Raw genomic sequence first — 72089 nt, forward strand, 5'->3', positions numbered from 1 at the left:
CCTTTCCTTCTAACAACCATCAATGAGCATGAGGACACTAAGTGTGAGTGTCATGACTGGTTATAAAAGGAGCATCCCCAAAAGGCTCAGCCGTTCACAAGCAAAGATTGGGTGAGGATCACCATTTTGTGGCCATCCAAGCAACGTCTTTTTCAGGGACGTCCCTGCTTATTTCAACAAGACAATGCTCACATTCTGCACGTGTTACAAAACCATGGCTTCGTAGTAAAAGAGTACGGGTACTCGACTGGCCTGCCTGCAGTCCAGACCTGTCGCCCATTGAAAATGTGTGGCGCATTATGAAGTGCAAAATACGACAACAGAGACCCCGGACTGTTGAACAACTGAAATCGTACAACAAGCAAGAATGGGAATGAATTACAGCTACAAAGCTTCAACAATTAGTGTCCTCAGTTCCCAAAAGCTTATTGAGTGTTGTTAGAAGGAAAGGTGACAAGTTTATCAGTTTGAACATTAAATATCTTGTCTTTGTGGTGTATTCAAATGAATATAGGTTGAAGAGGATTTGCAAATCATTGTATTGTTATTTACATTTTACACAACGTCCCAACTTCATTGGAATTTGGGTTGTATGATTCTATGTAAGTAAGTCCCTTCGGCTGCTCCCTTGTTTGCACTCGGGGTCGACACAGCAAATCCAAGGTGGATCTGGATGTTGAATTGGCACAGGTTTTAAGCCGGATGCCCTTCCTGACGCAACTCCACATTACATGGAGAAATGTGGCAGGGGTGAGATTTGAACCTGGAGCCTTCTGAACTGAAACCAAGCGCATTAACCACTTGGCCATCCTCATAAAAAAATCTTAGTAAAACAAGAAGCCTAGCGCAAAAAAAAAAAAAAAAAAAAAATCATATCCCAGGTGTTTGTCTCCCTGATGTCATGGAAAAAAGGTGGAAATTCTGTCATGGTCTGCCTTTGTCCTTGCCCTTTTTAACCTTGTGTGTATAGTTTGTCTGTTTTCCCTCCAGTTGGCACGTTGCAGAGCCGAGGAACACCTGCAGCTCATCTCCTCGCAACTGACACTCATGAGCTCCTGATCAAGAGCCGGCTACTTAAACTACTACTCTGAGCTCAGTCTTTGCCAGAGTCTTCGGTGACCCTGACCAGTGAGACTCTTCCGTGACTTTCCATGATACTCCATGAGCCTTTCATGAGAAATACATGACCTTATCTATGCTGATGCTTCCATGCACTCTGACATCTGAGCTTCCCGCAGCTCATTTCAAGGTAACCTGGCCATCTCTAATTTCCATATAAGAGGTCATTGATCTTTTGGTGTTTTCAGATGCTTTCCTGCATGTCTCCCATGCTGCCTGCTCCTGGCTCCCACCCCACTCTCTGCACTACGTCACTTTGGAACTCATCTGCTATCTGCCTCAGAGCGCATAGCTCTGCCAATGTTCAGCTAAGCTCCTGCATGTCTGTGAGACCCCGTTCTCATGGTGCTCCTGTTTGTGACTGTGCATGACTAAGAACTGTTTCTAAGAACTGGTACCAATAACTTTTTCCAAGAACTAGTACCAAGAACTGTTTCCAAGAAGTTATTCCAAGAACTGTTTTCCAAGAACTGTATGAGCTGTGATGCAGAACAACTAAGAATTTTCCGAGTTGTTTCTAAAGCCAGCTTAATTGAAACTGCATCATAAGGCGAGCAGTATCTGATCTATGACCTTTGAGGACAATTCATGAACTGTGAACATTCCTGCCTAAAGCTTACAGTGAACTGTTTGAGGTTAAAGCTTCCAGTGTGACAAGTGCAATCGCTCACCTGTGTTCTCCTCCATCCTCCTAGTTCCTTGTCCTCGGCTCTCTGTGTCCCACCTGGCTCCGGTTCCAGCTCCATATACTCCAGGACTCCAGCTTGTTCTCAGACTCCCAAGTCTGGCCCTGTGTGCACTGCAGCTCCTGAACATCCACCACTATATGAGGGCCCGGTGTCAGCTCAGCAGGCTTTCTCCAGCTCATCACCTCAGTTATTTATTATAGAAAGTTCTTTTCTTTCACAACCTGTTATGGTTCTTGCTCCCAGCATTTGAGTCCATCACCTGTACCGGTCCTGTCCAGAACTCTAACCACAACAAATTCATCTTATTGTTATTCTAATGCTAATACTAACTCTAACCTTAAGGTGCATTTATGAACACTAAATTCAAAATGCATATTGCACATGCGCATTGGAATTCAAAGAATATGCACAAAATATCATGACTGACTTTTCATCCAATACGAAACACATCATGAGAATGTGTTGGTATATTTCACAAGATAGAGCGATGCTCATCCTTGACAGGTACATTGCACCTGTGGATGGGAGGAGGTGATTATTTTCATTGGGATCATTCAATTATCAAATTTAGGGATCACTATCAAATTTCTAACCCGGCACTGATATTATTTTCAGAAACATTTTTATTTACTGTTGGTGAACGTGAATGGTTATAATAAGTCTGTGTCAAATTCTCGCTAGATATCGGATATATTGAAATGTGGGTGAGGTGTGACTGTACGCTGAGAATTTTTAATTTTGTTGCGTCTGTGTTAAACGTCTTGATGTGATTACAAAGTAGCTGGATGTGAAACCTTTATACAACTTTTACAACAGCTCTGAAAGCATCACCGCCACATTGCTGATATTGCTCAACACTTCCCACTACAAATAATAGTTAAAATATGTGAATGTGAAAAGGCATCATCATTGTTCATGATGATGGGCTCCATCTGTTAAGACTGTTTCAAAGCACTCTGCACTATATTTTCTTACTGATGCTGACATGTTGAATATTTTACATTTGGACATTTTCTTCTGTTTGAGGAACATTTCTGCCATGTTCTGATGTCTGTGGCAGAGCTGGCAATAGGAAACAGTGGTGGGTCTGAATGAACTGGATCCAAGACAAGCAGGGTCTAATTTATAGTGGTACCCTGTCAGACTAATGCCAAATACACACTGTGAAGCCAACCACCATCGTTACACAACATATGAGATTGTGTCTTCACCTCCTGGCCAACATGCACAGTTCAAAGTAAAGTAAAAAAAAAAATACACTTGTTTACATTATCTTGTTGCTGTGTGCAGTGCTATTTTTGATCGATGTGCAGTCAGGTCCATACTTTTACAGAGGCAACTGGTGTAATTTTGTCTCTGTACACCACTGCAATGGAGTTGAAGTGAAACAGTCAAAATGTGCTTGTTGTGTAAATCATCAGCTTTGATTAATTAATTTAACAAAACTACTGCATTAACTATTTCGAAAATATAGCCATGTACATGCGCAATCACTCCATTTTCACTGGTCATAAACGGACATATTAAATATGAGTCCTTCCAGGTCAGTTCGGTGTCTTACCCCACCATCTGACGCCACTCATCACCAGGCAGTGATCAGCTGACAGCTCCGCACCTCTCTTCACCTGGGTGTTTGAGACACACAGACGCGGATCTGATGATTGATCACTGACATTTGACCAAGGGTGTTGTGGTAACAAGTGTACACCCTTGTGCTTGAACAAGGTGTTTGTTATGGACAATTGATGGGCCAGAAGTCCAATAACAATACACCACTCAGATTCAGGTAGGGGGTTCTTCTCCAAGTTTTTCAATCATTGCCCATATAATTATTGAAGTCCCTCCGGAGAACTACGGAGTCCCCATCAGGAAATCTTTCCAGGATCCCAATAAGAGTCTCTGAACTGCTTTTTGGTGTATATGCACGAAAAATAGATTCCTCTCTGTGACAGGAAATTCAGTTGAGGCAGCCCTTTCATCCACTGAGGACAACTCCAAAATAACAGCATTCAGCCAGGGACTTGTGAGTATCCTCCTGCATCTCTCACCCTGGAGAACTTCTGAGAAAGAGAGAACCGAGCCACTCTCCAGGAGTTTGGTTCCCGTGCCCATGCTGTGCGTGGAGGTGAGCCTAACTATTTGTGGTTGGGATTGCTCAACCTCCTTCAGGCTCCTTCCCCAACAGAGCTTTGACTTTTTACTGTCAAAGAGGTAAGTACCATAACCGAATGTCAGTCCATGTGGGCATTTCCCCTGTCCGCTGCACGTGCTGTGGGAGTATGGTGCACTGGAACCACTGCAACGTGCAATCCAGTGTCTGTAGGACCAAAGTAGGAGCTGTGTCCATATTCTTTGCATTACATCAGACCTGTTCCTGGTGGGTGTTGGACTCCGCTACAGCTGCCCATTCTCACCAGTCCTGTTTGTGTCACGTTTTTAGGCACAGTCAGGAACTGTGGGGTGTCAATTTTGGTGATGACAAAATTGCATCTCTGCTTTTTGTGGATGATGTGGTTCTGTTGGCCTCATCAAACAGTGATCTCCGATGCACACTGGGTAGGTTTGAGACAGAGTATGAAGCAGCTGGGATGAGAATCAGCACCTTCAAATCTGAGACCATGGTCCTTTGTCAGAAAAGAGTGCATTGTGCCTTCTGGGTCAGGGGAGAGTTATTGCCCCAATGGAGTAGTTTAAGTATCTTGGGGTCCTGTTCATGATTGGGGGTCCGTTGGAGTTTGAGACTGATAGATGAATTGGGGCTGCGTCTGATGTTTTGTGGTTGTTGTACCGGACATCACATTGAAGAAGGAGCAAGAGTTATAAGGCAAGACTCTGAATTTGCCACTTGATTTATGCTCCTATCCTCACCTATGGCCATGAGCTTTGGGCAATGACCAAAATAACATGGCCATGGATACAAGCAGCAGAAATGAGATTCCTTACACTCAGGGACAGGGTGAGAAACTGAATATCTGATAGGGACTGCTGCGTCGTCGCATCGAAAGGACCCACCTGAGGTTGTTGAGGCATCTGGTGAGGAAGCCTCCTGATCTTCTACTTTGGGAGCTCTTCCAGGCACGTACACCTAGGAGGAGGCCATGTCATGACCCCTCACTTTGCTTCTCAAGTGGCACAATTAGGGCATCTGCTGATTCAGCAAAGGTCACAGCATTTTCAACATCAGTGAAACTTTCCTCAGAAAAAGACACTTGACCCAGGACACAGTGGTTATATTTCCCATCTGGTTTGGGAATACCTTGGCATCCCACAGGAAGAGTTAGTGGACTTGGCCAAGGACAAGGAAGTGTGGGATGACCTTGGGTACTCAAGTAACAAGGATGATTGTGAGGGAAGCCACCACACACCAATGATAGCTCTAAAGGTTTTGGTTCTGAGGTTGTGACTGGAGACACTGAGTGCCAGAACACTTTTGTTTGTTGCACCACAGCTTCAGATGTGAAATTTCAGGTACCGGTTTTTTTTTTTTGTTTTTTTTTTGGAACTGCCTCCTTCAGACAAGTCTACTGTAGATCATTGTACTGTCTGTATGTCTTAATGACTGATCCTATAAATCCATAGCATGGTGAATGGTCTGAAGCTCTGTACCAGTGCATGCTCCTAGACCTGACCTGATAAAACTGAACTCCAAGACATATTCAGTAGATTGAAAAGGTTTCTGCATCCATCTCCTAACTCATCTAATGAAAAGTGGCCATGGAAGTGACAACTTTTTGTATTTATTTATTTTTTTATTTCACTTGTCACTTTCTAATATCATTTTTTTTTATGTTGTTGCTGTTCAATAATACACTTTACAAAACAAAATGCTATATTCACTTAATATAGCATTTAGTTATGTATTTCTCCAATCACAGTCACAGAAGCCTATAACTTCTTCTGGGGTGTCTGGGTGTCTTGGTGGCTTTCCTCACTCTTCTCCTTCTTGCAGACTCACTCAGTTTTTGAGAACTGTCTCTTCCATGCAGATTTACCATAGAGTGCCATACTGTTCGTATTTCTTCATAACTGATGTAAATAAAGTCCATATTCATAAGACATATTCGGTGGCAGTTTTACCACCAGAGAGCCTCATCCACAACTATGAATGTCATTGATGTTATTAAGGGGGCAGTACACTGTATTAAGAACAAGGGTATGTAAACTTTTGATCAGGGCCATTTGGGTAGTTTCTGTTGTCATTATGATTTAAAACGAGTAAACACAGTTGCTTCACAAAAAAGGCTTCACCCAACCACTAACCATGAGTGAGAATAAAAGTTTTTGTGTTATCATTCATACATTCGTATTCTCTGAAAAATGGGAAAAAACAAAAATTCTGCCAGGGTATGTAAGTATATATAGTAATCAGCATTTTAGATATGCTGCTGTAATGGAACAGTCATTGTGGCAATCCCTCAGTGACAAGGAAGATCGACTCTTGATCGACTCACAGATGGGATGGTTTATGCAGAGATGACTGAACAGACCCAGTCTGGAAGCGTACTGTTTTTGAAAGACACTGTATGTGGTTACTGCGGGAAGCTTCTGCCGGTCAGGATCTTGCTCTCTCTCCATATTATTTCTCCTGTTCTTGTCTGTGTTGTTCATCCGCATTTGTTCGAATACTTCCACTTCTGTGTGGATCATTACTCCCTAGTTGGCTCAGTTTCTTGCTTGGTCTTCCCAGGTCTTCCAGTTGGTGGAGCAGCTCTTGAGGTTGTACTTCAGGAGGTTCTTGTAGTGTTTATCTGCCCTCTTCTGGCCCATTTTCCTTAACTCAGCTGCGAACAGAAGATCTGCTTGTGAAATCGGCTGTCATCCATCTTAAGGATGTGACCCACCCATGAAGCTGGTTTTTGATGATGATACACTCAGTGCTCTGGAGCTTGTCTTCAACCAGGACGCTAATGTTGGTCGTGGAAGTGTGAGCTGTGTATGTGTTTTGATTTTGAGACTTCTACTGTGTGCTGCTTTCTGGTCTCATTCCTACAGAGTGAGTTCCATTCACCTCTGTTGCGTGGATATGCAAGGGCCGCAGCTGCAGTGCCCTTCACACACACACACACACACACACACACACACACACACACACACACACACACACACACACACACACACACACACACACACACACACACCCTCCCTCGCACCCTCCTGCCCTGGGTATTAACATCTCCCTGTGCAGCAGCTGGAGTCACATTGTGGTGAAACCTCTCTGTACCTGAAGGTGTTCTCAGACAAGGATACGCACACACGTCGTACCTTCACACATATAGTGTGTGCACAAATCAGCATGCACAAAGACTTGTAATTGAAGCCTAACACTTGTACCCTTGTTAAACAACTTCAGTTTGGTTACATTTTGTAGTTTTATGCTTGTGAACAAACTGTTAAAGCGCCGGTGTGAATCAGCTCACTGCAAATATATTTCTCAAATATATCTATATTTATATTTATGAATAGGCAAGCTTTCTCTGCATGGAATGTGAAATCAAACCAGTTTTTTTTTTCTTTCTAACACTGAGGTTGTTCATGTCCATTGCACCCCGAGGCAAATCACAAGGCCTGATTGTTTGTTCACAATTTTGTCTCTTCGTTCTGTGTTTGCTTGCTGCACACAGCCCTTCTTTTTAACATTTCTGACACTGTTCTTTCATTTGTTGTGTTTTTGAATGTCTGTGTGCACATATAATATTTAAGGGGCACTCATTCAAATTTACAGGCAGGAAAACAATACTATTTTGGTTTAGGTTTGGACAATCAGGAGCATGCACTCCATTCACACTTATGTGCTCTGTTTGCTGCTGAAATACAGTACATCCTCCTCTTTTGCTTCACTGGGAAAGCATGAAATCCCAAAGCATGCTGGGTGCATGGGTTCAGTGCAAGCTCCTGTATAGTCAACCTTCCAGGTCTAGCACAGTTTGAGGAGCAGCAGTGTAATTTTCAGGTGGCCTGTTATGGAGCTAAATCCAGGCCAAAAGTTTTGTAATCTGAAAAAAAAAAAAGAAAAAAGATTGAAAAAATACATTTTGAAACTGAATATTTAATGTTTGTTCTTGAATTTTCTATTCACTTAAAAAGTATTATTAAAATAAAAATAAGTGTAAGATATATATTTTTCAGTTTAAATATACTTTTGTTTCAGCTCTGTAATTATTTTGATCAACTAATTCATTTTCATTTTTGACTAAAATATATTTTAACATTTGATCTGTCATTTTTACCAGTTGCAGGATTACATTTTTCAGAATCAAATATCTTTTTGGTTTTATATTTCTTTTTTCACCTTCAGATCTTATTTTTTCAATTTCAAACTTTTGGCCCTGTTCTGGTGTGGGAGGGCGTGGCTTCGATTGAGAGGGGTGTGGAATTGTGAGTGACAGCAAAGCAAACAGTCCTTGATACCTGTAAATAAAGTGATGCTAAGGACAAAGATTTGCAAGTAATTCTAGACCACTCTTGGTCATTTTTGATGTATAAAAACTGGAAAATATGCCAGACTGTAAATAACTCCAATACCTAAAAAAACTATTTGTCCCAAATCCACACAAGACCATGAACGCAGCGCAGCATTGCCGCATGAATTAATAAAAGGTTTTCATGTGACATATCTGTCATGTGATTTTGTGCCCTGCAGCCATTGTGGATTACAATGCGGTGGTTGCTGTGATACGTGCATTTGGCGAACAATTGCAGAAGCTTCAACAATGGTCAACTTTTGTGCTGTCATCGGTTGTTCAAACAGAGGTGATAAAAATAAGGCAGGCCGCTCATTTTACATCCTGCCAGCAGTTATTGTGCATCAAGCTGTGGAGTGTTACAAGGTTTCTAAGCGACACACAGCGACCTGGCTCAGCAGATCTGAAGGAAGCTTTAATATGGCCAGAACCAAGCAGACTGCCCATAAATCCAAAGCCAAAGCCGCCCAGAAGAGCGCTCCGGCTACCGGCGGTGTGAAGAAGCCTCGCCGTTACAGGTCCAACACCATGGCGCTGAGAGAGATCCGCTGCTACATCATTGTGTAAAGGATGTTACCACGTGAGCTCAGGAACACTTCAGAAAACCACTGTTATTTAACACAATTTGTCACTACATCTACAAGTGCAAGTTAAAACTCTACCATGCAAAGCGAAAGCCATACAACAACAACATCCAGAAACACCGTCACCTTCTCTGGGCTCAAGCTCATTTGAAATGGACAGATGCAAAGTGGAAAAGTCTGCTGTGGTCTGATGAGTCCACATTTCAAGTTGTTTTTGGAAATCATGAACGTTGTGTCCTCTGGACAAAAGAGGGAGAAGACCATCCAGATTGTTACAAGTGCAAAATTCAAAAGCCAGCATCTGTGATGGTATGGGGGGTGTGTTAGTGCCCATGGTATGGGGAACTTACACTTCTGTGATGACACCATCAATGCTGAAAGGTACATCCAGGTTTTGGAGCAACACATGTTGCCATCCAAGCAACGTCTTTTCAGGGACGTTCCTGCTTATTTCAGCAAGACAATGTCAAGCCACATTCTGCACGTGTTACAACAGCGTGGCTTCATAGTAAAAGAGTGCAGGTACTAGACTGGCCTGCCTGCAGTCCAGACCTGTCGCCTATTGAAAATGTGTGGCACATTATGAAGCGCAAAATACGACAACGGAGACCCCGGACTGTTGAACAACTGAAATCGTACATCAAGCACGAATGGGAAAGAATTCCACCTACAAAGCTTCAACAATTAGTGTCCTCAGTTCCCAAATGCTTATTGAGTGTTGTTAGAAGGAAAGGTGATGTAACACAGTGGTAAACATACCACTGCCCCAGCTTTTTGGAAACGTGTTGCAGGCATCCATTTCAAAATGAGCAAATATTTGCACAAAAACAATAAAGTTTATCAGTTTGAACATTAAATATCTTGTCTTTGTGGTGTACTCAATCGAATATAGGTTGAAGAGGATTTGCAAATCATTTTATTCTCTTTTTATTTACATTTTACACAACATCCCAGTTTCATTGGAATTGGGGTTGTACAATCTCAGTAACAATTTGTGCTTTGTAGTTATCTGGACAGTCAGCCACAAGAATCCCGACACTGCATATGTCTAATTATTCCAACCGGAGACCTCTGTTTGGATAAAGACATCATCCATCTGCGGTGGGATAAGGTGCACGTTTGGAGTAACAAACTGTTTACATTGTTCTTTAAGCATACTAAGGTCCACCAGACCACAGACTGTGAGTCATCTGGTCACAAATTCCTCAAAACAAACACCTCCTTGTCTACTCTGAGGGCCATACAAGCCCACTTTCTCAGCTTCTTGTACCTTTTGGAATTTCTAGCAACTTATACACTACATAGCCATTTGATGATATTCAGCATGCCCTCATATGAAACATCTTCTCCTGTGGACATTGAAGACTTCAACACCACACACAGTAAATTTTGCCGAATAAAATATACTCTGCCAGGATAACATTTGGTCCCAGTCCAAATAGAATTAAATATACTCTATCACAGTGCTAAATAATTTCTATCACGGGGTAAAATCAACTCTATCAAGCTGTGAATTATTCTTATTGGAGCTGATTTCACACTATAATTGAGTGTATTTGACTCTTATTTTGACTGGGACCAAATGTTATCCTGACAGAGTATATTTTACTCTGCAAAATTTACTGTGTACCAAACATGTTTCAGGATCTGGTCTTGAAAAAACTCCCACATCCAATGTGACTCACCAGTTGTCCATGTCTGCAAGTCCTGTTGCCAGAATGCACATACATTGCAGATTATCAGTCTGATTTTATAATCTGGCCAGATTTAATCTTGGGCATTTAGTAAATGACATACTGTGAGATATCCATTGAGTCTGTGGTCAGAAGTCAAAAACTGGGTAAAAAAATAACATCTGAATTCTGTAACCTTGACAATGATCTCCGTTCTACAAAGGGAAGCCCAATACTTGTATGAGTTTGAGATGTCACAACTTGCCTAACTTTGAAACTTTATTTATTTTGGTTCTGACACAGAAAATGTAGGTGGCATGATCCTTTAAAAGTTTTTTTTAATTTACCCAGTCTCTTCTAAACTACTGCTCCGCAACCGCATTCACCAGGTACAGTATAACAATAAAGGCATAAAACTATGAGGCATAAATAAGAGGCAAAAAACTGTTTTGGTTAGATTTCATGTAAATGCACACAGAATGCATTTACATGTACACATGCATGAAGTGGTGACATTTTGTCAAATGCCCTTGGTCTCAGTCAAGATAATGACACAGCCAGAAATGGAATTAGTGAGAACAGGACTAAAGTTAATATTTTGTGTGAGTTTGACCACCTCTGACAAAGAATCACTCTTTGACATTTTGGAGACAGGATGAGTCAAATGTCTAAGTGGTATTTTCCTATTTAGGCTTTTTTCCATTTCTTTTTTTTTTTTGCCATTGGTTAGTTTGGTTTCCCTTTAGAATTATGAAAGCTTGCCAAAAGATGTTTACACACACATCCGCACCCACGTGACCTACAGCTCCCTATACTTGCAAGTTTTTTTTTTTTTTTTGGTTGTAGCTGGAAGTCTGCCTGATTTTGGTGTGTTACTGTTATCATATCAATTTTTTTAATTACAAGAATATTATGTTCTGAATCAATCAATAAAAAGGAAGCATTACTGCTAGAATACTAATATTATGGTATTACGTTTGGTAGCAATAATGTCATATGCAAATCCACAAGACTAGATCATATTCACCAATTCACCAAATTAATCTTGTTCTGGAAAAAAAAAAATGAACCACTGCTGAAATGAAAGGATGAAATGACAAGACAGTAAAATAGTCCATCCCAGCCTCCCAAAAATAGCGATCTATCTGCCACAGCCAGGTGATGTGAGTATCCCCTTGGTCTTTTCCAGTGGCTGGAGTTCTCAGCAATGAGGCACCACATTGGATCATGGCACCACATGCCAATTATGTCTTTGCTGATGTTCTCTCACAGTGCAAGGAGTACACCTCATCATCGGTGTTGATTTGACATTCCATTCCAGTGGGACCCAAGGATCTTCCAAAGAAACCTAGTACCTTGTGCTTTATGTCTCTGGTTACCATCCAGGTCTCACAACCATATTTTAACATTGGAAGCACCAGGAGCCTCATGTATGTAGAAAGCGTGTGTATGCACAAAAATGTGACATACATCCATCTCTATGCTTATGTTCAAATGTATCAAAAGTGAAATGACAGTGGAAATATGTGATGCATCACACAAAAATCCTGGCTGATGTACAGTGTTTCTACAGTTATTGTTCCACTGGCAACAGGTACAGGTGATGTTGGGAACCATTTATAGTGTGAAACATCAAGTCAGCAGAGTGGTGTATACACCAGAGACACTTGTGAGCAATTAACAAATCCACAGGTTTGCAATTACATGGGTGGACATAAAAGCATGCATTAACTGATGCATAAAATGGCATTAACAATGGCTGCTTTAGCATTGTTAGAAGACCTTGCAAATGGTGCAATCCGATGTCAGCATGTAATAAGGGAATGCTGGGATTTTCTTGCAAATGGCGAAAATCGGCTCATAAGCCAATTTCATTTGCCAAGACCAGTGTTACTGGAGATGTGCGCAGAAGTGCGGCCGGCCCACAGTGCTATACAGTGAGGAGCCAGGCGGTTGCCTGTGCCCACACACGTGCTGACCACGCTGGGCTTCCTGGCAACAGGGGCATTCCAGCGTGAGCTGGATGATCGATTACAAGTGTGCCAGTCAGTTTGCGCAGAGCCATGCCAGCTGTCTGCAATGTAATCATCCGAATGTCATCCAGGTACATCACATTCCAACATTAAAGTGCAATTTGCAGTGACAGGCAGTTTCCATAATGTAATCGGAGCTATATACCACACACACATTGCTATAAAGGCACCATCACAAAATGAAATTGTTTTTGTTAATAGGAAACAGTTTCATTCCATCAATGGTCAAATCATATGTGATGTGCAAATGCATTGGGTTAGGGTGGGAACAGGCAGGCTGGCATGGTGCATGATGTATGGCTGTGTGAATAAATAGTCAATTTGTGTAACTGTTCTGAAAGAAAACCAGTGTGGGCACATTTGGGCATGCGTGTATTGAAATTTGTTTTTGTTATTATTATTAATGTGTTTTCTTTTTTGATGGTGAAGTGAGAGCTGCAGAGCTTCTGAACAGGCCCCTGATTGTCTCCCTGAGTTCCATATTTGTCAATAAACATGTCAAGTTGTGAATGTCACACACTGTCACCCACCTAATTTGTTTTAATTTCCGTGTGTGTGTGCACTGCTTTGAGCTCACTGCGGCCTCACACACACTCCTAATATTTTTTCTGTTTCATTTTTGTTCCTTTTGCAAGAGTACCAAATAAACTATCCCTGCATGTCTCCACGTCATGTCCAGCCATCTGTAGCTCACACTTGCCATAAATTATTTTCTGTATTCATGTTTACTGATCTGATGGAGTGAGGATTCCCAGCTCCCACAGCCTATTTACATTAATTTGCATATTTAAATAGGGAAATAGGGGTGTGGAAAGGGAGGAGTTTGGTGTGTGTGCATGTGCATTCAATTCCACGTTGATTGCGATGTACAATTGAAATGTGCTTGGATCCATGCATACACACTTTGATAGATCTGAATTTTCTTGTGTTTACGTCAGTTTCTGGGTTTTGACGTATATCATGTTTCAGTAGGAAATCCACACAAGTCTTTATACGTGAGGCCCCAGGACTCCAAACATTGGACCTTTGTTCTCTTTCAAACATATCAGCATCGACAAACACTTCAGTCCGCCAACATTATATCTCCATATGCTCTTCACAGGCATCTCTTGAACTGAAAGGCTGAAGTCTGAAAGTCATGAATGCCACTCCTGAGATATGTGGATCTTTCAACAAGTTCAATAATTGACACAAACAGATAAACTTTTGATGGCTGAGTCCAAGAAGTCATTGAAAGCCTGTGGCTGTGTCCCAGTTCAGAGAGAACATACTTTGAAGGCTGTGTCTGACAACAATTTGGCCTTCGGAGAGAGTGGAAGCTGAAGCAACCACATCATAGGCTTTTGCTGCCCATACCCCCTGTCCCCTAGCAACCTTGTCACTTTTTTTTGCAAGTGACAAGCTAGCATACTGTGCACAACACATATTTTTCTATTATTTTTTAAGTACTTATTTAACATTTATAAACATTTATTTACAGTTATACATATGAAGCCCAAAGTTGCTCTTACCCCCCCCCCCAACTGTTCTGCCTTTAAGAAAAAAAAAAAAAATCACCCAATGACTCTTGGGATTGTTTGGGCCCGAAGGATACACCTGTTGCATCCTTTGTTTGGGAGGAAAAGAAAGCTGCATTTGTTGTCCACATTCCAAGTAGCCTTCAAAGTGATGAAGCCGAGCCACGCCACTTATATCATATGTGGCCAATGAATGCAGCCTCAGAAGGGTGCAGTCCCTGAAATGTGACACAACATTTATTTTTGTCTTGATGCAGGGTGATCACAATCCCAGAAACTATGAGTCCTCACTTTGATTCTCAAGTGCAATAATCAACACATCTACTGATTCCGTAAAGGTCACAGCATTTTCAAGATTAGTGAACCTTGACTCACAGAAAAAAAAAAAAAAATGTAAATGGCTGGGGCCTCATGTACAAAGACTTACGTGGATTTCCTAGTGAAACATGGTGTACCGTACACCAAAACCCAGAATTTGGCGTTAGCACAAAAATATGCAATTTCATGTAAATACCTCCTTTGAGTGAGAATTCTCCACAACGTCACATCAGACAACATGAACACAGAAAATAAAATATATTATAGATGACTGGAAATTATGTGGAGACATGCAGGAAAAGTTTATTTGGTATGTGGTTAAAAGGATTAATCATGAAACTTGAGAAATGTTCATGGGCGCTATGGAGTGTGTGTGTGTGTGTGTGTGTGTGTGTGTGTGTGTGTGTGTGTGTGTGTGTGTGTGTGTGTGTGTGTGTGTGTGTGTGTGTGTGTGTGTGAGAGGCTAACACTCTGTGAGCTTAGAAAGGTGAGGCGCACCTCTGCTGACAGTGTGACATTCACACTTTACATATGTATTTATTGACACATGCTGAACACAGAAAGTCTGTTAAGAAGCTCTGCAGCTCACCATCAAGCAAAAATAAAAAAAATGCATTAATAATAATAAAACATATTTGAATGTGCACATGCCCAAATGTGGCCGTGGTGGTTTACACTCAGATCAATTACATGAATGCACTATTTACACAGCAAGCAGCTGCCATTGTGCACCATGCCACCCACCAGCCTGATGCACACTTGCGCATCACCTATGATGTGAACATGTGTGCAGTCAATAGCTCTGACTACATGGAAACCGGCTCTTGCTGCAATTGGCACTTTAAAGTTGGAATATGATGGATGTGATGACATTTGGACGATTGCGTTCCACACAGCTGGTATGGCGTCACTTAAGGTTGACTGGCACACTCCTGACTGATTAGCCAGCTCCCGCTGGAAAGCCCCTGTTTCCAGGAAGCCCAGCGTGGTCAGCACCTGTGTGGGTACCTGGCTCTTTGCCGTATTGCGCTCTGGGATGGCCAAAGTTTTGCACGGAATGCCAGTATCAGTGGCCTTGGTAATCAAAATCGGTTTATGAGCCAATTATTGTCATTTGCAAGAAAAGCTTTGCGTTCCCTGAAGACATGCTCATGTCAGATTGCAGCATTTGCAAGCTCCTCTGACCCTAATGTAGCCATTGTTTGTGCCATTTTCCACATCATTTTCCACATGCTTTTACACCCATAAAACTGCACATGGATGTGTTAATTGTTGATAAGTGTGTCTCTGATGTGCACATCACTCTGATAACTTCTTGTTTTCACACTGTTAATGGTTTCTACATGCTGGCAGTTGAACAATAGCTGTAGAAATGTGCGTACGCCAGCCAGAATTTTTGTGTGTGACGCAGTGCACATTTCCACATTCACATCACTTTTGATACATCTGAACGTTGGTGTGGAGACGGATGTATGTCACGTTTTTGCACGTAAGCACGCTTTGTACATGAGGCCCCTGGTCACAACCCTACCAAACATCCAGTCCATGCATGCATGTAATGAACATTGTAGGAACCAGAACACATCCCTGATGCTCACCAGAATTTTTGGGAAGAAGTTATACACTCTGCCCCCACTCAACAAAGCATTCACTGTACTTGTGTTATCGGCTGGCTATGATGTCCAACAGCTTACTTGCAGATCCCATAAATTCTCAGAATGTCCCATAGAGCAGTCTGATTAACTGAATCAAATGCTTTGGAAAAATCAAAGACAACACCAAAGACATCTCTTAGGTCACTTAGCAAGACCCAAAATACTTACATCTTAGTTCTCCTGCAACAATATTGACACTGATAAAACATCTTTGTCCAGGGACCTCATGACTTCATAATCTCTTCCCTGGTGTCTTTTGGTCCCAAAATCTGAATGGCACAGCCGAGATAAGCGAATGTCTCCACAAGCTCAATAATTATCCCTCATATAGGTACACTGTTGACTTGGAAGACACTGAAAGCCTGAATCTAATGCTGCATCCACATGTTGGCTGTAAGCAGCAGTGTTTTCAGTGAGGTTCAGTGAAGACAGCACTTGTGATTGTGAATTATTTGTGAGATATTAAAGAGAAGAATCCATCTAAAACCTCAGAAAAAGTTACTTTTTAAGCTGCCATTAGAACAAAAGCTTCCTGTAATAATTGTAATGCTGTGCAAAACGCTAAAACTGTATCTTTCAATTCAGTAAAGCACTGTTCATGTAATTAGCATTAAAAAATATGGTGCCTCACGTTGTCACTTACGGTCTGCAGATGACAGGAATTCTGCTACAACGACCCCACCGACATGTGAGCACTGCATTACCTTTGATCCAGGAAAGTAATAATTCCAGACACCCTGATTCCTCACTCATTCAAATATGAACAAACAAAATCACACACTAATCAAAACTTATGTATCACCAGAGGGGGCGCTCTACTTTTTTTTTTTTTCCTGAATTTTGTGAGATTCACGTATTTCCATCTCCACCTCCTTTCTCACCAGAGGGGCATTCAGAAAATGTGTGTGTGTGTGTGTGTGTGTGTGTGTGTGTGTGTGTGTGTGTGTGTGTGTGTGTGTACACATTCTTTGGCTGTCATCTGGTGAAGTCTGTTGGTCATAATGCTAATCAGTGGCCGGACAAACCTTGGTCGTGTGTTTCGCAAAACACTTCTAGGCACTGAAATAAAGATGTCTGGATTTCATCCCCCCCACCTCTCCCTCTCTCTCTCCACTCTCTGCTTCTCGGATATTGATCGGGTTGAGCGCTTTGAGTACAAAGAGTTAAGGCCTGAAAGGCGAAACAGGCGTGATTTCAGAGAAGTCATGAAAGTTTAAAATGCCTTCTCTTTCAGCCAGGTCCGGGGAGACGTGTTTGCTGCGCGAGTGACCCCCGGGCGCATTTGAAGATCCAATGGTTGAACCTTGCTCATCCCACGTTGAACCAGTCAATACCTATTATTAGCTACTGCCTGCCCTCTGCTACGGGGTCTGACGAGGGAGAGAGAGAGAAAATACCTTCTGAAGGCCTAGAAGTAGACGGAGCTGTGCCTGTGTGTCTGTACACGTTTCTTGGTTTGCCAGTGGAGGGTGAAAATGTTAGAATGTTTCTGCCAGTGTGCGCATGTGTCTCTGTGTAGTAAATGTGCTTGGGAGCATTTTGTGTATACATGCAAGGATGTTTTGAGTTATGTTGATGCAAAGTGAGCGTGTAAGTGTCTGGTAACTTGTGATTTGTGTTTCTTCAAAACATGCCGAATTGTTTCTGCCTTCCGATGTTTGTGTGTCTGTCATCATGGCAAATGTGTTTCTGATTCCATATGCCTGCACAGTAAACGTGTCATGTTGAGTGTTTTGAGTATTTTGCAAAGTGCTAAGCACCCTAGTGTTTCGGTATCACTTGGAATTTGATGTTTTGTTCAGTAATGTCGAGGAATAATACAAAGTTGAGATTTTGAAATGTTTATTCTCTGTGATGAGCAGTGCAAACGTTGGCATATGTCAATGAGTCTGTGTACAATATGTCTGGAAGTAACTTCAAAAATTAACTTCATAAAAACTACCAGAGCCAGTGTTCATCATGTTTTTGAGCAATGAACCCTGCCTTTTGCCAGCACTGTTACTCACAACAAATTTTGTGCTGTTTTTCCTTCAGAGTTGATCTTCTCTGATGAACTTGCAGTGCCTTCTGCTGCTGTTATCATGGAATACCAATAAGTCTGTTTTGCGGTTGGGGGTATTTTTTTTTTCCAAGGTCTCATGGCACCCTCTGCTGTGCTTGAGGACTTTCTATGGCTTTTTTCTCTGTGTTTAAATAAAAAAAGACTTTAACTACTCATCTGCCTGCTCTCCATAACACCACATCTTCAGCTCTGAAATTTTGTGTTCTAATAGATACAGGTGAGGACCTGTCCCAAACAGCAAATGGATCCGGGCCAGATGTAGTACATCCGGTAATAATCCTGAAAACGGATCCGGTCCAGACAGTTTTTGCACCCTGGCCCAGATCCGGCACGGCTCCACTTTTCAGTTCTGGAACACATAGAACAAAACAATAAGCAATTTTATCTGCACTCGGCAGAAACTATCCATTAGCGGTTTTAAACTCAGGGCTGTGAAAACTCAGCGAATCCGCGGGATGTGCGAATTTCATCATGGGGGGGGGTTAGTGGTTTTTTAAATGCTTATCACAAAGCATTTTTTTTCTTTACGACAAGCAAGTTTTATAAGTCCGTGGACACTGACCTGTGCGTTACAGATACAAATCAGTTTCCTCAGATCCACGGAACTTATGCAGAGAATAAATGCCACTCAAAGCATGGCTGTTACGACACAAGTTGTAAAGTGGGACTGGTTGTTCGCTGCAGTGATGCTGTGTGGCTCCTTCGAGATGCTTAAGCTAATGCTACGTTTACACATAATGACGACAAGTCACGAATGCCACAAAGTACACATTCTTGGCCGCTGATTACGAATGTGATGATTCGGGGCAGAGGCATCAGGTGTCCTCAGGAACTGCTGCAACCTGTTACCACACATTACGATTAATGGCACATGTTGCCGGAGAATTATCAGGAACCATTATGCACGGTCAAGAATAGTGTTCCACAGCGCATCGTTAAGTTCTGTCACGTTGTGAACAAGGTGAACTGTCTCCACACACACACCCATATTCATCCAACCGAATTCAGATCGCTCCAGTTTTTCAGAAGAACTTTGTGACTGCATGCGTAGTTGGGCTCTGTGCCATGGAGTGGCGCAGAGAGGAGAAGGAGGACAGAGCCAGATGTGTGGCTTCATGCGGCTCTCGTCTGGCGCATTTCCCCAAACATCAGGCAGATGCAGCAGGTGGAACACCTGCAGGAGCACGCTGAAGAGCACTGAAATTTGACTTTTAGCCAACTTGGGGTCAGCAATCAAACAATGTTGTGCAGCGCAGGGTTTAATTGTGCGCGCACTTCTTCCTCCGCCGAACTGGAGGAGGTTCAGAGATGTCTGGCTGCACGTGAGTCTCCTCTCGCTCCTCTGGTTCCTCTGGCTCAGACTCATTCTCTCGCTCATCGGTTACAGCAGGTGGAACACCTACAGGAGCGTCCTGAGGAGCTTCAGCAGGAACTGTGGACCGACATTTGAAGCCAAGTTTAATTGTGCACACATGACAGAAAACTGATCCGTTATGCGTGCAGTGAAATGTGACGCCACGTTACAAGTCGTGTTAAAACTTGACAGTTTCCATGTCACTTCGTAATAACGCGTGACAGTTTGGGCTCCAAGAACCATCACAGGAACCATTACAAACGTTGTCACGTTCTATTAAGGCTCAATACTCATCAAGATGGATCAATACGCTCAGTTGTGGCCTCCACGACGTGAGACGAAATGAGGGTGGTGTGTGACATTCATGGAAGATTTTTTGACAGGCAAAAACATGCTCCACGAATATCAAAAATATCATGCACCAACACGCACTATTAAGAAACCTATTCAGATGGGTTAAGTCACATTAAGAATGTCAGGCATGTGTCACGAATGACAGAAAAATGACATTCATAACGCATCTTGGTTATGTGTAAACACACCTTAAATGTAACATGTGGACATCCCAAACTTTAGAGCTCTCAAGTTATAAAATAATTTTCCAGCATGTCTGTGTCACGGGGCCACATTGGACAGAGAAAAGATGAAGAGAAAGATGGTCTGAAGAAGTCTGATAAGGACAAGAATCTGTGGAATTGTCGCTGGTTTCATGTACACACCTGACAGATAAAAGCTTGTTATGCTTGTTCAGCTTTTAACATAAAAATGTGCAATGTCAATAAAGAGCACTTTGTTGAAAGCAAAGCAATGTGATTGTTTTATCACTCACAATAGACAAAACTTGATTAGCCATTAAAACACATTGGTGTGATAATATTTCACACCAAAATGTGTTTTATTGGCAGATTAAGTTCTTACAAGAGTTCAAATGTGGACCACATCTGTCCCAGATCTGTGCCAGGTATGGGCTGTAAACGGTTGATCTTTTGTGGATCCGGTTCAGATCTGGTCCGGATCTGTTCCATAACTATAAAGTGGAGCCATGCCGGATCTGGGGCAGGGTGTAAAAATTGTCTGGACCGGATCCATTTTCAGGATTGGTAAATGGATGGACTACATCCAGGATTGGATGTTGGACTACATCCGGCCTGGATCCATTTGCTGTCTGGGGTGGACCTCCGATTTTGGGCCATGTTGACATCTGTTAATACAATAACCTGTGGTTATTCTATTATCTATTAGTTTAAATATGCATGTTGGCACATGTCTGGGCTTGTTCAGGCTGGTAGATGTAAAGTGTATATTAGTTTGTATCATCTGAGATTGCAGATTGCATGTTATGCTGTCACCAGTTACAATTTTGTTTCCATTCTTGTTTTTGCTTCGGTGGCAATGGGTAATCAAGCTCCTTTGCCTAATCTTGTGATCAGCAATATGTATATGGTCTTCCATTTGTCAAACATTAGGGCCCGGTTTCATGAAGCAGTCGAATCTTGTTTAGTCGAATGAACTCACTTAGTTGACTGATTTATTTTATTTTATTTTTTTTTACATTAGTTGTTGCACAAAGCTTTCAGTCAGATAAAGTTTCACGTTATCCAACTAAAGTTTTTAGCCTGGTACAGAGGAGGCTAATCTTATTTTAGTCTTACCTCAAAAAATGGGCTGCAGTGAGCATGTGCACAGCATGCACATTGACAGGCTACCCCAGGTGAAACGGACTGTTAGATCAGAACACGCAGCAGGTGATATGAATGTCACGTCACCCACCTGAGCTCTGTTCCACATGACGTGGTGCGTGTCCCGTGGCACGCCATCCATGTGTGTCAGGCAGGACACGCCTGAAGGGCTGGCTGGACATGCCGCCAGCAGATGAGGACATGATAAGAGCGACCTGCTTCTCATTCATGTCATTTCATGACTGCACGTCTGTGACCATGGGTCATCTACAGAGGAACAGATGGATCATACTTGTATTGCCGGCTTGATAAGAGGGATTCAATGAAATGTATTGTTTTTATATGTTATTGTCCATTCGGCTGCTCCTGTTTTGTTTGGGGTGGTGCGCGGTTTTATTTTTTCTTAAATATGTCCATGTCCTTCTTGGTATCAGGCATTTTCCTGCACCTTTTACAGGACAGTTATGGTAGCTCAGTGGTAAAGTTTCTGACTGGCAATCAGAGCTTTTGGAAATTGCAGGTTTGAATCCTGTGGGTGGCATGAATTTTTATTTATTTATTTATTTATTTTGCAGCATCGCCCAGCTGCTCACACTGTGTTCCCGTGTGCACGAAACTGTCGCAGTGGCATTGTACATGCCTGCTCGTCAGCTTGATGTTTTCGTGGTTCGCTCATACGAGGTGTTCCGCCGTGGTTCACCCTGAGTTGTACTTATTCGTACTATGTGTGAAGGGGCCCTTAATCTTGTGTTGCATAGTGTGTTTCAGTAATTTTCGTTGTTGCCTGTGCAGGAACTGTGACCATGCTGACTGTGCGAGTAAGTGTTACATGTGAGGCAGGCACTGTGTGATGCATTATATGTATTTACTGCATAACTGCAAGTGTCTCTAGGTGCAAGTTGTGTGTGTATGGGAAGCCTACTGGAAAAGTGATATGTCTATTTGTGTGTTAACTAATGAAAGAACGGCCTTCCATATGACATATACAGGCCACAAAGGGCTACTTTATTACTAATGGGAAGCACACAAGCTTATTCTTTTGAATTACTGATCTAATTACATAAACATGTAATTACTACATTTTCTTTATAAGGCTAAAGCTATAAAAAGACAGATGTACACAAACGCCACACATGAAGTGTGACTCAAATGGCAGTTTTAAAAGCCACATTATGTAAGTTGTATCTTATAATATTTTGAATCAACACGGCAGTAGTAAAACACACCATGTACAATAGAACACTTCCTGGCCATGAACATACAGCACACCTAAGGGAATTAGAATGTAACTGTGGTCCTTGAATGTTGGTGCAAGCACATTTATCTAAAATCACATCTTAATATTTAATTATATATGTCTATCACTGCTATTTTATCTTAAACCTCACCACTAATGGGTACAACATATATAATATGCTTATCAATGCCTTGAGCAACATAAACTTAATTAAGCATATATCCTGAATAACTGAATAATTAAATCCATGACAAGTCACATTTACATTCTGTTTCTTCAGATGGAATAATACACATATTAATTTCTAGATTATTAATAGCTTTGCCACTATTGTAACATAGTAGGTATTAACAAGATATGGAGTAAAATAGATGTACATATCTTTTCCCCTTTACAAAAATATTACTTTGATATAACATGAATTTCTCTGACTTTTATGTTCTGTAAAGAAGATGTTGGGTATATGTGCAGAATTTGAGCATTTTACAATAAATAAATTTTAATCTTAATGTGGAGATACAACTATGGTGGTTCTTACACATTATTATTATTGGCTCTATGGTATTAAAATTAACTGACCACTTTTTCTTGGAAAGGAAATCTAATATGAACATCAATTAGTGACCTCCACCAACGAAGTTGGGCCATGTTGTTTGTTTGTTGGTCTGTTTGTGAACAGCATGATGTGTCATGATGAAATTTTTGCAGAGGATTTATATACCCTAATAAGCAAGAACTGATTCATTTGTCAAGGTCATAGGTCACAGGTCCAAGGTCAAAGTCAGGAAAAATCTTGGAAAAAATCCCTATCCTTTAACATTGAACAAAATTTCAGATATTCATAACTGTGTCAAAAAACATGGAATTTATTTCATATTTGAGAGTATTATGTAGCATGGACTCATCGTCTGACAAAGCTTGATCCAGATCTGATCTGGATTACAGATTTTGTGGCCATTTAAATTTAACATTGAAAACACCTTTTAATGTGTATTTTACATTATGTCTTAATGAAACAGACCCCAGTACCTCTTATACTTGAAACTGAGGTGCAGACTAGCACTCACACACACCTGACAATGTTTAATCTGGATCTGATCCAGATTGTGGATTTTGTGGACATACTGAAAAGCCGATTTGGTGTACATTTTGCATTATATCGCAATCAAAAGTGCCTTAATAATTTTTTGTTATAGACTTATCTACACCACCAAAATTGGATGGAGGTTCCAATTTATGCCTGTTTGTCTATCTTCCAGTTATCAGTCGGAAACCAAGTGACAAGTGACAAAAAGCGAAGACAAATTGTACATAGCAAAGACCATTTTTCAATTTTTCAATTTATTTTCATTTGTATAGCGCCAAATCACAACAAAGTTGCCTCAAGGTGCTCCACACAAGTAAGGTCTAACCTTATAAGATAAGAGCCCCGTCACACACAAATGAAGCCGAATCAGGCAGAATAGAAATAAAAAACAATTTGTGCCACATCTGGGAGGGATTAAGAAATGTGCAAGAATGCCATCCGAATAATCATAGTGTGCCCCGACCCACCTCAAATGATCCATGCACATGTTGTGTATAATAGCACCCAAACACAGTTCGAATGCAGGTGAACACATTTAAAATCCCAAAATGCTGACAGAATGCAGTAAGAATAACATCCCCGTCACACCAGGTCACACCAGAGGCTGAATGAGTCCAAATGCCATCCAAATGGAAATTCGACCCACATTCGTGAAATGTTGAGGTGCAGTTGAAAACTTCGGATAGTATTCTGAGAGCAGTCGAAACAGTCGGGCACAGTCCCATAGCCAGCCCGAACGTAGAGCACATGCCCTCCACTTTCAAAATGCATTTGAGGTGGAAAAATATCGTACGGCAGTCGAGGTGGACTCTAACTGCAATCTGACTGCATTCTAAATATTCTCGTGGTGTAAAAACAGCATTTGAAACAATCTGATCGTGGTTGGGGGTGAATTCGAAGCGGGCCATGTCACATCCAACCAGAAAGGTCCTCCGCAGCATACAGAGGTGGGAAGCACATCTGGAGCCATTCCAAAGGTGATTACTTACTTTACTTACATTGTAGTGTGTTGGTAAATGGTTGCATCGTCAGTCCTTCTAATGGTTTGGAAGCTGTATCGGTCAGTATATGTTTATTACAGCTGTGGCAGCATGTTCACATGGACTGTGACTCAGCGCATCTCTGTGGCATGCTGACGTGTAGCGTGGCCATCTGGATAGGGTGGAACAGCCATGAGAACATGATATCACAGGTACATCTCCTAACACATGAGAAAGACTGACAATGGATCTGTAATATCATGCTCATTATGGACGTGGCAGCGCAATCACAAGTGATGTGATTGAAGTGATCATGCTCATTATGGGTGTAAGTTGCACACTATGCAGAGCCTTTGACTTGCAGTAGGACAGGGTGCCTTGCAGCTGCATGTGATGTTATAGATATGATGATCATCATAATTCACTTATGTTATATAACCCATGAGAGGGCATGACAATGTGTCTGTGAGCTCAGGTTTATTAGAGGAGGTGATGTCTAGTAGTTAAGTATTTGGCTTGAGACCAGACAATCCTCAGTTCAAACCCCAGCATGACTGGAAAGTCACTAAGGCCTCTTGGGCAAGGTCCTTAATCTTCATGTTGCTCCCAGTGTGTCATGAGCGTTTTGCATGGCAACACCCTCATCAGTGTTTGAGTGTGTTTGTGTGAATGTGAGGCATAACTGTAAAGCACTTTGAGGATCTGATGCAGATGGAAAAGTGCTATATAAATGCAGTCCATTTACCATTATGATATAACAGCCCGTTCAGATGTGTGTGTGGTACCCCACAGCTGCGAGACGCAGCTAGAAGCGTTCCAAAGGTGAGTTTTTATTTTTATTTATGTCCTGATGGCTTTCTGACGCAGGTGCACTGTCACGGCTTGAACAGAGGTAGATGGTGCATATGTCACAATATGTGTTCACAGCTGTGATGCCCCAGTCAGCTGTGCTGTGGGGCAGTGCGCAGTGCCTTTGACCCGGCTTGATGCAGCAATGGGTGCCGCACCATACTGTAGGACAGGGTGCCTTGCAGCTGCATGTGGCGTGACAACTATGATGATCATCATAATTCACATACATTATGTAACCCATGAGATGGCATGACCATGGATCTGTAATCTTAAGTTTATTATGGATATAACAGCCTGTTCAGCTGTGCACGCTGCCCCTCTGCTCAGGGATGCACTAGTTCACTAAATTAATGTGTGCCAATGACATTGCACATTACCAAATTTTCTTTGCGCATCCCGAATGGGATCTGCATCCCATGGCAGATTTTCCTTGGAAGCGATCAGACTGTTTCGAATGCTGTTTTGACACTGTGAGAATATATTTGAGTGCAGTCAGAATGCAGTTAAGAGTTCACCTCGACTGCTGTTCGTTATGGTTTCTACCACGAGTGCACCACAAGTGTAGAGCGCATGTACTGTGGCTGCACGAACGTACAGACTGCTGGAAGAATGCTGTACGAGGATTTCAAATGTACCTCGAATTTGCCTCAATGTGGGTCGAATCCTCATTCATGGGGCATTCTGGCTCATTGATGTTAAGTGTGAGCAGGGTATAAACAATGTTCTGTGAAAATTATCTGAAACTGAAAATGTTGGAAAAAAAACCCTGACACCATCACAAGAAAACACCTCCATTCAATTGCATGAACTAAATACATGCTTGTGGTGTTGGATCACATCTAATTTAGCTTGTGAAAAGTCACTTCTAACAGGAATTTGACCTTGATTTTTTTTTTTTTTTTCAGGGTAAAAATTTGTGGAATAGGAAACTAGTGTTGGTGGAGGTTTGCACTCTATAAGCATGGTGCTCTTGTGAAACTTCATCCAGTGGACCAGCAATCAAGTTCAACTTTTAATCTGTGGTAAACAGAGTCAAAAGTGATTATTACATCAAATAAATGTATAATGCAGGGGGCCTGCAGTAAACTGTAGAATTTCACCAAGTCACAACAGGTCCTTCAACCTTCAAGCCACTGCACATTACATATTTCATCCTGCAGCTGGTGGCAGCTAGGACCTCTTCGATGGCATGGACTGCCGGACACATTTCATCCTGTCCCACAGAGCTTTCTCTTATCATGTCCCTGTTTTGTTGAAAAATCTGCCTGCTGAAATAAAACAGTCTGATTCGCTAGAGTCATTCAAGTCTAGATTCATCTGTTTTCCCTTTGTACATGCATTGTATGTCAGCATTTTTCCTGTCCATTTAAATTGTTATTTACAGTGGTGCAGGTCTCTGCCTTATATCTGAAACCTGGGTTTGTTAGTGAAGCAAAGGGCAAGCCGCCAGCAACCACATTAGCAACCTTTACTATTTGATATATTGCTGGGAACTAGTGCTTTAGGTGCTGTTAGTTCTGTCCATCTGATTCTGCTCTTTTTCTGTCTGTCTGAGGTGCTGCAGCAGCAACTGCAACCTAGAGTTTGGTGCCACCTGCTGGTCCACTGGATGAAGTTTCACCTTCCCACTTACCCATGACAACGTGCCATAAGGATGCTGACCCACAACATTAAACCACAACCTAAAATTGGGACTTTTAAGACTCAGATCTGTACTTGACGTTTTGTCAGCACTTTGATCATTTGATCTCTTTTACTGTTTGACTGGCCCAAGCAGTGGGTCACCTCTCTGAGTCTGGTCTGCTTGAGGTTTCTTCCTCAAAAAGCCACCAGAGGGAGTTTTTCCTTTCCACTGATGCCTATGTGCTTGTTCAGGGGAGTTGATAAGGTCAGACCTTACCCATGTGAAGTGCCTTGCGCCAACTTTGTTGTGATTTGGCACTATAGAAATAACCTCAGTTGAAATGAAAATCATTCATTTTCTAGGACATTATCCATCTGCTCACCAAATTTTTTAAACATCTTCTCACAACTTTTTGAATATTTGCCATTCTTCTGGATAACAGTTTAAGAATATATTCTAGATCACCTCCAAAACTGAATTAGTTCTTCCCCCAAACAGTTTCTGTCTGTTCACCAAATTTTACTGAAATATCTTTGTTTTTTGAGGTATGCAGCAAGACAAACAAACATACAGACAAAGCTGGTCAAAAGGTTACATCCTTGGCATAGGTAAGCATAACCTCTTGATGGTGAAAATCAGGTTATATGATTACCCATGCCTGTATGTATGAATTTTGTTGAGTGGTGGTCATTGGGTCATGGAAAAGTTGCTTTTTTTTTTTTTTTTTCTGAAATGATTATATAGCAAGATCACTGACATAATATGCACAGGTACACACAAGTAACGTGAGGGATGCCAAACTTTCTTCACATAACAACAAATAGAATAGTCCTTCTGAGGGTTTACGAGGTCTGTCAATAAAGTATAGGTCCTTTTTATTTTTTCAAAAACTATATGGATTTCATTCATATGTTTTTACGTCAGACATGCTTGAACCCTCGTGCGCATGCGTGAGTTTTTCCACGCCTGTCAGTGACGTCATTCGCCTGTGAGCACTCCTTGTGGGAGGAGTCGTCCAGCCTCTCGTCGGAATTCCTTTGTCTGAGAAGTTGCTGAGAGACTGGCGCTTTGTTTGATCAAAATTTTTTCTAAACCTGTGAGGCACATCGAACTGGACACTGTTCGAAAAATTAAGCTGGTTTTCGGTGAAAATTTTAATGGCTGATGAGAGATTTTGAGGTGATACTGTCGCTTTAAGGACTTCCCACGCAGTGGGATGTCGCGCAGCGCTCCCAGGCGCCGTCATCAGCCTGTTTCAAGCTGAAAACCTCCACATTTCAGGCTCTATTGATCCAGGATGTCGTGAGAGAACAGAGAAGTTTCAGAAGTCGTCGGTTTCAGCATTTTATCCGGATATTCCACTGTTAAAGGAGATTTTTTTAATGAAAGACGTGTGGACGGATTGCAGCGTCGGCTCGCAGCCGCCGCGACGCTCCGCCACAGGAAAAACACCTCTGTTGGAAGCCTTAAGGACAAGTTGGAACATGCCCAACTGTTAAACAATTTCTCAGATATTCACTCCACTGAAAGCCATCAAAAGCCGCCTGGATTTTACAAATGGTTATCAACACGGAGGTGTTTTTCCTGTGCCGCCGCACCACGCCGGCTGCGTCCCGACACGTGGACCTGGGCTGGACGACTCCTCCCACAAGGAGTGCTCACAGGCGGATGACGTCACCGACAGGCATGGAAAAACTCACGCATGCGCACAAGGGTTCAAGCATGTCTGACGTAAAAACATATGAATGAAATCCATATAGTTTTTGAAAAAAATAAAAAGGACCTATACTTTGACAGCCCTCGTATGCTCACTGCCTCTGACCTTTTGCTTTCATGGGTTTAGCCTGGATCACCAGGCCATCACATTCTGATCCTTTCTGTCTTTAGTTGATCTAGATGAGATCTGTCTGGACCAAACATTTTCCAGGTCCTTCTGTGTCTGTAAGTTCCTTGCCTACTACAAGCTTCAATGGCAGCTAGAAATGTGCAGTTTACTTTGCATGAGTGAGATGAGTTGCATGAGTTGTTCAAAAGCTGCACATCATTGACATTCTCTCACAGATTATAACAGTGTCCCTGCACAGGTTCTTTTCAGCCCTGTAAGGCAGAAAAGAGACAAAAAGAAAGCCTAAAATCTTACCTTATGGCATCATAAAGATCTGTAATTGTGAGACAAGCTTAATGGTTGGTGTTCACATACAGTAGTGCTGAATCAAGGAAAATTAGTAGTGGGGTATGCCACAAGCTCTCTGAGTCCAATCAGTCACAAGTCCCACTATGTGGAGATTTGGTGTTTGCAGTAAATCTCCATTAAAGTGGACATATTACTGCTGACAGGGTAGAGGGAGTTTGGGAAAATGGAGCCAATGCAGTTGGCAGAGGTATGACTGGTGTTGGACATTATTACACCAGCATGAATATAGTGCAGCAGATAAGAGAATATTTAGAGCGGAATCCTGCAAATAGTGATGAAAGCATCAAATTTGGCAGAAATAGTCCTCAGACAATCCTCTTTTTAAAAAAACAATTGGCCACTTGAATGTTCAATTGGCGCTCAGGTAGAGGTCAATTGAAAAATTACACAGAAGTCAAAATTAAAAGATGCTCTAATCATATTGAAACCTATGCCACATTATCATCATCATCATCATCATCATCATCATAAAGATTCCAAAAATGTATGGTTTGGATGGTCTGTAGATGAAATCTATGGAGTTATGGGATAAAAACAGCAAGAATGGTGTCAAAGGTCAGTGTTGGTTTGTACAGGGGTCAAAAGTTAAAGTTGCTCCAATTTTGTTAAAAAGTGATGCAAATTACTAGTTGAGTTAACACGGTTCTAAAAAGGAATAGTTTGGACCATGTATCATCCTTACTTATGACGTTACGGGGTAACATATGTCAGCAACTTCAACTTTTGACCCCTGTACAAAATGAAACTGACCTTTGTCACCATTCTTGCTGTTTTTATCCCGTAGCTCCATAGAATTCAGTCACAGATAGTCCAAACTATACCTTTTTGGAATCTTTATGATCAGGCAAATAATGTGGAATGTTTTTCAATATGATTGGAATATCTTTTAATTTTGACCTCTGTGTAATTCTTCAACTGACCCCTACCTGACCACCGATTGAAAAGTCAAGTGGTGAATCGATTTTTTTCAAAAGAGGAGTGTCTAAGGAGTATTTCTGCAGAATTGATGCTTTTATCACCATTTGCACGATTGTTTCAGTTATCTGCTGCACTAATAGAGAAGAAAGCAACAATCCTTACATTTCCTTTGACGTCTGTTTCATTGCAGACAGTATCAACTCAAGATAGGTCATTGTTGTAGTCAACTTCTTTTCATACATCCATTACTACATTTACGGCCTGCAACACATTCCAAAAACAACAACAACAACAACAACAACAATAGAAACAAAAGGAAATGGGACTCTAAAGCATTTACCAAGTTGTAATGTTGCCAGAATTCCAAAAGATATCTGAAATACTGATTTTCCTGAACCCAGAACACATTTCCACTGTGTGATGGTCCAACCCAGATATCTTCAAGCACAAGAGAGTCAATGCTGCTTCTGGATGAGGTTAACATAAGGCTTCAGTGGCATTTGTGAATGTAACTCCATATTGTAGTGCTGGGCAAAGGTTTCTCCATATAATCCCTTGCCCATATTGCTATATCAGCTATTGATGAATGATGTTTTTTGATGTTATGACATCTGATGGATCGGATATCATGGGTGTTCAGCTTAGGCTTGCATCCTTGGCATTTATGTAGTGACATTACACCATATTCCTTTTACTCAGTGGTGGGCACAGTTCCACTAATAAGATAACAGGTGATTATCAAAGGTAATGTTTTTGCAAGCGGATTAGCTTTTCAGATAAGTTTTAAAACCATCATCCAACCAATTATCTTCCAATAAATTGAGTTCCGATAACTTTCAGTCCGATAACATTTTTTTGCTGGTAAAGTGAGGAAAGTTTAATGGTCAAAAACATTTGTAAACCCGAAAATAAAACATTTTAGTCTGTATGTTGTGGACTAATTTTAATATTATTTTATTTCTTTGTGGCCAAGACTCAGTGGGGGAGAGGAGCTCTCAAGGCGCAGGGGACTTCTTTTCTTCACCATTTAGATACTGTTTTGGATTTTTTTTAAAAAGGACGCTTTATGTGGGTTATTTATTCAGATGAGTTCCACTGAAACTAACAGGTAAGAATTTATATTTGCTACACGTCTTTTAATCAATCAATGCATTAAAGCAGCCGCGTTTTAGTTTGTAAATGACGGTGACAGAGATAAACTGTGACTTCTAATACTGTGTTTTACTTCTTTTGAAAGACGATGACAGTGGTTGGAGTTTGATTTTTTTTTATTCATTCATTTTCATGCGTTCTAATGTTTGTGATCCTTGAATTTACCCAGCAGCGAAAAGTGAAAGTGAAACTGGTTTATCAGAAGTCGACAGTGTAATCTGATGTGGCCGCATCAACATCAATACTAAAAGTTATCGGTTATCTGTAATAAAGATACATTTTTTCACAGTTTATCGGTTTAGCATCATAAATGATAACTTTTCAGTTATGGGTTTAATGGTTATCAAAGCTAACTTTTTGGTTAGCTGTGCCCACCACTGCTTTCACTGTGTCATGATATTATTCACATCGGGGCGAATGTGAGGCATTATTTGTAAAGCGCTTTGAGCGTCTGATGCAGATGGAAAAGCGCTATATAAAGGCAGTCCATTTACATTTAGTGGTTCTCAGCCCTAGTCCTCAGGGACCACATAACATACACATTTTCCATCTCTCCCTGCTCTGCCAAATCATGATTATGTGATTCACGTGTGTTAGCACACACATGAATGAGCTAATCAGGATTTGGCAGAGCAGGGAAAGATGGAAAATGTGTAGTTTAGCCTTGAGGGCCAGTCTGAGAGTAGCTCCTTTTGAGACTAATGTGCAAATCTCTTCCAATCTTTCTCTGAAGAACACTTTAAACTTTTCAATATTTCTTTGGCACATTTGTTGACAATCAATGGTAAATAGACTGCATTTATATAGCGCTTCTCCATCTGCATCAGACGCTCAAAGCACTTTACAATAATGCCTCACATTCACCCCAATGTCAGGGTGCTGCCATACAAGGTACTCACTACACACTAGGAGCGACTAGGGGATTAAGGACCTTGCCCAAGGGCCCTTAGCGATTTTCCGGTCAGGCTGGGATTTAAACCAAGGATCTTCTGGTCTCAAGCCCAGCGGTTAACCACTAGACCATCAGCTCCCCATCCTCTGGTCATTTTTGCTCCTCAAAGATTCAGCCTTTTGTGGATGCTACTTTTGCACCAAATCGTGATTACAATCACCTTTTGACATCACCTATCTGAAATAATATCACTGTCACTACTACAACTCCTTTGTGTCGTCCCTACTTTTGTGGAATACATTGTAGGTCTAAAAGGCAGGAATGGATGTATTAACAAATGAAATGACATTGTCTGCACAAAACATGTCTTGGGTTCATACTGTCCATATTGCCCCAACCTTTTCAGATTTAGGGGCTTGAATACTCCAGATTTCACTTTAATATCAGGTAAGTGAAACACAGCAGCAAATGTTGCTTTACTTAGAAATGCAGTCAGGAATATCATTTGGAAATTACAAACACTCTCTATTTTTACACACCAGTTACGAGAACATATCACATTTAATTTGGCAATCATATACTGATATTAAAATGTGACACATAGCACCTTTAAGTGGAGAAGAATAGCTCCGAAAGCCACAGCCTAATGGAGACAAATACTTGGTGTGAAGGTGTTGATTACTGAAATGACAGAGAATGTGTTCACTGCAGGAGGTCAAACAAGTCGGAAATAAATTTCACACAGCATGCTACAACATGACAATATGCCACAAAATAAAGCAGCAATGAAATACCAAATGTGCCCTAAAGAAAGTTTGGCCGTGGCAGAGACAAAGTGTAGGCTGACGACTGCCTCTCAGGACAAACTGTAACACTTAATGGAAAGGGCAGCAATTACAGCACATCAGATGTGTCTGTGGACAACTCTGTAATGCACATGTGCAGAAATGCACTGCACACACACCCAAGTTGTCACATCACAACACACTCGGCTTTCTGTGTGCCGACATAACGCCACCTGGAGCAAGGCCTGGCAATAATGGATTAGAAAAGTCCAAGTCACACTATGTCTGCCCCCAACATATAAACAGCTGCACTTACTCCACACACTCATTCCTTCTAATTGCACTAGACTGAATGACCCCCCCCCCCCCCCCCCCCCATAGCTATAACCCAGCCCTCCCTCGCTCTTGCAAGTCCCAGCTTCAGGGACTAATCCGTCAACCCTGTCCAGTTGGCTCTGGTTGTAAATAGGAAGACGAGGCAGGGCAGCAGGAGCTTCAGTCCCAAGGATCCCTCAGGACAGAGAGGCACAGCACCCAGCATATGCTCCCTAAGTACTGAGCTGGAGGGTGGGCAGAGGAGTGTTCAAACAGGGCACCCTTGGGATTTTGTGTTTTCAAATGTGTATGTGTTCTTGTATTGCTACTCTTATGAGGTCCAAAAGGCATTAAAAAAATAAAGAGAGAGGATAGGGACATTTTACCTATCCACATGAATGCACAATCCACTTTAGATTGACGAGTTATTAAATGATATTATGGATAAAGGATTAACCTTGCTTTTTGGCAAACACTGTTGGGACTCCCAAGACCAAAGTTACCTCTTTGATTATATTAGAAATTAGGTTCTGGTTCATCTTGAATTGAATAAAAAACTGTTCAAATCTGAAATGAGACATCAGTAAACTGAACAGTTTGGTTTTGCTCGCAAGAAGTCAACCACAAGCCACAACCTCAACGAGTACTCACTGAATGCAAGTATGAATACTGGCAATGCTTTCCAGTCAATTTTGAGTTTTGCAGAGTGTTGGTTTTGCTTGCCTTAGCTGCTCTATGGAACATCCTGAGTATTTGTGGGAATACCAAGGATTAGCTGGCCATCATAAACAGCCTATACACAGGTACTGTGAGTTCTGTACACAGCAGTAACAGAATCTCTGAATTTTTCCCAGTGAAAATAGGTGCTTGTCAGGGATGTGTTGTGGCTCCTACAGACTTCATTGTTTGCATGGACTGGTTGTTGGGAAGGTATCTTCAAGCCAGTGGCTTAGGGCCCTGTCCCACTGGCATTTAGGAGGATTTGCAGATGGAATGCGCACAAAAGTGGCCCACATCCGCCAAACAACCGCAATAACCATGTAACATTCCTGTATGAGTCGGCCGCCATCCGTGATCATCCGCAGCCAGGATTTTTGAGCGGCTCAAAAATCCTGCTGCAGATGAGATCCACATCACTGCCTGAACACATACTGAAGACATATGCAGGACATACACAACCAACGCGCCGCATATCCCCCGTCATCCGCTGATATCCGCAACCGACGGGTTGGCGCGGCTTGGCGGCGGACCGGGACAGCGTGCAAAACAGATATGACGTGTGCCCAGCACGGCCACATCACGGTCACAAATGGTATGTCGCGCATGCAGACAGAGTGGGCACGGATGAAGCGAGTGCATCACGGCCGCTGTGCCCCTCATAGGGGCGCCTCCGCGGTCGCCTTCGCTTCTGTTTTCTGTTCCCTGTTATGTCCGCTTTTCTTCCTCATGTATTCGCTGATCCACCCCGGGACATTTGTCATTTCCGCCCACCTTTGTTGCGGACGCTCAGCTTTTGTCTCCTCATTTCATGCGCAAATCCTCCTAAAGCCAGTGGGAAAGGGCCCTTAGGTGTCTTTGTGCCAAGGAAAGTTGATCTGACATTGGTTTAATGCTGGGCTCTTTGGGAATCAATGGACAGCATGATTGCAGCACTTGAGAAGTAGAGTGAGGAATCAGAGTGTCTTGGACAGTGAATGTCCTTGATCAAGACTAAGATCCAGGAATTCAATAGCTTCCTAACAACTCTATCTGTTGAACTTCTAAGAACATTCATATATCCCTTCTCATCATGTATGGCTCTGGTCCTTGTCCTCTTACATATACAAATACATGTGTGTGTGTGTGTGTGTGTGTGTGTGTGTGTTTGTGTGCGTGCGTGTTAATCCAGTGTCCCATTGCGGATTTGTGACACCTGATTGTGTACACTTTTGAAAAACAAGAAACAACAAATATCAAATCCTCAATCGGGACCTGATGGGTGTAATTTGTGGTAAAAGCAGTGTTGTAGGACAATGTGAGCAATCACGAAAGTTTTTAATAGTTTTAAAAATTATGATATTGGGACATATCTTGATCCACAAAACATTAAATTTTTAATGTAATTTGTGCAGATTTTAGACTGAATAATTTATGAATATGGATATGATTAACAATAAATTTCAGGCATAAAGTATGTATGCCTGTCGTGTTTTCTTTTATGTCACACTTTAGCCTTTCTGGAGTTCCACTTTAGTTTTCAGCCATTTGTACTCAGTCAGTTCCCTTTAGTTTGGTAATTCTTTATGGTTTTGTTTTAGGTGCTACTGACTCCAGGGTTGTTTGTGGTTTTATGTTTCACTCTGTCAGTCAATCCCAGTATGTTTATCGGCATGGTCCTGTCACCTGGGGTTCCTCCAAACCCAGTGATGCCAGTAACGTGTTACTTAGTAACGTATTACTCTAATCGACCGCTTTTTTTCAGTAACGAGTAATCTAACCCGTGAATCTTTCCAAATCAGTAATTTAATTAAAGTTACTTATCCAAGTCACTGTGCGATACTATTACGTTTGTATTGTGGGTTGATGGCAGCAGACTGAAATACCCACTTCGCCCACGAAGCGTTTGATGCTATGAGCTATGAGTGCTATGAGTTTTGCTATGCTATGAGTTTTCTGCACCAAAGCTCCAAGTTGAAACAGCAGTTGTCTCTCAAAGCGTGGTGACAGCTGCACTGCACTGAACTTTACAAAGTCATTTTTTATGTTTTTTTTAAAACTCTGTGCCACTCCATATGTGTCTTTCCTAAAAACAGCTGATCCGCACACATTAACAAATGCTTGTTTTGTCCAGCCAAATGCACCTAAAGTCTCTTTCTGAGAATGACATGACATAAGAAACACTGAAAAATGTAAAAAATAAAAATAATTAAAAAAAATCCTACCTGTCAATCTGGTCGTGCTTTTTCCTTAAATAAATGTTGTCAATTCTTTCTGCTCAGACGGCCATCCAGGGGCAAATCCAGGAGGCGGGGGGGGAGCACAGATTTATGTGGATTGGGCAGCTCAGTTATTTTGATGCAAAGCTATATTGTGAACTCATATTACAATACAATGCAGATTGTGTTACTTTTTGGAACTGCTTCTTCTTTGTCTTTCGGCTGTTCCCGTTAGGGGTCGCCACAGCAGATCAGTCGTTTCCATCTCACCCTGTCCTCTGTATCTTCCTCTGTCACACCAACCACCTGCATGTCCTCTCTCAGCACATCCATGAACCTCCTCTTTGGTCTCCCTCTTCTCCTCCTGCCTGGTGGCTCCATCCTCAGCATCCTTCTCCCTATATACACTGGGTCCCTCCTCTGCACATGTCCAAACCATCTCAATCTCGCCTCTCTGACTTTGTCTCCAAACCGTCCCACCTGAGCTGTCCCTCTGATATGTTCATTCCCAATCTTGTCCATTCTTGTCACTCCCAAATAGAATCTCAACATCTTCAGCTCTGCCACCTCCAGCTCTGCCTCCTGTCTTTTTGTTAGTGCCACTGTCTCTAAACCATACAACATAGCTGGTCTCACTACTGTTTTGTAAACTTTCCCCTTCACCCTTGCTGATATTCTTCGGTCACAAATCACTCCTGCCACCTTTCTCCACCCACTCCACCCTGCCTGCACTCTCTTCTTCACCTCTCTACCACACTCTCCATTACTTTGAACAGTTGACCCCAAATATTTAAACTCATCTACTTTCACCACTTCTACTCCTTCTAACTGCACTATTCCACTGGGCTCCCTCTCATTCACACACATGTACTCAGTCTTGCTTCTACTGACTTTCATCCCCCTTCTCTCCAAAGCATATCTCCACTTCTCCAGACTAGACTCAACTTGCTCTCTACTCTCACTACAGATCACAATGTCATCTGTAAACATCATAGTCCATGGGGACTCCTGTCTGATCTCATCCGTCAACCTGTCCATCACCACTGCAAACAAGAAAGGACTCAGAGCTGATCCTTGGTGTAATCCCACCTCCACCTTGAATGAGTCTGTCATTCCGACTGCGCATCTCACCGCTGTCACACTATTCTTGTATATGTCCTGCACTACCCTAACATACTTCTCTGCCACTCCAGACTTCCTCATACAATACCACAACTCTTCTCTTGGCACCCTATCATAAGCTTTTTCTAAGTCCACAAACACACAATGTAACTCTTTCTGTCCTTCTCTGTACTTTTCCAACAGTATTCTCAGAGCAAACATTGCATCTGTAGTGCTCTTTCTTGGCATGAAACCATATTGCTGCTCACAGATCTTCACCTGTTTTCTAAGCCTAGTTTCTACTACTCTTTCCCATAACTTCATGCTGTGGCTGATCAGCTTTATGCCTCTGTAGTTACTGCAGCTCTGCACATCACCCTTGTTCTTGAAAATAGGAACCAGCACACTTCGTCTCCACTCCTCAGGCATGGTCTCACTTTCCAAGATTTTATTAAACAATCTGGTTAGAAACTCTACTGCCATCTCTCCTAGACATTTCCATGCCTCCACTGGAATGTCATGTGGACTGACTGCCTTTCCACTCTTCATCCTCTTCATAGCAGCCCTCACTTCTTCCTTGCTAATCTCCTGTACTTCCTGATTTACTCTCACCACATCATCCAGCCTTTTCTCTCGCTCATTTTCTTTATTCATCAACTCTGCAAAATATTCCCTCCACCTTCTCAGCACACACTCCTCACTTGTCAGCACATTACCATGTGCATCTTTTACCACCCTAACCTGCTGCACATCCTTTCCAGCTCTGTCCCTTTGTCTGGCCAATCGGTACAAGTCCTTTTCTCCTTCCTTACTATTCAACTTCTTGTACAGCTCGCAATATGCCTTTTCCTTTGCTTTTGCCACTTCTCTTTTCGCCTTACACCGCATCTCCTTGTACTCCTGTCTACTTTCTTCATCTCGCCGACTATCCCAAAACTTTTTCGCCAACCTCTTTCTCCTTATGCTTTCCTGGACCTCTTCATTCCACCACCAAGTCTCCTTGTCTTCCTTCCACTGTCCAGATGTCATACCCAATACTGTCCTAGCTGTCTCCCTCACCACATCTGCAGTACTTTTCCAGTTGTCCAAAATTGCTTCCCCTCCAACCAGTGCTTCTCTCACCTGCTCGCTAAATTTCACACAACAGTCTTCCTCCTTCAGCTTCCACCATCTGATCCTTTGTTGAACTCTCACTCTCTTCTTCTTCTTTACCTCTAAAGTCATCCTACAAACAACCATCCTGTGCTGTCTAGTGACACTCTTTCCTGCTACCACCTTACAGTCTGTGATTTCTTTTAGCTTGCATCTCCTATAAAGAATGTAGTCCACCTGTGTGCACCTTCCTCCACTCTTATATGTTACCCTGTGCTCCTCCCTTTTCTTAAAGTAGGTATTCACCACAGCCATTTCCATCCTTTTTGCAAAATCAACTACCATCTGTCCTTCCCCATTCCTAACCTTGATACCATATCTACCCATTACTTCCTCATCACCTCTGTTCCCTTCACCAACATGCCCATTGAAGTCTGCTCCTATCACCACTCTTTCATGCTTGGGCACACTCTCCACCACCTCATCTAACACACTCCAGAAATCTTCTTTCTCCTTCATCTCACAACCAACCTGTGGGGCATATGCACTGATGATATTCATCATCACCCCTTCAATTTCCAACTTCACACTCATCACCCTGTCAGACACTCGCTTAACCTCCAACACACTTTTACCATACTCTTCCTTTAAAATGACCCCAACACCATTTCTCTTCCTGTCCTCACCATGGTACAACAACTTGTACCCACTGCCGATGCTCCTGCTCTTACTTCCCTTCCACTTGGTCTCTTGCACACACAATATGTCTACCTTTCTCCTCTCCATCATATCAGCCAGCTCTCTCCCTTTACCAGTCATACTACCAACATTCAAAGTCCCCACTCTCATTTCCACCCTTCTAGTTTTCTTCTTCTCCCGCTGTTCGTGGCAACGTTTTCCTCCTCTTCTTCATCGTCTTCGCCCAGCAGTAGCCCAATTTCCACCGGCACCCTGTTGGGCAATAGCACTGGTGGCGGACGTTGTTAACCCGGGCCGCGACCGATCCGGTATGGGAATTCGATTCTGAGTCTGCATAGTTTGGTTGGCTTGTTTTACGCCGGATGCCCTTCCTGACGCAACCCTCCTCATTTATCCGGGCTTGGGACCGACACTCAGAATGTACTGGCTGCACACCCCATGTGGCTGAGTTACTTTTTGGAACTGCGATTGTAATAAATCAGGTCCAATTTCCTCATTTATTAAATAATTCACTCGTCCAAAAATCTGCAGTGGGAGGCCAGCTTTACTCAATGTACTTAATGTAATTATAATTTGAGTTTTCTTATTACTTGGCCTACCAAAGCTTGGGATTTGTAGAAGCTTGGAGAACAAGCCATGAAGAATCAGAACTGTGTGTGTATGTGTGTGTGTGCTTGTAACAGAAGAAACAAAGAAGTGTTGCAGGCGATATAACATTCTGGCTCTCCGGTGACTGTGATGTTGCGGACAAAAACCGTGAAGACGCTACCAGGCAGTCATTCGTGTCACCATCACTTGCCATCAAGCAGAGGCCCTCCTGCCTCCACCTCTTCATCATCCTCAAGTTTAAAGTGTGAACAACAAGTACAGAGAAAAGAGAGTCGCTTGCATGTTTGATTGTATTGTTAGTGCATGTTTGGCTAAACTGCAGACAGGCAACTGAAAAAATGGTTAAACAACATGGTAAAGTTATGCAGTGGACATGGACAGATAAATAAGACATGGGATGTGTGGAATGATGAAACAAGTTAACCTATAGTCACAATGCAAAGTGAAATTCATAAGGTTTAATAGAAATAAAAGTTACACACCATCTTATCTGTGGAGGAAATTTGAAACTGAGATGATAAATAGGTGTGACAAAACAAAAGACAAAACTGTTGCCTATTCATTATCTACCATTCCAGACAAGACTATCTCAGACTTTTGTCATAGGCCTTGGACATGTTAGTGGGTATGCATTATTTCTGAGAAAATAAGTTACATAACCGTTACTAAATACACAATGGTTCAGTTACACAAAAATAATGAACCAGGCAGAAGCATTAATTTTCATGTTCAGGCAGGCTGGTTTCAAACCAAACCATCTCAGTGTACCCATCACAGTGATATATACAATCACTGTCAATACTGAATCTTTGACACATCTTCTTACTGGTTATAATGGGCACAGAGCAAGCAAACCAAACAGAGACTAATGGTGTCACTTAGGGACAAATTTACTAAGATCCTCTGTATTGAGTGCGAAAATGCATGGGAATTCCAAACTTTGGTGCACGGGGTTGCACACAACAGCAGGTGCTAACATGATGAAGACAGCAATATGCAAATCAGGATTTCTCTGTTAATGATCATAAGTGCAAAGTGAAATTGAATCAGCCACTTGCAGGTATGTGCAACGTAACACACACATCTTAACAGAAAATATATATATATATATATATATATATATATATATATATATATATATATATATATATATATATATATATATATATATATATAACATTTACCAAATCAAAAATGAATGTCTTGGAACAGGAGGTGCATTGTTTGGCACAAGTCCAAATTCAGCACCACTTACCTTAAATTGTTAGTCTAAATACACATTCCCCACCATTGGATGCACTTCACTCTGATCTTAATATTCTCTCCACTTTCACATAAATGTAGAGGATGTGGAATACAGTAGATTGAGACTCATTTCTGACCAGTATGTTTTCTATGTTCATAGCTCCTTTTTATACTGTCCACAGAGCTGTCGACAGTAGAGTGCCTTAATTGAGAGAGTGGCGTCAACTCGGAACATGGCACCATTTTGGTTCCAACTGCGCTGAACTACTGAATGAACCTTTAATGTTTAACACTTTTTAAAATAATTTAACCACATACAGCCACACAGCCAGGTACAGGTGCTATCAAACTAAATATAAAAACAGTTAAACTATCAAATTTACAATTTATGATGATTTATTTAATGAATTTAAAGTCTGATTTATGCAGCTGCAGCTCTGTAACTCCATGTCATGGAGTGACGTGTGTGACAGTTTTAAAGTTCTCCATCTCTGGATTATGCTTTGTTCTGGACTAATTTGACCCTCAACAAGCTTTTATCTCTACAATCATCACTTCCAAATCAAAGGTAAGCTGAACAATTTCCTCTTTTATGACTTCATGCTGTAAAGTTGTGGACTTTTGTGATCCAATTTTAATCAGCGTGCACACTGTAAAAACTGGTATAATATGATGGGAGATGAAGGATTGAAAGGAGAAAAGTGTCAAATCACAGCCTTTTGTGTCTGATTTAACCAGTGCACGTCAGGCTTCAGGTCCCAGTCTGAAAACGGTTTGAAAAAAATAAACGGCCAGAATTTTAATCAGTGAAATGTATCCGATCTGTTGTGTGGGCCGCTGAAGAGGAGGTACTGCTGGCCACCACCACCAGAGGGCGTTCGGCCTGGAGTGCGGGCTCCAGGCACTAGGGGGCGCTGCTGCCTTGCAGGAGCAGCCAGAGTGACAGCCGTCACCCATCACCTGCGACAGCTGTCATCAATCATCTGCAGGGGTATATCAGCAGGACGGTATCTCCACCTCATCGCCAAGATATCGTTTCTACCGAGAAGGTAACGTGCTCAGCTGACTGTTTAACAGTGATCTTTGTGACTTTTGTGCTTTGCTCTGAGAGTATTTTCCAACGAGAGGTGGAGGTAACTTACCTGCCGTTCGGATTCCTGGGTGCGAACGCGCCCTCCTTTAATTGTCCTTTGTTCCTCGCCAGCAGTACCAGGTCCGACACGCGGAGGCAGTGGCCACCTGGGAGTTCGGGACTTGGCGGCTCCAGTATTCCCGGGGTCTGGTGGCGGAGGAAACCGTGTGGTTCCGGTTCTACTTTGGAGAGGCGTCTCCTATCTTCGAGCCTGCCCACACGACACCTGTGTGAATTTGACTTTGTCCATTATTGTAATCTGTTGTACTTGTTGTGCATATTCACAACAGTAAAGTGTGTTATTTGACCTATTCCATTGTCCGTTCATTTGCGCCCCCTGTTGTGGGTCCGTGTACTTACACTTTCCCAACACGATCCCACTTTCCTGAAATCGGCAAGTGTCAGAGCGCTGAACTTTAATTTGTACCTCTGCATGTCCTGACTGCTCGGGGTTTTTAATGGAAATACATTGCGATCGGACGGGACTTTTTATCCAATGTGAGTGACATGTACAGTGGGGTAACAAAGTATTTAGTCAGTCCCTGATTGTGCAAGTTCTCCGACTTAGAAAGATGAGAGGGGTCTGTAATTTTCATCATAGGTACACTTCAACTATGAGAGACAAAATGAGAAAAAAAATCCAGGAAATCACATTGTAGGATTTTTAAAGAATTTATTTGTAAATTATGGTGGAAAATAAGTATTTGCTCAGTGACAAAAGTTCAACTTAATACTTTGTAACATAATCTTTGTTGGCAATGACAGAGATCAAACATTTCTTGTAGCTGGTATTTTGGCCCATTCCTTCATGCAGATCTCCTCTAGAGCAGTGATGTTTTGGGGCTGTCGCTGGGCAACACAGACTTTCAACTCCCTCAACAAATTTTCTATGGGGTTGACGTCTGGAGACTGGCTTGGCCACTCCAGGACCTTGAAATGCTTTTTACGGAGCCCCTCCTTTGTTGCCTGAGCGGTGTATTTTGGGATCATTGTCATGCTGAAAGACCCAGCCACGTTGCATCTTCAGTGCTGTCACTGATGGAAGGAGGTTTTGGCTTAAAATCTCATGATACATGGCCCCGTTCATTCTTCCCTTAACACGGATCAGTCGTCCTGTCACCTTTGCAGAAAAACAGCCCCAAAGCATGATATTTCCACCCCCATGCTTCACAGTAGGTATGGTGTTCTTGGAATGCAACTCAGCACTCGTCTTCTCCAAACATGACAAAGTTGAGTTTCTACTAAAAAGGTTCTATTTTGATTTCATCTGACCACATGATATTCTCCCAATCCTCTTCTGGATCATCCATATGCTCTCTGGCAAACCTCAGACAGGCCTGTACTGGCTTAAGCAGGGGGACACGCCTGGCACTGCATGATTTGAGTCCCTCTCTGCGTAGTGTGTAGCCTTTGTTACTTTGGTCCCAGTTGTCTGCAGGTCATTCATCAGGTCCCCCCGTGTAGTTCTGGGAGTTTTGTTCACCATTTTCATGATCATTTTGACCCCATGGGATGACATCTTGCCCCAGATCGAGGGAGATTATCAATGGCCTTGTATGTCTTCCATTTTCTTACAATTGCTCCCACAGTTGTTTTATTCACACCAACCTGCTTGACTATTGTAGATTCACTCATCCTAGCCTGGTGCAGGTCTACATTTTTCTTCCTGGTGTCCTTCAACAGCTCTTTGGTCTTGGCCATGGTTGAGTTTGGAGTCTGACTGTTTGAGGCTGTGGACAGGTGTCTTTTATACAGATAATGAGTTCCAACAGATGCCATTAATACAGGTAACGTGGAGGACAGAAGAGCTTCTTAAAGAAGAAGTTACAGGTCTGTGACAGCCAGAAATCTTGCTTGTTTGTGGGTGATCAAATACTTATTTTTCCACTATAATTTACAAAAACATTCTTTAAAATCCTACAGTGTGATTTCCTGGATTTTTTTTTTCTCATTTTGTCTCTCATAGTTGAAGTGTACCTATGATGAAAATTACAGACCTCTCTCATCTTTCTAAGTAGGATAACTTGCACAATCAGGGGCTGACTAAATATACTCAACAAAAATATAAACGCAACACTTTTGGTTTTGCTCCCATTTTGTATGAGATGAACTCAAAGATCTAAAACTTTTTCCACATACACAATATCACCATTTCCCTCAAATATTGTTCACAAACCAGTCTAAATCTGTGATAGTGAGCACTTCTCCTTTGCTGAGATAATCCATCCCACCTCACAGGTGTGCCATATCAAGATGCTGATTAGACACCGTGATTAGTGCACAGGTGTGCCTTAGACTGCCCACAATAAAAGGCCACTCTGAAAGGTGCAATTTTGTTTAATTGGGGGGGGATACCAGGCAGTATCTGGTGTGACCACCATTTGCCTCATGCAGTGCAACACATCTCCTTGGCATCATCCGTGAAGAGAACACCTCTCCAACGTGCCAAACGCCAGCGAATGTGAGCATTTGCCCACTCAAGTCGGTTACGACGACGAACTGGAGTCAGGTCGAGACCCCGATGAGGACGACGAGCATGCAGATGAGCTTCCCTGAGACGGTTTCTGACAGTTTGTGCAGAAATTCTTTGGTTATGCAAACCGATTGTTTCAGCAGCTGTACAAGTGGCTGGTCTCAGACGTCTTGGAGGTGAACATGCTGGATGTGGAGGTCCTGGGCTGGTGTGGTTACACGTGGTCTGCGGTTGTGAGGCTGGTTGGATGTACTGCCAAATTCTCTGAAACAACTTTGGAGACGGCTTATGGTAGAGACATGAACATTCAATACACGATCAACAGCTCTGGTTGACATTCCTGCTGTCAGCATGCCAACTGCACGCTCCCTCAAATCTTGCGACATCTGTGGCATTGTGCTGTGTGATAAAACTGCACCTTTCAGAGTGGCCTTTTATTGTGGGCAGTCTAAGGCACATCTGTGCACTAATCATGGTGTCTAATCAGCATCTTGATATGGCACACCTGTGAGGTGGGATGGATTATCTCAGCAAAGGAGAAGTGCTCACTATCACAGATTTAGACTGGTTTGTGAACAATATTTGAGAGAAATGGTGATATTGTGTATGTGGAAAAAGATTTAGATCTTTGAGTTCATCTCATACAAAATGGGAGCAAAACCAAAAGTGTTGCGTTTATATTTTTGTTGAGTATACTTTTTTACCCCACTGTATGTAACGGATTAGTTACAGTCAGGAGGCACTGAACATCTATGGGGAATCCTGAATCGGGAATTTCCTCTGATTTGTTTTTTTTCTGCCAAATGTATTTGATCCATTATCAAAAATAAATTTACCTCTCAAAGTTTTGACGATGATTTGGCTTCCATCCCACACAGCTGACTTTATTTTCCGATTTTTTTCTTCTGTTTGGATCTGAAAGGAATTTGTACATCTTGAAGCCCCTGTTGTGTCTATTTGTGCCCAGCTTTTTTAGCGAACAAATAAATAAAATAGCTGGATTTACATGCAGATAGATTAACAGCGAACACTTTGAACCCAAGATGGCACCATGAGTCACGTGACTGATTTTTTTTTTAACTTGTCATGTCGCCACTCTCTCATTTAAGGCACACTATCCATAGTCTTGACCAAAGACTGTGTTGCTGACCACCGTTAGCTGTCTAGCATTGTTGTGCATGGGTACGACACTAGACAGATGTGCACTACTTATATCTACTTATATCTGTAATATATAGAAAGACATGACAAATTCCACATTTAAGGTTGTCTTTTTCAGGTAGTGGATGTTTTGTTTCATTAAAAATAGGACACAAATTTAATGTTTAATCATGGTGTTTTATGTATTACAGAAAACTGTTGAATGAAACACAAAAATGCATATGCATACCCTAAACAGCTCATGGGGAATGACTTTGAATCAGATTTCTGTCTGTCTGCATTGATTTTGCAGCACTAAGTAAGTTAATGTTTCAAATATGCTAAATTACAGACTCAGTTTCAGCCACTGAGGTGACTTTTAGCCTTGATAAATCGTGTTGCATGTGCAATCCTAATCTACTTGCATGATCAGTGCCCACAGTTTTGAACACTTGGGTGGACACACTCCATATTGCGTATTCATGAAGGGAAACATGTTAATTGCACTGTTTTGTCCAATGGAAAGATGCAATCCTCATTGCACACCATGAGTACATAAGCATGCACTTTTTTTATTGGAGATACGGTGCTTGCACACGTTTATTTATTTTTTTTTTTTACACACACACACACACACACACACACACACACACACACACACACACACACACACACACACACACACACACACACACACACACACACACACACACACACACACACACAACTAGTAAATCAGGCTATTAATGTGCATTGTCACAATCCATTCAGCCAGGAATGGGTGTTAGTCTTGGCTGGGAATGTAACCTGCATTGGACTGGTATCCCATCCTGGGATTAATAGACTTTCATCTGCTACAAAGTGCAGAATCCAGAGATAACTCTTTTTGCTTAGTTTTATGTAATTGTATTGCCAAAAAAAACTCAAATCAAATTGCATAATTTAAATCCCATGGCTTCATTACTTCTGATTACATTTTTTAAATTATGAATTTTTGGGGGATATTTTTTAAACTTTATTCCATAGCTGAAAATCAAAGGCAGTTAGATATTTATTCATTTGAATGTGCCACAGCTCATCTTTAGCACCAGTTTTGGAATCACTAACCCAGAGATTTAACTTTTTATCAAATGATTTCAACTTGTTTCACCAAATCATTCCACAATCTTCACCATTTTTTTCATGGCAGAAGAGGGGTTCTATATGAATATCATCATCACCACAACAAATTTCAATTATCCGTTTCAGAGCATCTGCAGCCAGTCAGGTCTGTGTAAGCCTGATCCTGTCAGATCTCAGAAGCTAAGGAGTCATCATTGTCCTGGATAGTATTTTGATGTGAGACCTCTTTGGAACACCAGGGCCTGTGTGTTTTTCTGAGTAGAACTGGAGTTATGTTAGGAAGGGCACTCAATGTAGAACTTAATTGTGCCAAAATCTAATATGCATCTGTGCTGGTTCTGCCTTGGTGATACTGAACAAATGAGAGCAGCAGAAAAGCCAAGAACAACGTTTGAATTAGGGATGAGCGGGTACACTACTATCTGTATCTGTTCAACCATCTAAATTATCTTTATCCGTATCTGCACTCGTAGCGGGCGCTGCCTAAACCGGAAGTGGGTGTGGTTTGACCGGAAATGGCTGGGGCTTAAATCAGTACATTATTTTAAGTCTGAAATTGATATGGATTGATCAGAAGTTGCTATATTTATTGTTTATTTGAAAACTATGTACAGAACAGCCTCAAAATTGAGATTCAAATCAATGTTTTTGATCACAAAATTAAGACAACTATTTACAGAACAAGTTTTTTTTTATGAACTCAGAACATGAATATTCTTAAGTGTATGAATAAATAACAGAACAGCCTCAGAATTGACATTCAATGTAGTAGGAAATCATGAACCACTAAGTATGCATGAACAAGAGTTGTCATACAAAACACAACTTTCTTTTTTTTAATTTTATGATCAAACTGATTTTTTTCAATTAGTTATTTTTACTACCTAACGTTCTTGGTATTTTTTTCCACACAAAGTTAAACAATATTGATTAAGGTGTGTGTGTGTGTGTGTGTGTGTGCATGCATGTGTGTCTGTGCGTGCATGACTGTCTGTGTGTGCATGTGTGTGTGACTGTGTGAGAGGGACAGAGAGAGGTTGTTCGACTGACCAATTTATTTTTATGAACTGTAGTGACAAAGTGTCAGATACTGCATGCAGCCATGCAGTGGTGGGCACAGATAACCAAAAAATTAACTTCGATAACAGATAATCAGATAACTGAAAAGTTATCTTTGATAAAGATAAAACAATAAACCACCAAAAAATGTATCGGAAGTTACAGATAACCGATGAATTTCCAGTATTGTCTCTGGTACATTTGTAACTAATAATAAACTGAATTTGAGCTTTAATACCATTATTGCTTCTGGTAGCATCAAAAGTGACAACAGACCCAAACAATGAGCCCACAGTTCTGTCTTTGAACATCTTGCCCCCTGCTGGAAGCTCTTGTTTCTACACAGCTTCCAGCACAGAAGCAAGCTGAGAGCAGCCGCAAAGCCCAGCTCTCTATCCAATCACAACACTCTGGTCAGGCGGAGGTCTTGGAAAATAAAGCAGTGCTGACTTATGGTTTTGATTTATAAAAAGCATTAATACCGATAGAATATTTCCATTAATGTCAATTCTGTCATTTGTACAAATTTAAAATATAACATATACGGTATCTTTTAATGTTGAATAATGCTCTAATTCTGAGGTTTTGTAACAAACACAGAAAGATCGCAAAGGATTCTGAGTAAAATGTGCCTCTGCTAAAAACTGATTGGTTCAGTCATTCATTATGTAAACCAACATGTTAATGTGACGTGTCGTGTGTTAGTGTTTATAAATAAATGTGCTTTTGTAAAATATTCAATTTTTTTATTTGTAAAAACAGGCATTTTTACAGAGCCCTGGAAGTGTTATCGCAAAATGTTTTGCATGTGGAAAGAATGTGCGCTGATTTTATTATATTGTGCACACATTTTATGATGTTATGCACACATTTTATGATGTTGTGCGCACATTTTATGATGTTGTGCGCACGTTTTATTATATTGTCAAACGTGCACTCAATATTGTTGTGACACATAAATGTTGGCTTTACACTGTGCGAGTTTTGGCCCTTTTTCAGATGATTTTTCATTTGTGCAATAATTTTTTGGACCGAGTCTCAGGTTAATTGCGCGTCCTGCAACGTGTAGTGTACATGGAGTAACAAGCTGCGTTTAACATCTCACGACCACCTCCTGATTGCCGATCGTTTGATATTATTCTGGTTGGCCGTCGCGTGGGTATCCCGCTGCTGAAGAGCTACAAGCATTCAGCCACTCGCACTGTGCATGTGCAAACACCGCAGAGATGTTTTGTCATTTTTTGTTGTTGTTTTGTTTTGTTTTTAAGCTTTGCTGTCTCCCATCAAGAGTTTTTGTAAATTAAGTTTGAAAAAAATATGTTTTGCCTCTGGAAACACAGGTCCGACGTGAGGTTTTTGAATGTACAATGTGTGTGAGAACATAAATCGGACGCTCTGAACTTTTACACCATGTGGTTCTGTGGTACAGTTTGGACTGAAACTGAGTACAGTGATTAAAAATATCATACAGTGTCTGCCCAGCTTCAGGACGAATACTGCCATGAACTGCCATGAACACTAATGGCCAGTAGATGGCAGTAGAGACGTGAGAACTTGCCAAAACAAAATTTCAGATAATCCGTGTCTGCTACATTTAAGATGTGTGGAATTTGGAACACAAATACAATAACAATGTCTATAAACCCAGAGAATATATTCACAAGAGTTTTAGGCACTAGAGTTTAATGCTGTTGTCCGTGGAGCCTGAACAGAGTGTCTGAAATGCATTTGTCCTGTCGTGAACGTTCTATTACCCTATCCTACCCATAATGCACTGCTGGGCACAGCAGCATTTTTTTTCTTAAACTGATGAAAAAAGGAGGTAAAATACTTTCAAGTTAGCTGAAATAAGACCATTCTGATTATTTTCCACGGTTATTGATAATAATAAAGGCATTAACTTTTCCTTAAACCTGAAACCTAATCAGAAGCACTAATTCAGTCTTTATTTGTTTATTTTTATTATGTTTGCCTTAATTTTTCTACCTTGGTAAAGATGTTTTGGCCATTATTTCCTTGGACAGAAATACAGTGGTGTACGTGTGCACACACACACACACACACACACACACACACACACACACACACACACACACACACACACACACACACACACATACACATACACACACACACCATTTAAATCTAGTCCTGCGGGTGTATTGCTCAGTGTGGCACACATGTCTTTCTTTGCGTATGTCTCTGGTGTGAGTGTGTCCACTTCTCCAGGGGATTCCTATCCTTTTTAATCCTATTAGTCCTGGAGCTCAAGGTTTGGCAGCCCCCTCCTCTGGACCTGTCCACAATCATTATCCTAAACCCTCTGCAGCATCATCTTCATTCTTTTACTTTTTAAAACTCAACATTTCATTTCCTGTTAATTTCCCTTTGTTTCTTCCCCTTCCTTGCCCACTTACTATTTATCTTCCTTGTGTTGTCTTTACTGCAGTCTATACATTATATTAGCCAAGTGGCCTCTGTATATGTGCATGGGTATGACTTCAATCACGGCGAAACCGGGGAGAGCTGACATAAGCTGTTTGGTATGCTTATGTATTTTAGGTCAAGGATGAATGCGGCGAAAACGTAAAGTTGATAGGCCAAATATTTTTTGAGAAATTAGCAATTTTAGCTAGCCAGTAAACAATGGACGTTGTGTTGCAATGCACCTTGGGAGTTTGGGGTTTTGAGGTTTTAAATGTTGTTATTGTGGTTCATGTTAGTTTAACAGTGTTGTTAGTGTTTTTGATTTATTGTTTTTTGTAGTTCAGTTGGTTTAGTCAATTTAGTTAAGTGTCATGTTGCTATTACCATGAGTGAAGTGTCATGATGGTACCAGGAGTGAAACGTGTATAGCTTTTAATGTCACCACCACCATCCCTGTTTGTCAAATTAAAAGCACCTGCTTACAACAGGTTTCAGAAAATACAAAAAGCTGTGAGTGTGTGCATGCGAGCGTGCATCTGTGGCATTTTGATCATGCACAAACTGTGAACAGCTGACATTTGCAGTTTGGTATGCTTATTTGGGGTCAGTGATGAACAGCGGCAAAACCAAATGTTGATAAAATTAATATTTTTTTGAAAAACTACATAGCTAACAACTCTAAGCAATGGACAGTGATGTTTACATTTTGGACTCACACACCAATTCAGCAGGTGGCAGTCAATCATCTACATATAAAACGTGTGAGTGTGTGTATATGAGACTTTATTTAGTAAGATCAATGTAAGTACATAATATAATTGTAAATTTGTTAAAAAAAAATTAATGGATGAGACAAAAAAGTGAAAACACTTATTTCCATTATGGTCCATTTAAAAATCAAATGACAAAATATAAGTAAAAATAAAAATGTTTTCATTGCCCCGCCCTAGCTTTTTTGAAGTGTGTTGCAGGCATCCCTTTCAAAATGAGCAAACATTTGCACAAAAACAAAAAAAAGTCTATCAATTTGGACATTAAATATCTTGTCTTTGTGGTGTATTCAACTGAATATATGTTGAAGAGGATTTGCAGATCATTGTATTCTGTTTTATTTACATTTTACACAAGGTCCCAACTTCATTGGAATTGGGGTTGTACATTCACGTATGACCAGTGCCATGGACTTGAACAATACATTTTCTTATATGGTCTGTGGTCATTACATTTGCCTGTAGAAGCTGCGTGTCTATTCATTTCAATGGGATGACACAGAACAGTTTTTTTCATAGCCTGTAAACTGTCATTGGATAAATGCCATGATTTTGTCCGGCCTCCAGATGGTCAGTGTCTCTGGGGGTAAATGGAGCTGTGGGCTGGCGTGGACGCTGAGCTTCCACATGATGATTGGAGGATCAGTTGGCTGAATCCCATTTTCATTGACAGCTATTTTGACATACACACCATCGCGGATTTTGCAAGTGAAGTCGAAAGACAAACTGCAACCCATTGCTTGGTATTTGCTTGGTGAAATTACTTGACCATTTATAATATTGTCGATTTGATTTTGGCAAAGCTTTAGAGTTAAACATCAGAGCAGATCAACACCCAAGATTAATTTGGTGCAAAAAGTAGGAAAAAAGTATCAGGTCTTTTCAGCTCTCTTGGCATGACAAAGTTACCTATCTGACTGGAAGTGATGTGAGAAAAAAAATGTACTGTTGGTCATGCCTCTTGATGATTCCATTTCAGTGATGTCTTGTCAGGTCAAAATTGAGTTTTGGGGATCTGTCTAACTTTGACTAGGCATATAAATGGCATGAAAAGAGCAATTAACATGAGTGCATGTGCAAGGTTAAGATGGGCATTGAGAGGACACTGGTCAAATCCCGGGAAAAGATGCCTATTTAGTACAACAGAGTCACAGACCATTTTCTTGAAAAGGAACAGACTGCAGAATTTATGTATAAACAAATTGACAAATTTTATGAAGTAAGTCAACAATGAGCTTCCTCTCCTTGAAAAGCCAACAACCGCTACTGCTCTTGACTGTACTGACATCCACACAGGCATAGACAACACTCATTTTTTGATGAATGTTCACAGGTGTGCAACCATTTGCCATGAGTAATTAAATAACCACACTGTTATGTGTCGACGCGGGTTGAGGAGCGGACCTGCGTCTGACGGAACCCAGCGCTAAAATAACCAGAAAGCGGTTCCAATAACAAAATAATTTATTTCTTCCACCCTATGGTGCATAACAATGTGTACAAACTAAAACAGCGTCAGTCTGGTGGAGTGAAGGCTGGCACGCTCTCCAGCGCCTAAAAGGATCGAAGCCCGGCGCTTCTGGACTCACTGATACCGCCAAACACCCCCCAGGTGGACACGACAAACCGACTCTCTGCGAAGGATAGAAGAGGTGAGGTAAGTCAGCAGTTACAACCAATATCCTTCAAAAGGCACTCACCATCAGCAACACATTCAGGTCTGTATTTAAGCTTTATGCAAATGAGCAGCTTCTCACAACAGGTGGAGGATCACCGGTCCGCACGCCACGGCAGTGAGAAGTGATGCACAATTCTCATCACAATTCAAATATACTGCGTAACAAAATACCAAGTTACTATCAACAATTAGTCAAACAAATCAGTTTTCATACCACCTGGAGAGCAAAGAAAAGAAAAGAACACCAAAATGTCCAGCCACACTCCCCCAACACACAACAGTACCCCCCCTTTAACGGGAAGCCTGCCGGCGACCGAACAGACCAGGCCCGAGAACAGCACCTCCCTCCGGGGTCCTCGTCAGGAAGCAGACAGCACAACGCTCCCAAGGTCCACCACAGACAGCAGGACAGGGCACCGCAGCTGGAAGGCCGGCTGGCATCAACAAAAACCCCAAAACAGTCCCCAGTACAATCCAACACACAAGAAAAAACATAAAACCCACCCAAAACCTCCCCAGGGGACCGTCCCATCCAACCCCGGGAAGAAAAGAAAAACTCCCAAACGCAAAAACCCAACACAGCCCCACAAACACAATACAAACATAAATGCATAAAAGAAAAATAACAAACAACCCCCCCAGAACGACCTGCAGAGCCCAACCCCCCCCCCCCCAGAAGGCCTTTACCGCCGGTTCCAGGAGGAATAGCCAGAACAGGAATCCCACAAAGGTCCCCAGGTACACATGGAGCAAACGGCGCCCCCAAGAGGACCATACCATCAAACCCCAGGAGGCACCCTCCCCACAACCCCGGAACCCCAGACCCGGCCACACCTGGCTAGTTGGCCCCACAAGCCAATTCCCCCCCAGAGGACCGTCCCATCAACCCTGGAGGTGGAACCCGGAAGGAAACAAAACAAAATCAAAGTACAACCCCCCGAGGACTACCTTAAACAACCCCGGGGGCAAATAAAACAACCGTTAAACCCTGTTACCTTCCCCGGCACCCCGAAAGACCCCAGGTCCCTCCCAGAGCCCCTCGGCGGCTCAATTTTGGCGAACGGCACAAAACATTAAGCCGGGGAAGGGAACAGGAAAAACTAACCCAGCCCCAACCCCAAGGCGCAGCAGAAAACCGGAAATATGTCCGGTGCCACAACTCGACCATACCCCAGCCTCTCGGGAGGGGTGGAACTACCGAAATGGCGAACGGCAACAGATCGGCCCACCCCTCCAACTGAGGTATGTTCCCGCTGCACCACACTCCGGCAACACCAATGACGAACGGTACAAAGGCTCACCGAGGCTGGAGTGGAACCGGGCCCTAACCAAACCAAGAAAAACGCCCCTAACAACCCCCCCCTAGGTGCGGAGGTCTTCTGAGAACGCTCAGCGTGACCAACCTGCACCACCCCACAACCCACAAGACGAACGGTCTTGGGGCAAGTGAGGTTGGGGTTAGGGATGTAGGGAAATAAAAAACAACAAAACAAAACGACCCCAAAACCCAAACAGAAAACACCTAAATACACATAAAAAAATAACGATTAAGTGAGCCCAGACGGGCTTCTAACCGCCTAACGTTCACTCCACCAGACACGCCTCTGACTCCCCAAACAAATTATAACCCCTATTCAAAGAAACAAAACATTAACCCATACAAGTTTTTTTTTTTTTTTGTGTGTGTGTGTATTATTTCGCCTGTCCCAGAACACCTGGAGATACGTCACCAGAGAACATTGCATCAAAAACGAAGCACAGGCTTCAACGTCTCCCGCATAAGGCTCCGGATGACAAATAATCAGTTCAGACGCCGAATTTCTGGGAGACGGAATTATCTGCACAGGTATCGATGGTGCCACAGCTGGAGCAGCAGGAAGCGGAACGGCTTGCGCTGCAAGCTCCGTAACACGGGCGTCTGTTTGTTCAAGTTGGTTTGCGGGATGCTGTAATTGCTCCCATTTTTTCTCCAAGTGTTCTTGAACTCTTTCGGCGAATGGAACCGCCTCTGCCGCTGGGTCCATTATGGAATGGCCAGGAACTACTGTTATGTGTCGACGCGGGTTGAGGAGCGGACCTGCGTCTGATGGAATCTAGCGCTAAAATAACCAGAATGTTATGTGTCGGACGCAGCTCGGAGAACCGACCAGCGTTTGAAGGACCCAGTATGAAATAAGCAGAGCACGGTACAAAGACTAACTGAATTTAATACATAACAGTGATACAAAAAATAACAAAAGAAAGTGCGGTCTGGCGTGGTGCGCTCCCAGCAGCGCTAACGGTCCGGAGCCAGAAGCTGTTCGGACCCAAGGACCCCGCCGACACCCCCCAGGTGGCCGCAACAAACCGAGTCTGTGAAAGAAGGAACCATTATGTGAGTCCACACTCTACACACAGAGAGAACACTTAAAGGTGTACAAACAGCAAACACTTCCTGGCTTGATTACTAATCAGCTTCCCAACCTGCAGGCATGGAACATCCAGTTCACAAAACTCCACTGCAGTGGAAGCCGATACATGACTAACATACAGCTCAATATAAAAAGGTGTGAGGGACACCACATTTACTGACTGTATAAATGTTAGTCACAAAATCTAACGTACCTCAGGAAGTGTGCTGACGAGCGTGAGACCTCACCCCCTCCTCTTTCACAGACCGTGCATCAAACCCTGGACGTTCTCTGCATCCACTGATGATGAGATGGCTCCCGAGACGACGATCTCACCCGTCTGGTCACAAGGTCGAGTCTCTGGCAAATACACACTGTATACTCCAGTCTTAAATGCCACCATGTTCCAATCCATATAGATGCACCTCAGCTGTGAGTCCTGACGAGCCGCAGGTGATCAGGGTGAGGTCCTGATAACCTCAGCAACACAGCCACTCAGTCCCAAATGCAAGCCACCTGGAAGGAAAAACAAAAGACAGAAACAAAAAGGCAGCCAGGCCCCCCAGCCATACAACAGTACCCCACCCTCACGGGAAGCCTCCCGGCGACCACACAAACCTGGCCCAGGAGAAACACCCCCCTCCAGGGACCATGGCTGGAAACCGCATCTGCATTCGTCTTCCCACAGAATGGTTGATGTCCTCTCCTCTGGCTGCATCCTTGCCTTTGTTTCTGTCCGTCACTTAGCACAGGTGTGGTCAGGAGTTCTTAAACCTGTGCGGTCAGCCTTTATCCAACCATGTGCGGTCATTAGTCACAAAACAAAAAAGACAAACACAAACAACCAAACCACCCCCCCCCCTCCCCAGGGGACCGTCCTATCAAACCCCGGGATGAGGAGAAAAGAAAAACCCCAAACCCAAGCTTACAAACAAAAGCGCTAAAACACCCCCCCCCCCCCCCCCCAAACGACATGTAGGGACCAACACCCCCCAGAGGACTTCCCGCCAGCTCCAGGAGTAATAACCACAGCCGAGGTCCCTCTGGCATCCAACGTCACCCACGGGGACTCCCACCGCCTCCCAGAGGACCACTCGTCAACCCCAGGAGACGCCTCCCCTCACGACCAACAAACCCAGCCCCGGCCGTCTATGGCTAGATGGACCCACAGCCCTTTCCCCCCCCAAACGACATGTAGGGACCAACACCCCCCAGAGGACTTCCCGCCAGCTCCAGGAGTAATAACCACAGCCGAGGTCCCTCTGGGATCCAACGTCACCCACGGGGACTCCCAGCGCCTCCCAGAGGACCACTCGTCAACCCCAGGAGACGCCTCCCCTCACGACCAACGGACCCAGCCCCAGCCGTCTATGGCTAGATGGACCCACAGCCCTTTCCCCCCCAGAGGACACCACAGTCAAACCCTGAGGGCGGAAACTGGGGGGAAAACACCCCCCCCCAGGTGCAGAGGTTACCTGGGAAACGCCCAGCATAACCACACTGCACCACTCCAGCAACGCCGACACTACGGCTCACACGGCTGGAGCCAGAGGAGAAGAGAGGGAACAAAAAGAAAATACCCCAAACCCCCCCCTCCCCTCCCGGGTGCAGAGGTTACCTGGGAAACGCCCAGCACAACCTAACTGCACCACTCCAGCAACGCCGACACTACGGCTCACACGGCTGGAGTCAGAGGAGAAGAGAGGGCATAACAAAAAAAAAAAAAAAAAAGAAAAAAAAAAAACAAGTACCACCCCATCACCCCCCAGGGGACCGTCCCATCAAACCCTGGGGAGGTGAAACAAAAAGAAATAAAAAGAAAGACTAACAGACCAACATACAGTTGTTTGGGTCCTTTTTTTTTTTTTTTTTCTTTTTTTTTTTTTGGCAGAACTGCAGGGTCACGACCCCAGACACTAAATAGTGAAAAACAAAAAATAAAATCCCACACAAAAACCAACTCAAAAAACACCCACACAAAATGAACTAACACAAAACAAATAAGTGATTTATACCGTCAAGCTCCAACAAATGGAACACACCTGTTCCAACTTAAGAGCTTGACGGTAATGTGACTCAGTCACCAAAAGAGGGAGCCAAAGTGCTAAAAATGAAAAACCCCCTTTGGTAACTGAGAAAACAAACTCATGCTGCCTTTCTGTGGCAGCACACAACCAAAAATGTGATTCAACTAAATAACACCGGAGCTGACACAACAGACGCAGTAGCTATCATTACCCGGGGAAACGGGGCTACGACTGTAACACAGGAAGCACCGCGACCCGTGCCACAGAGCTCTGCCGTGCGCGTTCACCCATTACAGACTCACTCCTGCAGCTCCCGTTCAAACCTCTTATCCGGTCGAAGTGCGACGCGAAGCCGTCGCCAGTCACACTCCACCACGACCCACGGATAAGGCACAAACACAGGAACACGGCTGCAAGAGAGCACAAATCAGTATTCAGTAATGGGTCTCAAACACGCACCATCCGGGCGGAGAGCACCCGCAACTGATCCAGATAACTTCTGAACGTCTGCTGCCGCCTTCCCGGCGCGTTACCGTCTCTGCTACCGCTGGGTCCGTGATGTTTGGCCAGAGACTACTGTTATGTGTCGGACGCAGCTCGGAGAACCGACCAGCGTTTGAAGGACCCAGTATGAAATAAGCAGAGCACGGTACAAAGGCTAACTGAATTTAATACATAACAGTGATACAAAAAATAACAAAAGAAAGTGCGGTCTGGCGTGGTGCGCTCCCAGCAGCGCTAACGGTCCGGAGCCAGAAGCTGTTCGGACCCAAGGACCCCGCCGACACCCCCCAGGTGGCCGCAACAAACCGAGTCTGTGAAAGAAGGAACCATTATGTGAGTCCACACTCTACACACAGAGAGAACACTTAAAGGTGTACAAACAGCAAACACTTCCTGGCTTGATTACTAATCAGCTTCCCAACCTGCAGGCATGGAACATCCAGTTCACAAAACTCCACTGCAGTGGAAGCCGATACATGACTAACATACAGCTCAATATAAAAAGGTGTGAGGGACACCACATTTACTGACTGTATAAATGTTAGTCACAAAATCTAACGTACCTCAGGAAGTGTGCTGACGAGCGTGAGACCTCACCCCCTCCTCTTTCACAGACCGTGCATCAAACCCTGGACGTTCTCTGCATCCACTGATAATGAGATGGCTCCCGAGACGACGATCTCACCCGTCTGGTCACAAGGTCGAGTCTCTGGCAAATACACACTGTATACTCCAGTCTTAAATGCCACCATGTTCCAATCCATATAGATGCACCTCAGCTGTGAGTCCTGACGAGCCGCAGGTGATCAGGGTGAGGTCCTGATAACCTCAGCAACACAGCCACTCAGTCCCAAATGCAAGCCACCTGGAAGGAAAAACAAAAGACAGAAACAAAAAGGCAGCCAGGTCCCCCAGCCATACAACACAGAAAGCGGTTCCAATAACAAAAGAATTTATTTCTTCCACCCTATGGTGCATAACAATGTGTACAAACTAAAACAGCGTCAGTCTGGTGGAGTGAAGGCTGGCACGCTCTCCAGCGCCTAAAAGGATCGAAGCCCGGCGCTTCTGGACTCACTGTTACCGCCAAACACCCCCCAGGTGGACACGACAAACCGACTCTCTGCGAAGGATAGAAGAGGTGAGGTAAGTCAGCAGTTACAACCAATATCCTTCAAAAGGCACACACCATCAGCAACACATTCAGGTCTGTATTTAAGCTTTATGCAAATGAGCTGCTTCTCACAACAGGTGGAGGATCACCGGTCCGCACGCCACGGCAGTGAGAAGCGAGCTGCACAATTCTCATCACAATTCAAATATACTGCGTAACAAAATACCAAGTTACTATCAACAATTAGTCAAACAATTAATCACCTCTGATGTGTGCTGACAGCATGTGTCCCTCACCCTTCTTCCTTCTCAGGCACGATGTGTCAAACCCAGGCGCGGTCCTCAGCGTCTCACAAACGAACATCACAAGGTCGAGTTCCCGGCAATTCTGCTTGAATCACACATGGCTTAAATGCAGAACGCCATCTAATTATCTGCTTCAGCTGAAAGTCTTTAAGGTTGCATGTGAGCACCATCCACAGGTGCTGCACATAACGTTGATGAGGGTGAAGGACTCTTCTGCCAGCACCTTCTCCACAGACAAATCAGTTTTCATACCACCTGGAGAGCAAAGAAAAGAAAAGAACACCAACATGTCCAGCCACACCCCCCCAACACACAACACACACATTGTTTCAAACAAACGTCCAAATATTTTTTTACTGACTTCACTGTAAAAATGATCAGGGTGATTCAACTTTAAAACTTAAGTTCAATTGCTGCCTTAAAAACATAAGTAAACTCAACTTAAAGAAACACTTTTATTAAATTCAGGAAGGTAAGTTATATAAGTTCCCTAGTTGGCAACTTAAATAACTTAGGCAACTTCTATAACTTACCTTTGTGAGTTGAATAAAACTTTTCTTGAAGTTGAGTTTACATATGTTACTTATGTTTTTAAGTCAGCAATTATTGAACTGATAGTTTTACGTGTGCATGCCTAAAATTTTAGGGAAAAGTGTCTGGTGTTGTGATCATCAAGATTATTCTTGTACAACTTTCCCTTCAAATATCTTGTTTCTTATTCAAATAATTCCATTTGAGGCAGAACTTTCCAGCTGACCTTTATAGATCAAATCAAGCTTTAAGTCTCCCCATTTTCCTTCTAGTAAGCTATAGCTGAAATTTAACATTTCCTTTTTAAGAAAATCCTTCTCTGTGCCACTCCGCATAAGATCCAATAAGGTTATTCCAGTGGGATCCACAGACCCTCTAAAGCGAGTGTGGCTGATGAAGCAACACGCAAAAATCAAGAACTTGTGGAGATGTCAAGGGTGTCTTTGTGGCTTCCTTGACTTGGCTCATTCTTGCATTCATATTTCATTTTTAACCAAGGACAAAATATGGCCATCGGGTATTGCAAAGACATTGCATTCCTCCATCCGTCTGTCCATCTGTCCATCCATCCGTCTGTCTGTGCTCAGCATAAGTCTAGTCCTATTACTGCCAGGGTTTTTAAAAACACAGGGAGCATTCTTGGGACACAGACCTTGGGCAAGTTCAAAGATGGCAAACCTTGACCTATTCTAAGTGGTCAAAAGGTCACATGCTTTCTACACACTCAGAATAACTCCATTCCCATTACTGCCAGGGTCTTCAAATTCAGAGGGAAAATCCTTGGGACACAAGCCTTGAACATGTTCAAAGATGGCTAAGCTGGATCTATTCTAAGGGATCAAAAGGTCACAATCTTTCTACACAGTCTTTCATTAATTACATGCTCATACGGCTGAGGGAATTTTAGCATTGCATTATATTAAAATGAAAAATGTATTGGATGTTTTACTTCCAAAGATAAGTTTTATTTGTCTGCACTTCTGTAGTTTAACATTTTGGTGACTACTTTTCTTTTGACTTGAGCACTTATCTCCAAAGTTACTGATGAGTTATCACTGTCAGTGACCAACAGTTTAGATTTCCTCGAGTGTGCATGCGTGTGTGGTTGGAGGTCCTTTCCTGTCACTTCAATGTTCTTTACCTGCTGGAGAATATAATGATCGGTCCCATGTGCTCTCCTCTGAGCCTGTTGGATGACAGGATCTAACAGAGCTGATAAACACGGACACCCTGCAACCCACTTGGCCTCGGCCCTGACAGTTACTGAACTGGCCTCAAATCGCCTTTGACAGGGAGCAGTGTCAACACACCTACAACACCCTCACAAACACAGGCTTAGGATTCACATCAACTCTGCACATGAATGCACACTTAAAATACAGTGCACGCCAGTGGTGTAGTCTACATTTTTGAAGTGGGTAGACTGTGTTTTTTGCCCGTCATCAACCTCATGCATTGCACCCCGGTTATTAACATTTTTAACACCATAACAACAAATAGATCTATACTTTCCATCTGATCATTTATATTCTATATTTGCCACTATAAATGTGAGAAATGTGTCAGAATGTAAGTAAGTAATTTGCACCAATTGCAAAATACAGTATACAACAGTAAATCTAAAAGAGTGATTAAAAAATACAAAGATCAAATACATTTATTTTTTGGCATCTGAAAACCTAATTTATCAAAAAAATTTAATCAGGTCATAAACCAGGAATAAACAATGTTTAAATCCAGCCAAAAGTATCATATGCAAGCTACTGTGCATTGTTTAACAGTAAATAAGACAACTTTAAGTCACAGTCACTCAAAAAAAAGTGACTGTGACTCCTTGTTATTAAGAAAGAAAAGTTCTCTTAACAATAATAAGGAGCAGATTATTGCCTCCCAACTAAGTATATTGCAAGAGTTCACTTTTCCTCCCTCTATTTAGTATCGGATATGAGCCTGTACTGTCAAATTCAGCAGCTGCAAGATTCACCCTTCATATAATCCGCATGGCCCCACGTTGTTTGTGGACAGTTTAGATGCATAAACAAAAACAAAACAGAACACACTGGTCTACATGAGCCTGCACTGGCTGCAGAGCCTCACGCCTCCTACCACAATCTCTGTTGAAGCTGACATCAGGTCCAGACGGGGGAGTGGAACCTGTAGGCTTTGTGGTCCATAAGGAAACCTACCCAATATAAACAAGCTAGTATTAGTATATGTTAAGTTCCATTAAAACAGCAGCTAGGCTGAAGGACAGAAGCCGGGACAGAAGCTAGCTCCCAGAAAATTCACATACAATGAAAATATGGTAGATGCTTTACTTTGCAGAAACCTTTTCAACCCATGACAAAAACAATGTAGGCCAAATCAGTGGCACAAAAGTATAGTATGAAGACAACCAACTAACTAACTACGACAACCATGCAACTACTGGGAGTATGACACTTACCAATTCCAGTCATTTTAAAACTACACTATCCAACAGCCAACGGGACTCAAGCTCAAGAGACATCTGTAGATTACCGGCAAAACTCTATTATTTTTTAAAAAGCTGTTTCATTTTATATTTTAACAATAAATGAACGGATCATTAAAAATGTCCACGAATCAAAGTCAAAAGACATTTGCACAAGTAGAAGCTCTCCACTTATTGTGCTCAAATTCATATTTTAGAAATGACTCTGTCCTGATAACAACATTAAAGGCAATTACATATTTTGTCAAAATTACAAGTTGAAATAAGCATTAAAAAAAAATTCATCAAGAGGTTTATGTCACAGAAATCCTACTTTACAATCACTGCAGTCATTGTTAAATTATTTCCTGTTGCATTTATAATACACATTTGTATTTATTTACAGTGTCTGTTTTTCTGGTTGAAATGAGATATAAATAATCTACCAGACTTAAAAAAAAATGTACAAATTTCCATGTTATTTTGTCTAAAAATAAATGTCCGAGGTTCCTTATGTTAAACAAGAAATTATCTAATCTGAAATAACAGGTGGTTATAATTTACAGATGAAAGGTTTCTAAAGAACCATTTATTGATTTATTTAGCTATTTTAATTACAAGTGTTTTAAACTTTTTTAACAGTAATCAGAAATTCTGAGGTAACAAACAACAACAAAAAAACATTTCCAAGGATTTTTTTTTCTTCATAAAACTACTCCATAAATGAGCAGTCCTGTGACACGTTTGTTTTGTACAGATTAGTGGTTTATTTCTACACCGATCCATTTTGTACAGATCAGTGGTTTCTGCCATAGGCATATATATGAATAGACCCACACTGGCTGCTGTGGCGCAAGAAATGTGGCCGCCATCTTTGAAGGGGCGTCCTACCAATTAGTCCTATTGTAAACAAAACAAGTCCACAAAGTCACAGAAGATGCCTGCCCACTGTGCGGCCTATTTTTGTTCACATAGGCGGACTATTGGAAGCAGGGATGAGGGTATTACTTTTCACAAGTAAGATTGAACATTATTATTGTATTTTGTGAAAAGAATATTACTTACTGTACCACTAGCAAGATGCCGGCCGGCTAACTATAGTTTAGTGCCGGAGGCTAACTGAGACATAACAGCTGTATTACAACTGCCAAAAGAATGCTCCTGTCGAAATAAAATAAATATTACTGGTATAACAATGATCAGCTAATTTTACACAGGTGGCAGAGACTGCATTATTCACATGTAGCTAATTATTTCACTTTCAAACAGTATAGGCTACCTCTCGTGTCTCAAACCCACCCACTTACATCCTTAAAAATCCTGACAACAGAATATCTGATTGTACAATAGTTTGCAAAACAAGCTTACTCACAGTTTTCAGCAGCTTTGGTTCATTATCTGTAGATATGCATTAAAATAGGAGTTTTGTTGAAGAACGTAGGAGGAAGTGTGAATAAGTAAACATTTACAGTGTTTTTTTGTAGGATCTCCAAAATTGGCCATTTTTGTTTTGACGGTTTCCCAAAGACAAAGATGTCCGGAAGAAATGGGAAGTAGCAGTAAGGAGAGAAGGATTCACTGCAAATGATTCTTCTGTGCTGTGCAGTGAACATTTTAAGAATGATGATTTCGACAGGATAGGTCAGATTGTCTGACTGTGGGATGGTGTTATTCCATCCATCTTCAGCTTCCCGGTTTACCTCCAAAGAGTAGGTGTAGGCTTTAGTGTTAAAAATGTGCTCTCTCTCTCTCTCTCTCTCTCTGTCTCTCTCTCTCTCTGTCTCTCTCTCTCTATATATATATATATATATATGTGTGTGTGTGTGTGTGTCTGTCTGTCTATCTATCTATCTATCTTCTTTGCATGTGAATTTGAATGATTTGTCTATAATACTAAATATATTTCCCACTTTAGGACAATGCCGAATGGGTTGTCTAAGAAATGTTGGCACTCTTACTATAAATGGTGTAAGTATTTCATTCTGGAGTGTGAGGTCTACATTTTCTTTTTTTTTTTTATTTGAGTAGAAAACAAAGTAAGGATTACAAAAATGTTGGTGAGTGTATAGTCAATTGAATTCATATCACAATTTACTTCAATATTCTGAAATGCCAAAAATTAAGCCAATGCACCCTATAGGTATATCAGAATATATTACTTTTAAGCCCACTATAAATATTAAAATTACATTCATTGAACCATGTGCCCTGCCTCATGGCTACATGCATAACGTTTGAAACAAAAAAAAATCATGAAAATCCGTTTTGTATACAGTGAGTTATGATTGATTAAACGCACTGACACTTCATTGCGCCTGTCAAATAGATGACACTGAGCGGAGCGGGTGCCCCTTCCAAGATGGCGGCCCTACGGCTCGCCAGTAGGAAGCAGCGGTCAATGCGGGGTCTACACTTATATATGCCTATGGTTTCTGCCACTAGTCTTCCATGTTTTGGCCCGACGCGTCGTTCCTATTGGACAACGCAAAGGTACGTCACGGCTCAGAAAGTTGGATTGGCTTGAACTTTGTCTACGTCAGCCTGCTGACAAGCGGCAATGTCCGCTCCCGTCTGCATCTAAAAAGCAACACGTCTCATTGAAAATAATGCTTTTTAGACCGTTTTTTGATGCGTCTGATGTATTCAGTGTGAAAGGCCCATTAGCTTAGTGAACAAATAAAAAACTAGCTGTCGTAGGCTAGCCCACTTACCAGAAATGCAGACAGCGCCAGGTTTATCTCCTCCACTCAGGGTGCAAACTTCATCAATCGGCCCTGAAGCAGCAGGTGGACGTTTTGGGAAAAAAAAAAGCTAAAACCAAGGCCTGTTTTCTTTTCATTTTTTCGGGTAATAATCACCATCGATACTTCCAGCATTCTTCTTGTTTGTGTGCGGCTTTCGCGCTGATTAGCTGGTAGCCCCGCCCCATCTCTCTATAAGCCAATTAAAACTCTTATCTAGCACAGCGAGCGGGGGTGGGACATACGGTGCACTCTGCAGTGATGGACGCCTGATGGCTGTCTTTTAAAGGGAGAAAATAAAATTAAAGTCAATAAACGCTTATTTTATTTACACCGTCACGTTCCCCGGGGCAATTTGAAGTGGGTAGATGGAAATTCCCAGTCATTTTAGGTGAGTAGACGGCGTCTACCTGCGTTCCACGTAGACTACACCACTGGTGCACACCAACATGTTTCTTTTTACCAGAGAAAAAATCCATGTAAAAAAAAAGTATATTTGTTTTCTCTAACTGAAAGGCATGCACACATGGCAACCAAATTCACACTAGTTTTCTCCACACACATTAACGCAACGTGTCCAAAACTATCCTACCAGAGGTGAGCTGACATCACCTCAAAGACAAGACTGTCATGTTGGCAGGCGCATGTGGATGATTTGCTGCAAACGGTAACACGTGGAAGGTGCACAAAACATCATATCGGTAACTGTCTACTGAGATAGGAGCTCATCACAGCAGAGGGAAATGTTAAAAAACAAACAAGATTAAAAAAAGATGGGCAAAATGTTACACAATAATGCTGCACATTCACACACCACCCACTCACTTTCTGATGCAAGGCGCTCAACTGCACACCAGGAGGAACATGGGGATTCAGGACCTTGCAAAAGGGACCTTATTGATTTTCTGGTCTGATGGGCTATCTATACTGAGGACTCTGGTCACAAGCCCACCTCTCTAACCTTGACACTCACCATTACAAAACCTATGAACACTGGGACCCACTTTCAAATCTGAAAATCTTCTTGCTACCAGCCAAACCTGTTTAATCGCAATTTCACTTTGAATTTGCGGGCAATGCATTGAATGTGTGAGCAGACTTGATGGATGCCCTAAATGTAATTCTTGAGAAGCTGAGTGAGGACTTAGGGTGTCTGTGATTGTGAATATCCTGGATGAAGAGTGAGATTCAGCCTTTCAATGACTTCCTGTATAAATGCTTCTGGGTCCTCTGCATCTTTGGATACAGATATGGTTCAGAAAAGGCTGCAGAGTCATGAGGTCAATGGACAGAGATGTTTGGCAATGTCAGTACCTTTTCAAAAAATTAAGTGTTTAAGGTCTGTGTGCTTCACGTCTTACTGTATAGTTGTGAAAATTGGGCATTAACTGGTGACGTCAGGTGACAATTGGATGTCTTTGGTACTCGCTCCCTTTGAAGGATCCTTGGGTACAGCTGAAATGGCTTTATGTAAAAAAAAAAGGAAAAAAAAGGTTAAATAGGGAGACATAGATGACACGTTTCATTTGCATCATGATGGAATGTCAAGAGATGGGGATGGACCAGTTGTCTGCCTTGGTTGTTGCTACTCATGACCAAAAGTGGTTCTATTGTGTGATGGATGCAATGATGCACAGCACAACTGCGTACTCCCAGACCTGATGTGACCTAACTGAACTTGAAATGGGAAGATGCACCTTCTTGTTTCAGCAGTATATTGTAATTATCTCCTTAAAAATCAATGACAGGGTACAAGTCTGGTGAAGACTATCACCTAGTAAAATCATATGGTATTTTGCTGAGCGTTTAGACACAGTTGTCCCTTCAGTTCAGGCACTGAATACTAATGAGCAATGCCTCTTAAACCCCAACAATGCTGCTAGGAATTGCTCCACACATGCACACATTTTATCTATTATTTATAGTAGAAGTGTTCCTTTCAAAACCATTTTACATATCAACATATTAATCTTAATGCCATACGAGAATCATGAAAAGCCAGACCCTGCCATTAACCTAAAATGTATGATATTTGAATATTATGCATTCACCATCAACATTATTTGGAAGAAATCATGGAAAAAGTCATGTTGGACATAAAAGACATTATGTATTTCTATGTATTATAATTTTAATGATTTAAACAATTAAAATATGTAAAACCACTTTCTTTCTACTATTACTATTATTACGATTACATTTATTATTCCCTTCTGTTATTACTAATACTTTCCACTATTACTAAAGCTTATTGAAAAATCCAAAATATTTAAATCTTGGCAAACTCATGAAAAATACATAAATAGATGATAATAATAAGCAAAGCCTTGGTCCCATTGAATAATAAGCCATGAATAATGAGCCGCACAACAAAACCATGGGTTCCTGAACTCCTCTGCGCTTCTTCCCGCTGGCTTTATTTCTTCCGTGGCTTTACAGTCATTTTGACACTGTGATCCAACTTTTAACTTTGTGTTCATCCGTTAATGTCTGCAAAATCGCTGTTTTGCATGCTTGCGTTCTGCGTTCTTGGACAGTTACCTCTGCGCTACTTCTCGCTGGCTTCATTTCTTCCACGGCTTTACCATCATTTTGGCCCCGTGATCCACTTTAAACTTTGTGTTCATCCGGTAATATCTGCAAAATTGCTGATTTGCGCAATCGCGTTCTGCATAATGCTCGTCTTGAGCACAAGTCATTGCGTCAGCACGTTCAGAGTGTGCCTCATCTGATCCATTATAACATAGAAGTAGAGAGAAGCATAGAGTAGAGGAGTTTGGGTTCTTTACTTACGGTCTTTTGCTCTGCAGCCAGCGCTTCGTTCACAAGTATTATAAACTCCAATATTCTGCTGGGAATCGATGATATCAAATATCACAAAATAAGGTTAAAGATAAACATATATTTTGATCAATTATCTGAATAATTTACAGAGCCTCACATTTTGTAGCTGCCGCAATCATCGCTCACAAAGTCACTCTGCTCTCAAAATGAAAATGCTTCGTCAGTGCTGTGCTGTTATTGCTGCGAAGGTTTGGAAAGAAAAAGATCAAGATATAATCCATGTCTCCCGCATGTGGGGAACTAACTATTCAGATCAGTGTCTTATATATAATATAGATCTTGCAGTCGAATAGCAACAAGGCAGGTTTTAAGACAGTTAAAGTCAATTTTATTCAGTCAGCTAAGGGAAGAGGAACACCACCCTTTTATTCGTTTTAATTTTTTTTATGTGATTTCTGGTCCGAAAGACTATCTTATCTTCTAGTACATTATTTTATAGTCCGAATCTCGGTGCTATTTGTTGTTTTGTTTTTTTTTGTCTGAAACTTGTTGCTAAATTTGTTGTCAACTACACTTCTACAGGGATACAGTTGCTATTTATTTTAATTTATTAAGATCTTATTTTTCTCTGTACAATTTGTGCTTTATTTCATTGGTGTCCCGGTGTAAATGATTATATATAAACTTTACACTTATTGTGACTTACACTGATTGATGAAATTATGTCTTTGCAACCTGTAAATGTTTAATCGAGCTCCGCAATGCTGTCAGGTTTTAGCCTCACATGGAACACAATGGAAATAAGCCTTTATGCTTAAATGGGTCATCTGCGTATCATTGATATATTCACCTTTCTGTGTTTATTTTAATTTTACAAAATTAACTCAGTCAATTCTGTAAATACTGATGATTTCTGTTTTACTCTAAATACTATTTTATCTGATGGAAAAAAAAAGTGTGGCATGAGATCTGCCCAACAAGGCTGTCCATGTTGCCAGGCTGAGAACTCCTCGACTCAGCATTCTACAGCATCCAACACCCGTAATGCCAGCCACATGGTCAGCTGGTGGTCTCCGGTGACAGCAGTCACCTGCATCATCCTGTCAGCCACCATCTGGTAGAAGGCCACCTGTGAGGCCTCATGGTTGATCCCAGATATCCTGGATGTCTTGATGATGCAACAACTCAGATGCTTCTCTAGCAATGTGCACAATTCTAAAACTACAAAATTTTTATGTCAGTTTAAATCACAAAACCTTGCTGGTGATTTTTCACAGTTTTGGCAGCTTGATAGAAACTGAAGGCAGGTGTCAGATCCTCCATGATGCCTCACATATTTCTTTGATTTGTGTGGACTGAAATAAATGATGCATATTTCATCACATTGACTCAGTGATATTGAAATAATTTATGACTGAAAATAAAATGTGAACTGTTCTTAATGAGTTTTGTTGTTCAGCAAAAGAGGATGGTTCTTCTGGAACAATATCAGGATCTTCAAGATTGATGTCAGCCAATATTTCTTTGAAATCATGGGGAAAGAAAAAAATAGAAATTGCTGCAGTGAGGCCAGCAACCTTCTGATATCGTACACATCTCTGCAAGTTGCCGATGGTGTTGGGAAAGTGTAAGTACATGGACCCACAACAGGGGGCACAAATGAACGGACAATGGAATAGATCAAATAACAACACTTTACTGTTGTGAATGTGCACAACAAATACAACCGATTACAACAATGGACAAAAATCAATTCACAAAGGTGTCGTGTGGGCAGGCTTGAAGATAGGAGACGCCTCTCCAAAGTAGAACCGGAACCACACGGTTTCCTCCGCCACCAGACCCCGGGAATACTGGAGCCGCCAAGTCCCGAACTCCCAGGTGGCCACTGCCTCCGCGTGTCGGACCTGGTACTGCTGGCGAGGAACAAAGAACAATTAAATGAGGGCGCGTTTGCACCCAGGAATCCGAACGGTAGGAAAGCTACCTCCACCTCTCGTTGGAAAAGTAATCTCCAGAACAACGCACAAATCCAAAAGGATACAATCCATCAGCTGAGATACGTTACCTTCTAGGTAGAAACGATATCTCGGCAAAGAGGTGGAGATGACGTTCTGCTGTTATACCGATGCTGATCCGATGAGTGGTGACAGCTGTCATAGGTGATGAGTGTCAGCTGTCACCCCGGCTGCTCCTGTGAGGCGGCAGCGCCCTCTGGTGCCTGCAGCCCGCACTCCAGGCAGGGTGCCCTCTGGTGGTGGTGGGCCAGCAGTACCTCCTCTTCAGCGGCCCACACAACAGGACCCCCCCCTCAACGGGCGCCTCCCGGCGCCCGACCAGGCTTGTCCGGGTGGCGGCGGTAGAAGTCGGCCAGGAGGGCCGGGTCCAGGATGAAGCTCCTCTTCACCCAGGAGCATTCTTCAGGTCCGTACCCCTCCCAGTCCACCAAATACTGGAAGCCCCGGCACATCCTGCGGACATCTAAGAGCCGGCGCACAGGCCAAGCCGGCTCGCCGTCGATGATCCGGGCAGGAGGTGGTGCCGGACCCGGAGTACAGAGGGGTGAGGTGTGATGGGGCTTGATCCGGGACACGTGGAAAACAGGATGGATCCGCAGTGAGGCCAGAAGCTGAAGCCTTACTGCGGCTGGACTGAGTACCTTGATGATTTTAAACGGACCGATATACCGGTCCTGCAGTTTAGGGGAGTCCACTTGAAGGGGAATGTCCTTAGTAGACAACCACACTGCCTGCCCAGGCCGGTACGTAGGGCCGTGGTTCGCCGACGGTCTGCATGGGCCTTCGTCCTCATCCGGGCCCTCGCAAGGCAGAACGGGTGGCACGCCACACCCGACGGCACTTCCGTAGGTGGGCCTGGACCGAGGGCACACCGACCTCTCCCTCAACCACCGGAAACAAAGGAGGTTGGTACCCCAGACATACCTCGAAAGGGGAGAGGCCGGTGGCTGATGACACCTGGCTGTTATGGGCATACTCGATCCAGGCCAGATGGGTACTCCAGGCCGCTGGGTGCGCGGCTGTCACGCAACGCAGGGCCTGCTCCACCTCCTGATTGGCCCGTTCTGCTTGCCCGTTGGTCTGGGGATGATACCCGGATGAGAGACTCACCATGGCCCCCAGTTCCCGGCAGAAGCTCCTCCAGACTTGCGAGGAGAACTGGGGACCGCGATCGGAGACGATGTCTGTTGGGATCCCATGCAGCCGGACGATGTGGTGAACCAGGAGGTCCGCTGTCTCCTGGGCCGTCGGGAGCTTCGGGAGGGCCACGAAGTGGGCCGCCTTGGAGAATCGGTCCACTATTGTGAGGATGGTGGTGTTGCCCTGGGATGGCGGGAGGCCCGTAACAAAATCCAGGCCGATGTGGGACCAGGGGCGATGGGGCATGGGCAGCGGCTGGAGCAGTCCCGAAGCCTTGCGATGATCAGCCTTGCCCCTGGCGCAGGTGGTGCAGGCCTGGATATAATCCCAGACGTCGGCCTCTAGGGATGCCCACCAGAAGCGCTGCCGGACAACTGCCACGGTTCTTCGCACCCCTGGATGACAGGAGAGCTTAGAGCCATGACAGAAGTCCAGGACTGCAGCCCTAGCTTCTGGTGGGACATATAGTCTGTTCTTCGGCCCAGTTCCAGGGTCCGGGCTTTGTGCCAGGGCCTCCCGGACGGTTCTCTCTACGTCCCAGGTAAGGGTGGCCACGATAGTGGACTCCGGGATGATGGGTTCCGGTGGATCCGACAACTCCGCTTTGACTTCTTCTTCATGTACCCGGGACAAGGCATCCGATCTCTGGTTTTTGGTCTCGGGACGGTAGGTGATCTGGAAGTCAAAACGGCCGAAGAACAGTGACCAGCGGGCTTGCCTGGGGTTCAGCCGCTTGGCGGTCCTGATATACTCCAGGTTCCGGTGGTCAGTGAAAACCGTGAATGGCACGGACGTTCCCTCCAACAGATGTCTCCACTCTTCAAGAGCCTCTTTCACCGCAAGGAGTTCTCGATTGCCGACGTCATAGTTCCGTTCGGCCGGGGTCAACCTGCGGGAAAAATAGGCACACGGGTGAAGGACCTTATCGGTCTTCCCGCTCTGGGAAAGCACAGCTCCTATCCCTGAGTCCGAGGCGTCCACTTCAACCACTAACTGGCGACTAGGATCGGGCTGCACCAGAACGGGTGCAGACGAGAAGCGCCGTTTCAACTCCTTGAACGCGGCATCGCAACGATCCGACCAGGTGAAGGGGACTTTTGGTGAGGTCAGGGCTGTCAGGGGGCTAACTACCTGACTGTAGCCCTTAATGAACCTCCTGTAGAAATTAGCAAAGCCGAGGAACTGTTGCAGCTTCCTACGGCTAGTGGGTTGGGGCCAGTCTCTCACCGCCGCGACCTTGGCCGGATCAGGAGCGACGGAGTTAGGGGAGATGATAAACCCCAGGAAGGACAAAGACGTGCGGTGAAACTCGCACTTCTCGCCCTTCACAAACAGCCGGTTCTCTAATAACCGCTGCAGGACCTGACGTACATGCCGGACATGGGTCTCAGGATCCGGAGAAAAGATGAGTATATCGTCCAGGTATACGAAGACGAATCGG

General features: G+C 42.7%; 1 long non-coding RNA gene across 1 annotated transcript; it reads right to left on the reverse strand.

Annotated features, from left to right (window-relative positions):
- Nucleotides 1–15310: 15310 nt before the first annotated feature.
- LOC117523616 lies at nt 15311–38570 on the reverse strand. The gene is made up of 3 exons (XR_004564556.1): nt 38559–38570; nt 24972–24980; nt 15311–15402 (listed from the first exon to the last, which is right to left on the reverse strand). It is a non-coding gene; the product is annotated as an uncharacterized LOC117523616 (long non-coding RNA).
- Nucleotides 38571–72089: the final 33519 nt, after the last annotated feature.

This window comes from Thalassophryne amazonica, chromosome 13, assembly GCF_902500255.1.
Source record: "Thalassophryne amazonica chromosome 13, fThaAma1.1, whole genome shotgun sequence".
Classification (NCBI taxonomy): domain Eukaryota; kingdom Metazoa; phylum Chordata; class Actinopteri; order Batrachoidiformes; family Batrachoididae; genus Thalassophryne; species Thalassophryne amazonica.